This window comes from Lacerta agilis, chromosome 2 (genome assembly GCF_009819535.1).
Source record: "Lacerta agilis isolate rLacAgi1 chromosome 2, rLacAgi1.pri, whole genome shotgun sequence".
NCBI classification, from domain to species: Eukaryota; Metazoa; Chordata; class Lepidosauria; order Squamata; family Lacertidae; genus Lacerta; species Lacerta agilis.
Window position 1 is genome coordinate 11,587,674 of NC_046313.1, and position 71,557 is coordinate 11,659,230.

At 47.7% G+C, this 71,557-nt stretch overlaps 1 protein-coding gene across 2 annotated transcripts; it reads right to left on the reverse strand.

Moving 5' to 3' along the window:
• Positions 1–19,716: 19,716 nt before the first annotated feature.
• Positions 19,717–60,559, reverse strand: LOC117040672 (nuclear receptor subfamily 1 group D member 1-like). Of its 2 annotated transcripts, none has more exons than XM_033138592.1 (8): positions 60,504–60,559; positions 30,141–30,431; positions 29,490–29,578; positions 27,919–28,063; positions 26,000–26,520; positions 23,122–23,307; positions 22,004–22,214; positions 19,717–21,038 (listed from the first exon to the last, which is right to left on the reverse strand). In XM_033138592.1, exons 1-8 carry the CDS (start codon positions 60,541–60,543, stop codon positions 20,842–20,844), a joined length of 1,680 nt encoding a protein of 559 aa, XP_032994483.1. In that variant the 5' UTR covers positions 60,544–60,559; the 3' UTR covers positions 19,717–20,841. The 2 variants fall into 2 exon arrangements, with proteins under 2 accessions (XP_032994483.1, XP_032994484.1); XM_033138593.1 differs by lacking the exon at positions 60,504–60,559 and adding an exon at positions 53,048–53,158.
• Positions 60,560–71,557: the final 10,998 nt, after the last annotated feature.

Sequence of the window (71,557 nt, forward strand, 5' to 3'; positions counted from 1 at the left end):
TGAGGGAACCGCCAGAAGGCCCTCAGCGCTGAACCTCAGAGTCTGGGCAGAAAGATGGGGGTGGAGAGGTGCCTTTTGGGAGAGGCACCCGTGTTTCTGAGTGTCTCAACAGAGGTGTCAGAGGCTCCGTCTTGTTCTGAGTCACTTTCAATCAATCTCATATGCCAGTATGGGGAATATGCTTGGAGGCAAAGCTCAGCCGATCATTTGTGGGCTGGAGGTCCCACGCTCACCCTTCCTGTTGAAAGTAAGCCAGGAGACGCTGGGTCTTTTGATGGCTGTGCATGCACACTCTGTTGGTACTTAACTGACATAATGGAATCATCAAATTGGAAGGCAGGGACAAGCACATACCCACTGGTATGAACAGAAAATACAAGTTGTTCTTATACAAATTCAAATACATGTGGGTGTGGACTGTTGTGGCCGGGGAAACCCAGCCAGATAGGCAGGGTATAAATAAATTATTATTATTACTCTTATTGTTATTATTATATGCAACCCCCCCGCCAGTGCGCATTTATGAGGGGGTTACATACCAAGGCACCATGCACCTCAGTGAAATCACTTATATTTGAAACACCATTAAAAAAGCCTGCAAATACCTGTTACACCTCGTTTTGTGACGTTTCTGTGGTTTCACTTCCAGGTTTGGCGTGATGCGTGTATTGAATGTGTGTAAATGGGAGGAGGGGTGCCCGTAAAGGTAAAGGGACCCCTGACCATCAGGTCCAGTCGTGTCCGACTCTGGGGTTGCGGCGCTCATCTCGCTCTATAGGCCGAGGGAGCCCACGTTTGTCCGCAGACAGCTTCCGGGTCATGTGGCTAGCATGACTAAGCCGCTTCTGGCGAACCAGAGCAGCGCACGGAAACGCCGTTTACCTTCCCGCTGGAGCGGTCCCTATTTATCTACTTGCACTTTGATGTGCTTTCGAACTGCTAGGTGGGCAGGAGCTGGGACCGAGCAACGGGAGCTCACCCCGTGGCAGGGATTCGAACCGCCGACCTTCTGATCAGCAAGCCCTAGACTCTGTGGTTTAACCCACAGCGCCACCTGGGTCCCTGAATGTGTGTAAATGGGAGGAGGGGTGCCCGTACTGTGGTCTAATTTGAAGCAGGGGGAGGAGTAGATTAACAGCTCAAATAATGTTCAAATGTGGACACGTCCCTAAACTCACAGCAAATCTGTGGGTAATTTATTGGGAAAGTTCAGCTACAGGAACAGGCAAGTTCAGCTGGTGCAAAAAGTGGTCACTTACCTTGCTGAAGGCCTTGGGAGCTGAAGGCCTTGGGAGCCACGTCTAGTTGTGCTCTAGCATTGCCTCTCCCTTGTTGTTGATATGGCTACAGTTCAAGACAATGGCTTTGACTCAGGGTATGCCAAATATTTTCTAACTTTGATATTTGACTTGAAACCAGCTGTTTCCTTGCAGTCAAACAAATTACCAGTGGGCAGGGGAAAGACTCTTTCAACAGTGTTTCACTGTTTCGACAGTGTTCATTATTGGAGTTAAGGAGAGGGCCTTCTCAACAGTGGCGCCTTCCCTGTGGAACGCCCTCCCTTCAGATGTCAAGGAGATAAAGAACTAAGCAAATTTAAGAAGGCAGCCCTGTATTGGGAAATTTTTAATGCTTGATGTTTTGTTTTTTTATGGGTGAGGTATAAATAATAAAATTACTGTTGTTGTCGTTACTGGGATCAGGCTTCTGGCTTCCTGCAGCACCAGTGTTGACAGATGAACTACAAGCCATCCCATGTGGGACCCACATGGCCTCTAGAAAGCCATGTGACTTCTGAGGGGCCAGTTGACTAATATTAGGGTCTTCTGTCATCTCTCAGCCTGGGCAAGTTATTGTCGAGGGGGGAGGATAGCATGTTTTGTTGCTGAGTCTCCAGACTTACCTGCCCTGAGACTTCTTCCTGCTTGCCCACCTGTTTACCACGTCTTCACTGGATACTCAGCTGTCCTCAGGCCTGCACACCTGATATCCATTGCCCAGATTTGTTCCCTGGCAACAGCTGCTTCTATATTGGTGCCATTTTCCTTCCTCTAGTAAGCCTCATTTGCCCACACTGCTGTTTAAGCTGATTGGCTGTGGTGACCAATGTAATTTTTAGATATATATATATTTTTATGAGTGTTTGTGATGTTATCAGATGGAGCATTCTAACCCCATCAGCAAAAGTATGCAAGTCAAGAATGTGTAACTCAGTGAGACGCACTCAGGTTTACTGTTTGTAAATTGTTATGTTGTGAAAATTCAGTATAGTATATTTATTTTTTTAAAAAACACACTTTGTCTATGGCAAAGGCGTTGGATTGCAAATAGGGGGGGAAAGAGAATGGTGTAGGGAGGAACACTGATGGAACAATATGAGTATGTTAGCATGGAACAAGAAGAGAAAATCGCCAAAAACAGGATGCTTTTAGATGCGCACCAAAACACACACACCATGAGGCAAGTGGCTTTTGACTCAGCTCTAGTTTCGAGCTATGAAACACGATGAGTTTCCATATTTTGTGATTCCGGTGTACCTGCTCATTTCAAAATAAAAAATAAAAAAATGAGGTCATCAAAAAGAGCAGTAAAATACTATAGAAGCTGTCTGTTTTGAGGTTGCTGCAACATGCAGCTTTTTCCCCACTGAGCTGTTTTTATGAAGGAGTAATATGAATATTGCCAAGAGTTGCCTTTTTCCTGTACGTGGATGAAGCTACTAATCGCTCCTGCAGCAAAATACAGGAGCTCCCAGTGTGCTTGGAACTTGTGCATCTCTGCGCAGGGCAGATAAGCAAGATATTATCGCATGTTATTCCAGAGCTGCAAAAAGCAGCAGGGCATGGGTCTTTTGCAGAGGATGTTTTTCCTTCTTCTTTCCTATAATGTATATGAGATGGCTTTAAGTGACCACAAAGGAGAATAACCATCTCCAAACGGAGAAGCTCACAATTCGTTTAATCTCAGGGATTCTTAACAAGATTAAGAAAGTATCTTCTCCAGAGAACGAATATTCTTTGTGGGACCCATCCAAATGACAGCAATGGATCGTCACAATATAAATCTGATTTTCTGAACTGCTTTGTGAACCGTTCCAGTTGAAAAACAGTATACAATTATTATATTATGAAATAAAGATGAATAAAAAGAGTGAGGTCGTTCCTGTAAGTTCGAGAAGGATTATTACCCCCATGGGGCAGATGGAGATAGTTTGCCTAAGGCAATCCACAGAGCTTATAGCTCAGGGGAGATTTGAACAAGGAGTGTTCCCAGTTTGTCTCCCTCTCTCTCAATCTCTCTTTCTCTTTAAAGTGCTAGAGTGCAGCATCTGTTATCAGCATATTTTGCTGATTTAATGGAATTTTAACTGGATACTTTACATTAAGTTTGAAATCTATTCTGGCTAGCCCCAAGTGTTTGGGATAAGATGAGTGATAAATGACTATTACATATTAAAATATGATTACTCCTAGTCTAAATGTGCCCGGGCGCAGTAACTATCGCTGTAAAGAGGCAGCTGAACCCGGCGATGAGTTTTTGAATCTCTGTTAGAGCATTTTGGAATCCCTTCCATTTACAAACTCCAAGCCAGGAATTTTGGAAAACTTTCCATGCAGCCCAGACTAGAAGCTTAAGAAGCCAGAATAAACTAGGAGGTCTGCCAGAGTCCAGAAGGTTCCACAATTAATTGGCACAGTCCTTTTACCTACCACAAGGGGGCACCGAGCATCCCTTACCCCCCCCCTCCCAAAAAAGGGGCAGTTTAAGACAGGGGAGCTTGCAGCATCTGTTTGGCTGCATTGTCTCTTGCAATGGGCCTTTGACCCTGACAAATACTTGTGACGTTGAAATCTGACCACAGTTTCCCCTTCAGGCCAAGTGGGCGTTGCAAAGAAGCCACAGAGACTGGCATCCGGGCAAAGATAACTCCTTCTTAGCTTCACATGAGAAAAGAAAAAAAAATGTCACAAGAGATCTAATGGTCCATCTACTTGGGCATTCATTGGACCCGCAACAGTGGCTCAAACCTGGAGACTTCAGAGGACCGGTGCACAAGTTAATTCATAGGCATCTCATTTTGCAACCGTGCAAATGTTAAGCTACACAAGGCACAATGTTTTTGCATACTTTGAGGGTTAAGAAGAATTCAGCTGTCCTGCAGATTTCCAATTAGGATGCAGCAGCAGGCTCCAGTGAGGCTCACTTTGGGATTCCTCAGCTGGTGGAAGGAAAGCAGAGAGGTTTATGCTTTTTACCTCAAGGTTTACCCTTCTCTCTCCCACATCTCCTCGTTCAATCCCGCAGGCAAGAATATCACAGAAGGGGTGGTGGTCAGCACACTGCCGAAGCACATGAGTTGCAAGCCAGCAAAGTCCTTGGTTCGAATCTCTGCCATGAACACACTGGGTGGTCTTTAAGGCAAGCCGTTATTATCTCAGCCTCAAGATGAAACTAGCTGTGATGGCGGTAGACCCATTTATTTAAACCTATAGCTTGTTGACCATGGGGAGGGATTTCAGCAAAGCAGTGGAGCGCATGTTTTTATACAGAAAGTCACTCAAACAATCCCTGGTGTCTCCATCTAAAAGAGGAAAAAACCAAGCAGAAGGTGATGAGGCAGGGGGTGGGGTGGGGGAAACAATTCCTCCTGAAGCCCTAGAGAGAACAATTGCCAGTCAGAGTAGACAATATTGGGCTTGATGGGTAACTAATCTCACCTGGTATAAGGTGCTTTTCTATGTTACCAAGCCAGCTCTGTCCCAATCATATATAAGATAGGGAGCAGGCCTCCATTTTTAAGAGCTACAGGGTTGCTGAACACTCCTCCGTCTAGTACAGGGGCTGCCAACACTGTGCCCGCAGGCATCACTGTGCCCACCAGCACCTCCTTTGGTGTACGCAGAAGGTATCAGTAAATATCCCCTGAAAATTCCAAAGTGCATGAGAGACTCATCCTGCTCAACTCATGTTTGTACTGGCTTGGCCTTGCTACAGGCTCTTACAGCCAGTGGCATAGCATGGAGGGTGGAGGCAGGGGGCCATGGCCACAGGCACAAATTTCTGAGGGGGCGCAACCTTCAGGACTGGGATGGTGTGGGCACCTTCTTTCTCCTCGTGGACGGTGAAGGGACGCAGACCCACACCCTGCCCCTGGGCTGGCAGAGAAGGAGGGAGGGAGGGAGGGAGGAGTAGGGTGGTGCCACTGCTGCCACCCACTGAGGAGAGGGGGAGGAAAAGGAAGGTGAGAAAGCACTTCTGGAGTCACATGCGTTGCCCAGAGCGCCTCACTGCAAGGCAGGAGGGCGAGGCGGCACAAGCGGCGTTCCTGGGTTCACGTTTCTCTGCCTTTTCTCTGCTCCTAAGTTAGAGCTAGTTTGCAAGAAGAGACTCCCTTGATTAGATGCTGACTGACTGCTGCTCAGTCCCCCTGGGGAACACTTGCCCTACTCCGGGCAGCGGCAACCCACGCTACGCCCCTGCCTACAGCAGACGTTTTGTGTTATGGTACATCTCCACTGTCTCAAATTCCAAATATGCTCGCTGGCCCCTAAAGGCTGGTGACTTCTGCTCTGACAGATCACTCCCCTACAATCAAATGCTTCTCCTGCCCCCCCACTCCAATTTATTTGGGTTCCAGTACCAAAATAAAAATAAAAAAATGAGCCCAGGGATATAGACTGTGGAGAAGTAAGTTATTTCAGTTTACCTGCATATTTTTTGTTGTTGTTCATTAAATCAACCCCAGCCATGGACACATGGCTGAAATTACCTTCTGGGTGCAGGTATCTGTAAGGAATCTGAAGTGGGGCAACAGGTAGGACTGTGCTCATATTTGCCTCCACTTATGCTCTCCTATTTTATACGTACACAAAGCAAATATTGCAAAGGCGCTGTTGTCTCCAGAGTACTCTCCATCCTTCTCTCTCTCTCAACTCCAAAGGAAGCCAAACTTAGGGTAGGGGAGAAATTCCATTCAGTTAATGGTGAGGCTATCCAGGGCATTTTTTCAGCCAGAACTCAGTTCGGGCACCTCTCAAGGGGGCACCTAGGAAAAATATTTATAGGAAAATAGCACCATGGCTACCTAATATTCCCTTTCTGAAACAATATGCAAACTGAAGCATGGCCATCCCTCATAATAAGCACTTCTCTGTATTTTGAAATGCCATTCTCTAGCCAAGTGTAAAGAAAGGCATAGGGTCAAGTGTGCATTTTCAAAAAAATATGTACAGTAGGCAAAATTGCCTACGGGCATGTGTGCATTAGTATACTTAAAAAAAAAATCAAACTGATATGGAAATGTAGAGAACGGGAGTTAACATGGGAAATATGAGAAACTGAGAGAAAATAAAATTGACAGATTCACTCATCCATACACCAAACGCAGGTCATCCTGGCCCTAGAACTTCTCACTGGTCAGGGTAGTGAGCCACAAGCAGTGTTGTATTCCGGCCTCCACTTAAGTCTCTTGGTACAGCAGGTGGGATGGCCTGCTACTTTTTACTGGCGCATCTCCCTCTGAGCTCAGCCTCCAGCAAAGGTTTCCTTAGAGCTGCTCCACCTCCCTCTCTTTCCCCCAAACTCTTGTTAGAGTGAGCAGAAGAGCTTCATGGCATGGAGGGGTGGGCGGTGGGGACTGATCGTCTTTTTTATTTTTAATAGCAGCAGATATTGCAGCAAGCTGGGTCCATTGCCGGGAGCCTCCCAGGTAATGAATGGGTAATAGAATTACCTGGGAGATCCCAGGGGGATGCTGCCACCTGCAGAAACTCCATCTGTTTACATTTGTTAGTCTTGCAGCCCTGACAGGGCCGAGGTCATTGGAGGGGCCTGACCCAATCAACAATCAACACAAAGGGAGATGGGTCTCATATTACAGATGTGGCCTGAGGCCTTGGACTCCCTGCCTCCACCAATGAAGTGGGACAGGGGGAGATGATGAGAGAAAGATGGATTTGATCGGCCTCCAAAGAACCATACCTAGTGGAGTAATGTTGACTTGAGGTGTGTGTTGGAGAGAGACAGCTTCCTCTTTGGCTATCCAGTCAATGTGGAGTTTGTCTTGGTAGAAATTATTTATTTTAGTACATTAGCTCTCCTCAACATTTCCCCGATGAAAATAGGGATGTCTTATTATGCCTCCACCCATCTGACTGGGTTGCCCCAGGCACTCTGGGCAGCTTCCAACATATATAAAACATTAAACATTAAAAAAAAAAACTTTGCTATACAGAGCTGCCTTTGGATGTCTTCTTAAGGTCGCAAAGTTACTTATCTCCTTTGCTCAGGTGTCGCGTAACTCTGTACCCTCCAACATTACTCCTGTGAAAATAGGGATGTCAAGGAAAAGTGGGACATTCCGGGATCAAATAAAAAACCAGGACTGCTTCTGTAAATCCGGGACTGTCCCTGGAAAATAGGGACACTTAGAGGGTCTGCGTTCTCAAGCTTCTACTTTCCACAACTCTATGCCAGAGTGCCATTTGCAGGTTTCAATAGAGTGAATTGGGCTGAGGAAGTCCTTTCAGAAGGAAGGGAAAGGCTGCCAGACACATAACAATGATATAAAAAAATATTCTTTGTAGAGATTCCATCCTCCTTCCTTGAACTGCAGCTGTCTTACGTGAGGAGGTTCTGGGTACATTTGCAGAGACAGATTAGTACAGAAGGGCAAGGGAAGAAATGATGGTCTTGTCCTGTCTGTCCATTGTAGATTGTCCTATGTGGGCTGGCTGAAGGCAGGCTGAAGTTGGTGGGGCAGTCCCTCCTTTGTCATAATGGACCAGTCTCATCTGATGGTCACAAACAGTTGCCTTGGGAACAGGACAGAGCACTATAGAGATGCAGTGCTAGAGTGGCTGCCCCATCCACCTTGGGTGGTTCTGGTCTGCAGATGGTAGCTTTCAGGTGGAAATTTAAGGACTGCTTGTCAGTCCGGTCTCCTGCATAAAATTTACATGCATGATAAGTAACCTTTCAAAAATAATGTTAGTTGTGGGTCCAAATTATAAGGCAATCATTGTTGATCATCCAAATGAGCCTTTAGGCAACCTGTTTCAAACCGGGCAGAAAATCTGGTTAGTCTTGAGATGAGACGGGCGACCATGAACTGAACTTGCCTGTCCATACGCCTTCCAATTGTAACTTCAAGCCAAGATGCCTGTCCTCTCCAAACACATCAGAGCCACCTCCGCAGCCCTAACTGGATTAGATCATTCCCAGAAGCCAGCCCATTTTGCTCAGACCCCCTTCTATAAACAGCTCACTTCAGACTTTCTTCATTTTTCCAAATCGAATTTATTTCAGGCACATTTGAAGTCATTGTGCCAGCTTGTGATTTCATTAGCCGGGCCCATGGCCTGCGGGTTGGAAAGGCCTGTCGGCTCGATGGAGATCTATAGTCCAATATCGGCCCAAGGAGCCATAAAGGCAGGTTCCCAGCAGAGAGATTATGTATGGGGGGGGACAATCTACTCCTGGCTTTTACGTTGTGTGTGATGGATTAGCATATAAATCTTCACATCACACCACACATCAGGAACAGGGGTGGTGGTGGAAGCAGCTATCTGGTTCAGGCCAACTTTTGAAACCCAGAGTGCTTTTTGAGGCCGCCTGCCAGGTTCTCGTCCAACCAGGAAAAAGTCAGCCTCAGATTCTGCGACAGTCTCCAAAGAGATCATATTGCAAAGAAGGAGATTATCACACTTGTGCTCATGCATATCCTGTTACTGTGCTCAAGGAAGGCTAAAACTCCAAAATAGCCTCTTTCGAAGGCTCCCCTCAGCATGAGCCTTGCAAGTCCTTTTGGCCACGAAAGTTAGGGTCAGCAATAAGTAGTTGGGCACCTGTCAAAGCATAGGCAAGGGCACACTGCTGGCACTCCCTGTTCCTGCCACTACTCCTCTCACCACTGCCACCTGCTGGCCTCTGGTCCAAAGAGTGCGTTCAAGTTCAAGTGAGAAGAGGCAACGCCTGCCACCAGCTGGTCACTTGACTGCCCTTTCCATCGGGGTGTCAGAGGAAGCAGCCAATGCTGGGGAGGAGGGGTGCCTACAAAGGGCATCTTGGCTTAGATAAAAGGTAAAGGGACCCCTGACCATTAGGCCCAGTCGCAGATGACTCTGGGGTTGCGGCGCTCATCTCGCTTTTTTGGCCAGAGCGGTACCTATTTATCCACTTGCAGTTCATGCTTTCGAACTGCTAGCTTGGCAGGAGATTGGCTTAGATAGAGATAGAGAATTTATTACGGTCAGAGACCAGCATATAAAAAAACATTTGGGGGGAAGAATGGCAGATGAAGTTAATGGACTACATGGAACTCGCAGAACTGACCGCTAGAATCCGAGACCAGAGGGAAGAGAAGGTGTCGCAGGATTGGAAAAAATTTAAAGACTATTTAGTTAAATCTGTAAAATTGAATATTTGAGCAGAACTAAGCAGAAGATTGGCTTTAGCAGGTTTATGTTAGATAAAACTGTTTAGAAGAAATTTTTTGTGTGAATGATTTAATTGTTAAAAAGTATTTTAAGATTGTGTGTTTAAGCTATGATTTATATTTGATTAAGCAAAGTTAAGGGCATCAAGAAATATGGTAAATGTTAATGGAATAAGATATAAAGCTACCTATAACAAATATACGATTTTGAAGACAGTGGAGGGAACAGGGGAAGTCCCCTGAATAGAGAAGATAGTAACAAGGAAATTACAAAGATAAGTGTTGTTTAAGGTTTGTATATGTTTTTCTTTATGTTTGTTTATATTGCTATTGTTTTTATTGTGTTTATGTATTGTGTTTTTATGTTTATGTTTATGCTGTGTTTTTCTTTGTTTTAATGGAAAATAATAAAATCTTTATAAAAAAAAAACATTTGGGGGTACAATCCTGGAAGAAAAACACACATTTAAAACATTGTACAACGGTAAAATTAAAATTTATAAATGCGACACTTAATAGACACTTAATAGACACTTAAAACTTTAGGATAATCTACCGCAGAGGACTGACCCTGGGTCGCCCACAGAACCGGGTTTGGGGATTTTCTTAACAGACTAGTTTGGCTCGGAGGAAGGTCTGTGCCTACAGATCTGAACACAGAATCTGGCGACCATCCGGGTCGTCTTCTGAACTTTGCCTAACAGGAACAGGTCATATTTTTGTTTTTTCCGGGAGGTCAGCAAGCCTCACTAGCAAGGGATCAATGGTCTCCCTACATGCCTCTTCATAGAAGGGATATCTAAAAAATAATTGCTCTGGGCTTCCTATTTCCTCCAATGGACAGGCGCAGAGTCTCTGTGCATATGGGACTTTTTTATAGGATCCTTCCAGGACCGGCAAGGGCAGAGCCAAGCTTCAAGGGCATCTTGCCCTGAAGCCCCACAAAAACATAGAGCCAACACTGCTAGCCAAGCCTTTTCCAGACTAGCTACCACTGGGAAGAGCTTTCCCCATGTTGTACATGACAGGCCCAATGCAACAGGAGTGTTCAGTGCAGGAATCATGTCCATGGAGAGTCTTGAAGTTGTGATGAGAGGGCTGAGATTCAGCCATTACCTACTTTCTGGTCAAAGAGGGACAAGCAGGGATACCAGATACACCAGTCCAACGGGTCATATCTCCCACTTTTTCTATGGAAGACCAATCTGTCAACGCGATCTCAGCCTCAGTGGCCTGGAGTTTTGATAAGCATCCCAGAATAAGGTCACCATATGTTCCACCATGCTCACCATGTGTTCACTGGTATTTGCTCTTGGTGCTAAAAAAACAAAACCCAACAACTGTAGTGAGGAGAGACACGCTTCTCCAAACAATTAAGAGACATTGGGTGGATATCTACTAGGGGTTTGAAAGTAAAATCTGCTGCACTGCCAGCTAAGCAATTGCCGCACAATGCCTAATGATAGGGCCGGCCCTGCTTTTTCAAGGATTGTTTCCCATGTTCAGACTGAAGCAGGAATTCAGATACCTTCAGAATTACCCTTATGGCATTTTCACAAGTTTCTGAAAGGGCTTGTAAGCCCGACTCATCATGTTTCTGCACATGTGTGAACAGTGTTAACAAAATCTGCGGGGAAAGCTATTTTAACTATCTAATCAGATCATCCATTTCCAGAAGCGCCTTTTGAGACATTTCTCTGTGGAGACAGAATGACATTTAGAGGGTTGAAAGTGTTTTGACAAGATACCTGGCTTCCCATGGTGTGTACACATACTTATTTCATTTTGACCCTCTGCTACCTCTGGCCAAACAGATTGGGCAGGTTTTTGAAACAATACGAAAACTTGCCCGACAAGTTTTAATAGAGGCAAAAGTGTAAGTGAGCAGGAACGTTTTCCCTTCCAATCCCTTTTTCAGCTATTGGGAGGAAAACATGACTGCAGTCTCTAGGCTGGACTTCAGTTTGACCAGAGAGGGAATATTAAACCTTGCCCTCTCCATACCCAGGCTTGGGTACCTCTTGCATAGCCAAGCTCTTTGCTTGCTTGCATTTAACCAGTGTCCAGCCATGGACAATTGACAGACATTGAAGCACCTAGAAGGAAGCAGGCAAGGCAGGAAAAAGTGAATTGGGAGAAACTTGCCTGTGCTGATACAGCTTAATCAGCCACGTGCTGACCTGCAACACGAAGATGTGGGCCAGCTTCCCTGCAATGCCAGGGTTTTCTTAACTTTTTGGACTCATCCGTGCGCCAGGGAATGGAGTGGGGGGGGGCGGGAGCAAGGGGGGATGTTTGGTGCCAACTCACCACTCCACACAGATCTTCTTTGCAGTTCAAACCACTTGCAGATGTGACAAGGAGAGAGGAGATGGGGGGAAGAAAAGCTGCAACATCTGGAAAAGTTTGGGGAAGGGACAAGCAGGGGGCTTAAAGGAGCGGGTCCTCATAAGCGTGGAGCAGGAATGAGCCCTCTCCACCCAGCCCGTTCACAGACTGCAAAATTGTTTCATTTTGGACACAGATGCACAGGCCCAACATCATTTGAACTACATTCCTGACTCTCTGGAGACACCGGGCTGTCATTTTAGAACAGAGATAAAGTACCTGTGGTCCTCTGCTGATGCACCCCAACTTCCCTGTTGCCCCATCTCCCCACTGCCCAATAAAATACCACAGCAGTAATGTCACTGCTGGGAAGCTAGATCCACTGTGCCATCTCTCCCCGCCACCCACGCCTGATCTGAGAGAGAGATGTCCTATACAGTAGTGGGCTATAGTGCTGGTCCAATACATTTTGACCATACCCAAAGCTGGTCATTATCTTTGCACTTGTGGAAGAAACTCCCATAAGACCTCTCTAATAACTAATAAGGTGCCGCCATTTTATTGCACCCTAAATCAGCCTCCTGAGTTGGCCCCACTGCCTAATGGTAGGGGTGGCCCTAAGGTCTGTCTTGTCCTGCCTGTTGTGTGGGGCAGTGACAGCTCTCCCTCGTCTTGGTGAGTGTCTTTTCTCGGCTACCTGAGATTCCTCTTAGTGGAAATATCAGAAACTGAAAAAAGCATCCTTAAATAACATACTCTCCAGCATTTCTCCAATGAAAACAGGGACTTCCTATCCATACCCTCCAACATTTCTCCAATCAAAATAGGGATGTCCAAAGGAAAACTGAGATATTACGGGATCAAATCAGAAACTGGGATGGCTTCTGTAATTCTGGGACTGTCCCTGGAAAATAGGAACACTTAGGGTCTGAAATAGGCATGCTAATTGAGCTCCCCTGCTGAACTACAGTATTTTCTGGTGTATAAGACGACTGGGCGTATAAGACAACCCCCAACTTTTCCAGTTAAAATATAGATTATCCACCCGGCGTATAAGACGACCCCCGACTTTTGAGAAGATTTTCCTGGATTAAAAAGTAGTCTTATATGCCAGAATATACAGTACATCACTTCTCTTATTAATATTATTATTATAGAATTTATGTACCACCCTATACCTGGGGGTTCCAGGTTGGTTCACAGAATAAGTTCAAGATATAAAACCACAAAATACATAATCAAAATAAAAACAACAACACAATAGCCCCACCCGGGGGGGGAAAAAACATTTTAAAAGGGCATAGGATGTAAATCAGATCAACCAAAGGCCTGGTTAAAAAGGAACGTTTTTGCCTGGCGCCTAAAGGTGTATAATGAAGGCGCCAAGCGAACATCCCTGGGAAGAGCAGTCCACAGATGGGGAGCCACTGCAGAGAAGGCCCATCCTCATGTTGCCACCCTCCGGACCTCTCAAGGAGGAAGCACACAAAGAAGGGCCTCAGAAGGTGATCTCAGGGTCCGGGTAGGTTCACATGGAAAGAGGCAGTCCTTGAGGTATTGCGGTCATTGCTTAAACTTCATCCAGCCTTCTACTTGGCAAAATATACCATGTAACAGGTACTAGCCATGATGTTCAGCCTCACTGTCAGAGGCAACCTGCCTCTGAATACCAGTTGCTGAGAATCACAGGTGTGTGAAGAGCTGTTGCGCTCCTTCTGGAGTGGGGGCTTCCCATGATGTTGGACTAGATGGGCCATTGGCCGGATCCAGCAGGGCTGTTTTGTGCCCCACCAATCTACTGTGGGAAGCATCAGTTTGCATGGCACTGGGGGAGGCCCCTTCTGGTGGCTGATTACTTGGGGCACCCAAAAATCCTGGAACCAGGCCTGGAGAAATAATCCACACAGCGTTCTAGGCTGGGGACCAAAATACACTCCACCAAGCAGGGTCAGTGAGGTAAAGCTCTGACTTACTAGACATTTTCTTGCCAGTAAAGCGAAAGCCCTCAGGGGAAGTCCAGGGAACCCACTTGGCTGGCTTTAATTAAATACTCCGTTGCAATGCTAAGGCAATAGGGAGCCTTGAATGTGCATACATTTCCATGAATTAATCTCTGTGTTAAGAGAACCAGGCAGAAACCTACTGAACAGAGCAGTGGGCTGAGTGGATCTGGTAAAGAGCTGCTGGGTTGGCTTAATGGGGCACAAATCTGTCCAACGATCCAAATTCTACGGTCAAGAGAATGAACGTTTGGGTCAAAATCTGATAAGACACCTTTGCAGCAGCACATTGAGCCACGGCAAATAAGTGGTCCTATCTCATCATGCCGTCACTGGCTGCCAGCAAAATGTTGAAAACTGAAGTTGACCTAAAGTTTATATTAGGCTGCCAGCCAAGCAGAAGGCTAGGTTGGGGCCTGGGGAATCTTATAGCAGTGGGGAGCTCATTGCTTTTCATACCTTTGGATTTGGAGGCCGCAGAGGGCCTGTGCAGTATGAAAATGAACAAGAGGGAATGTATTTAAGAGAAGCGAGAATTAGGGAATAGGTATCTTGCCTCTAAATCAGGTTTAGGGAACCTGGGCACCCCCCCATATGTAGTTGGGCTGCAACTCCTGCTACCTCTGACTATTGCTAGGGGGTTTTGGGGGGAGTTTTAGTCCAAGACCTTCTGGAAAGCCACAGATTCCCGACCCGTTTTAAGTGGAAATGAAAGACAATTACAGGTACACAACTCTCTGAGCTATATGTGGCTAGAGTGCTGCTTTGTGCCCCATGTTTAAACATGTGATACAGTGACAATAAAGTATTTCTGTGTGTGTGTGTTTGTGTGTTTGTACTATGATCTTGGGCCTTTAGGTCTCTATGATTCTGCTTGCCATGGCTCAGACAAGCATTTTATTTATTTATTTATTTATTTATTTATTTGCCGCCCTTTTTCCCAGTCCAGGACTCAAGGCAGCTCTTACACAGATAAAACAGAACAATCTGAAAGCACAGAAAAGACAACAGTTCAGAGGCTCTTGACTTACTTATTACAAGTATATGCAGGGCTTTTTTTCAGCTGGAACTTGCTGGAACTCAGTTCTGGCACTTCTCAGGTGGGCGCCATTGCCAATCTGAGGAGGTGTTCATAGTGTGTTCTGGCACCTCTTTTTCTAGAAAAATAGCACTAGGTATATTTCCCTGCCTTTCTTTCTAAGGAGCTGAATATTGGGGTTGGTTCCCCACCCCCACCCCCACCATTTTTCTCCTCACAAACAACCCTGTGAGGTAGGTTTGGGGCCGAGAGGTTGTGACTACCTCAAGACCACCAGGTCAGCTTCATGGCAGTGTGGAGATTTCAAATTGGGTGTCCCTTCTCCTAGCTAAAATCCCCACCTCTTTGCACAAGGAGCATCACCTTGCTGCTCATCCTTCTCTACATCTGCCCCTGAGATGGTGGTCAAGGTCCTAGATTTGGGGGTGGGTGGGAGCCGGGGGGTCGAGAGGGAGAAGGTAGTCCCCGCCAGCAGATTCCCAGAGATGCAAGGGACCAGTCTCCCTCTCTCTCTCCTCTGCAATCCACAGCTCTCCACAATTCTTGCCTTGTCCAGGCCTCTTGGCCGGGTCTCAAGTCAAACAAAGTAGACGGCTGGTTACCGCAAGCTGAGGTGATTCCGGGGGCTGCAGGGCCAAGCCAGGCGGCCCAGGAACAACGGGGCTATTGAGGGAAAGGGACCTCAGCTCCTCAGCGAGGAGGAGGCACAAACATACACCCTTGCATCTTGCCAGATTATGCACTGGCGGTGGGGTACAATGAGGCCCGTGTGGAGAAATGGGCACCCTATTCTGAAGTGCAGGGAGGCAAAAGGGGGGGGGGACTGCCAGTGTTGTAGCTTTTGGTGGCATGCACAGAAGATAATGGGGGAAAGGACCTGTGTCAAGGACCTCTATTTACCCTTCCCTTTGCTAGTGCCTAGGTCAGCCTTCCTCAACCTGGTGCCTTCCACATACTTTGGACTACAATTCCCATCACCACAGGCCAGGGGCGATGGGAGTTGTAGTCCAAAAACATCTGGAGGCCGCCAGCTCGGGGAAGACTGGCCTGGGAAATTATGGGGTAACACTAGTTTCCGATGGAAACATGTACGTATCTGCTTGGAAATAAAGGCGCTTCCAGAGAACGTGTTTATTGATATTCATCCCAACTTGTTAGGCGGTGAGACAAGACAATGTTGGCTATTTAAAGGAGCGTTCATTCTGTTCTGCTTGCAGGGAGGTTAGATAGCACTGTGTCAAAGCGAGCGTCACCTCACACTTTCCTACCACTTTCCTTAACCCAAAAAGTCCGTTCTTTTGAGCTTAATGTAGGGATGGTGAATATTGTTTTGCAGTCAAGGGCCACATTCTGCTGGTGGATGGGACAGGACCAGAACCAACAGTGGGAGGGGCACCCCTTCTTTCTCCATCTGCCAGCCCTTATCAAATCCCCCCCCTGTTGCCACCCACATGAAATCAGGCCTAAACTTGCCCACCCTTGGCTTAATCAATGAGGTGTTAAAAATTAATCAGGGTTTTTCTAAACCTTTTAATTCAAGACCAGCTGCCTCTGAGGCAAAGGACAAGATGGGGGTTCAGCCACCCCAATTCCATGTACCAGAAGTCAACAGGACTGCAGTTGAATGCCACTTCAGCATAGGTGACAGGGTGCAGCAGGCAAGCACCCTCCACCTGAAGCGGCCGTCTTCCTCTGCTTATGATAGGGCCATCTCTGCTGCCCTCCTCTGTTGCAGAAGACTGAGCAGCTCCTGCAAAGTAGGCCAGCTGTAGGGAAGATGTTTAAAAGTTCCTGTCCAGGCCGGCTTAGGAGATGTTGGCACCTGAGGCGAACCACAAAATGGGGTTCCCCCACCAGGAAAGAAGGGGTGAGGGAAGATCTACATCAGGAACAAGTGGGTAGAAGAGATATAAATTGGGAAGAAGGGCAGGAGGGGGACCACAGTGTGTCCTATTCACCCAGAGGCTGCAGTAGAGATGGCATTTGGGGGCATTGCTGAGGCAGATCCAGCCTCCAAGGAGCGGGCCACAGCTATTGCTGCTTCCACAGCAGCGGCAGCATGCAATGCATTCCTTGGAGGCTGAATTTGCCGCCCCTATGGACCCTGCCGCCTGAGGCTGTTGCCTCATGGGTGTGCCGGCCCCTGGTTTCTGTGTATTTCTCCTGTTGGTCCCTGTGAGAGAAACAGGATGCTGGTTAAGGACTTTGGGCCTGATCCCGCAAGGCCAGTCTGGGGCACTTGTTGCCACTCACAAGGCTTCAACTTTTTTTATATATACAGTATAAAAAACAACCCTCCCCAACACAAATTTAATTTTCCTGGCATTTGCAGAGGTTGCATGCCAAAAGCTGGGTCTTGCGTGCAGTGGCAGAAACACGTAACTTGCTGAGAATTGGCATATGCTGGATGTTCCCATGGTTACCATGCACTGAAGGCCTGTCAATAGGCCCCAGTTTTGAGTATTTGGGGAGAAAAGGGCCAACTATGGTCTACACTGACGTCTAGTGGTGAAGACTAGCAATTACAGCTGTAAAAAAGAAGACTGAGCAGAACCAAACAAACCCAAAAGAAGAAGAGTTTGGATTTGATATCCCGCTTTTCACTACCCGAAGGAGTCTCAAAGCGGCTAACATTCTCCTTTCCCTTCCTCCCCCACAACAAACACTTTGTGAGGTGAGTGGGGCTGAGAGACTTCAAAGAAGGTCACCCAGCAGCCCAAGGTCACCCAGCAGCTGCATGTGGAGGAGTGGAGACACGAACCCGGTTCCCCAGATTATGAGTCTACCACTCTTAACCACTACACCACACTGGTATATGCATCACCTTCCACAAAAATGACAGGCACTTGTTTCACTGTTAAGCAAGTCTTTATTTTATTTATATTTCAATGTATTTATTGCACTTCAATATTAGACAAAAAATAAACTCTCTCTCTTTCCTGTCGGTATCTTTTGCGAGTCTTTTAGACTCCAAACAGCAGCAACAGCAGCAGCAAATAAAACCCTCTCTATTTTCCCTTTGCAGCAAATATACTCCGGTTTAGGGAGGGAAATACTTTGTTATACATTTTTTTCCTCTAGATTTCTAAGAAAAGTGCAATGTTTGGTTTTTTTATTTTTCATTTTAAAAGCAGTGTTGAACAGCAGCAGCAGCAACAGCAGCAACAGTGTCCCTCCCACCCTGCGAAGAACACAGATACCCCCCCCCCACATCATGCACACAGGAGGGTGACTGAAACATGCCATGAGAGCTCCTGTCAATGGGATGGTAAAAAGACCTGATATGTTTCAATGCAGAGAATAGGGCGGCAGGGCTGACTACAGCCAAGTTAGGACACCTGGGGGGGGGGGGCATGAGGGTGGTCCTACAGGAGAGAAGTGGGAGCCCAAGATCCCTTTTTGGTCACCTCCCTTACAAGTTCCCCCTCAAAAAAAACAACAACAAAAACCCAACCTCAAGGTTCGGCTCCTTTTAAATCTATACAGTCTCACATACAACAGTTGAAGAAAACAATTCCTGGGATCTCTGGAGCTACATAATCAAGGCTGTGTGCAATGCATGTGCCTCCTTAGAACCTCTTTTTTAACAGAAAATAAATCTCCTTCCCCTAACAACCAAAGAAATTTTTTGAAAACATTGGACTTTGCAAGATGAGGTCCGAGACCTAAACTACACATGACAATGGCAGAAAGCACATGTAAACCAGAGAATGACTGGGGTGGGGGTATAGCTTGAAAGGGGCACGATGAACTGTCCCCCAACACTGGCCATCTTTCTCTCCTTCAAAGCTCCTTTCCCCCCAGGCACTTTTAGCTGGGTGGGGTAAGGAGAACTAGGGAGAAAAGAGCAGGGACAAAGGAAGGGTTCAGAACATCACCACCCCCAGCCACCCATGTGCCCCTTTGGTGTCCTAAACCATGCATAGACACCTATACTTCAGACACAGGCCTGCCAGCATCATGTGTAGCTTGGGTATCAGAAACCAAGTAGAACTTGCAGGGATCAGAAGGCGAAGCAACCTGTGCCCCCGTCACCAGAAAAAAAGGGGGGACCCAAACATTTCCCATCTGGTGGAAGCAGCATAAACTGTACAGAATAAACAAATGCGATATTTAATTTGCTTAATTTACCCAGGTCACAATTTTAAGCATTTCTTGGCTCAAAATCTTGTGTGTGTGTGTGTGTATGAAGTGTAGAGGAAAATGTTGGAACCAAGCTAATTCTAGGTTCCAATCTGTTACCTGCCTCTCCCCCCCTTGGGGGGACAAGCCAACTAACTGGTTGTTAGGAAAGAGCGATTAGTCACCAGTCTAGGGTTATATTCACACATCTGGAATAGAGACTGGGGATTAAATATAACAAAGGCAGCTTCGGAAGATAGCCTGGACTCTGGGGCTCTGTGCCCCATATCCTGGAAAGTGATCAAGATCTACAGGTTCAAATGGAAAAGCCAGGTTCTGGAATTCTGGGAGAGAGAACTCATTCACTCTTCTGGAAAAAGACAGAGCCATTGCCTGGAAGGAACTGGTAAGGTTGGGTGGAATGGTATTCGGAGTGTTTGCTTTGCTTTGCCCTTTCTACCTAATGGCTCAGCTAACCTCTGCTTGCTTCCCTAAACCTTACTTGGCATGGAAGGAGCCCTGGTGGTACAAGGGGGAGGGATGTAGTTGAGAGGTACAGGGAGCACTTGCATTGCATGCAAAAAATCCTGGGAGTGACTTCTGCCAGAAACCCCGGAGAGCTGCTGGCAGTCACTCTAAACAATACTGAGTTAGATGCACCAATGGGTCTGATTCGGTATAAGGCAGCTTCCTGTTTCCCATGGTGAACCCCAACTTTTTTCATCACCCCTCTTGAAACACCCAGCTGCACGCCTGCTTCTTCCATTTGCCCTTCTGAGAACCTGCCCTGTCTGCTCAGAATTTAGCCCTCCCAAAGTCAATGGGGCTTACTCCCAGGTAAGCAAGGTTAAGGATGGCAGCCTTAGCCCCTTCGCAGCAGTCCTCTTCCCACACCATGGGGCCAACAGCCTTCCTAGCGTGTTATGGCCACCTCGGAGAGTTGAGAGCAAGTCTGACCTGTGTACTAGTGGAAGCCCCTTTTGTGTTTTTGCTTGCAACATTTACAAAATATATATATTATACTGACATAGACACTTGTGTCAGGCGTGACAAAGAGGACTTGCTCAGTTGCAGGGTTGGAGGTGGAAAAGGGGCCCAAATTGAGCAGTTCTACTTTACGCATCTGAACATAACACCTATCCGGTAAAGTCTGTATAGCATAAACTGAACATCTTAAAAGACAGTATAGCAATTAGTTCTGTGTGTGCGATCCCTTCTTCGGGAAAGAGCAGCAACGAAACAGAGCAAACTCCCCACCCCAAAGAAAGGAATTCCGAAGAAGAAGTGCGGGGGGAGCTTGAGTCCTGGGGCTGCGGTAGCATGCAGATAAAAGGAAAGGAGCTCAAGTTGCGGCATTCGCCTTATCAGTTTGTCCTTTTTTCCTCCTCTCCCCCACCCACCCCACAAAGCGCTACCAAGAGTTATTATAATTACGTACAATAAGCCCAGTGTTTTTATATACAGAACTTCAACACAATATCACATGGAAAGTAAGTTATATATGCATGTACTGTGTATATATATATGTATATAAATATATACATATATATATCAGCACACAATTGGAAAAAAACCACGGTACAACGCGTGTCCAGCTCGTTTGCCTGATCTCCTCTAGCAAAATAAATGATCTTCAATCTGCACAGCGCCACGGAGAGCACTATCTGGGAAACAAACCCTTCGTCCTGTGTCTGGTCTCCGCGCCAGGGAGGGATCCGCTCTAGTAGATCCCAGCTGTGATGGGCTATGGGCTCCCCTCCCTTGCCGGATCCCTTATGCTCCTCTCCTTTCACCGTCACCATCTTCTCCCCATGGAGCAAAATTTAGTCCGATGCATTAAGTTTGCTTGATGGTTGATTCTTGGTTCTTCTTCCCCAAAACTCGTAGGGTTTCAGAAGCCGTCCAGTCCAGCAGGCTTACGGGTTGATCCGGAAGGCAAGGAGTTTCTCTGAATGCTGGTTGTTGAGGGTTCTCAGGTCAGGCAGGCGAAGGAGCAGCTTGGGGAAAAGCGTGGAGTCGTCCGGGTGCTTCTTAGTCACGAGAGTCCGCAAGGCCCGGATTAAAGTCTCCTGGAGGATTTCGACTGCATCCACATCAGAGATGCCAGAGCGATCTGAAAACCAAAGCAAAGGTATTGAGTTGACAGAAGCAGGAAAGACACGTGGAGAATAGAGGGGGTTTTAATTCCCCTGGGGAAAGAATGGTAAAGTTAAAATAGTTGCAATGTTTACTTGTCAGCATCAAGCTCACTCGTTAGAAGCACCCTGACATTATGATGCAGATGACAATTCAACATTATTATTATTATTATTATTATTATTATTATTATTATTATTATTATTATTATTATTAAAATCCTGTTCTGAAATGACCCAAATTCTGCACCAATAAATTATGCCAGAATACACACACACACACACACACACACACACACAGGCAGGGAAGCTTCACTGCCGACTATCAGAAATATCATTCAGCAACTGCTTTGAACTTCTGAATTTTTTTTGCCAGGCATTTCTCATACCAATTTGCCCCATAAATGCTAGAAATGTAAATCAAATTTGCTTTAAAAAAAAAGACACCTGAAGCCAGCCCTATATCAGGAAGTTTTTATATATTATCGTATTTTTATATGTATTGGAAGCTGCCCAGAGTGGCTGGGGCAACCCATCCAGATGGGCAGGAGGTATATATCTCAAGGTATGTGTGTATGTGTGTGTGTGTGTGTGTGTGTGTAACTATCAGGTCTGATAAAATGAAAACAAATCTTAAAAAAAACAACTAATCAACTGGGTAAGCAGCGATGGCTATAAAAGGTTAGGATCCCTCTGTAAATACAGCAGTCTTCTAGCTCTACCCTCTGTTTGCAGGGCTGGGCCTTGCGATCAGCACAATGCCTGCCTCTCTGCCAGTGAACGCTCCCAGATTCCGCCCCTGGGTGCCTTTAATTGCTCCGAGGCAAGAAGGACTTATTTGGGATTCTCCCAGCAGAGGACTGCAAGGACAGGGAAAGCCTTTAATGCAAGCCGCAGAATGCTCCTCCTACCCAGCAAAGCCAGTTATGACTCCTTAACTCACCCGCTGAGACCAGGACTACGGCCATGAAGAGCGCCATTTCCTGTGTGTCCAAGTCCAGGGAACTGAGCTTCTCGCTGAACTCAAACATGGCGTCCAGCAGGGAGCCCATGCCCATGGTGCGTAGGCTGCAGAGCGAGTATGTCTCCCCACTCAGGAAGGTCACCACCTTCTCCTTGGGGCTGAACAGGGAGGAGAAGCGAACCATCAGCACCTGGGAAGGAAAATAAAGAGGAGAAGGTTGAGGTCTAAGCAAAGGGGGTGCCACTTTGACCAACATCCTAGGAATGAAGAAAAAGGACTTCCTGAGCTAATCGTTCATTGGTTCCAAAACAAGGCTTTGGAATTGCCTGTTACCATGTCCTATTACCAGGTGGAAGGAGATGCTGGGAAGCCAGCAGGGTATTTTGAAAAGGAGGACATAGCCCTGAAAGCATGAAGGGTGTCGCTGCCCATCTCTATCACAGGCTGCACTGAGTTTTGCATTTGAGGTTTGAGATTGACTTGTGCCAGGCACCCTAAAAGTGCTCCTGTACGTAGCACAGGGTGGCAGGTCTGACCTTTTTCTGTTTTTGGAGCTTTTTCTGTTTTTGCTGCTTAAGGCAGGCCTTTCGGGTCCCCTGCGTGAGAGGGGATCTGCTAAGCAATGACAGGTTCCTCCAAAAATGCAACAATATTTGTGGCCCAACCAGCATGGCGAAGAATCAGGGATGATGGGAGATGGAGTCTAAAAAAAAATCTGAAGAGCACAATGAATCCTTCTGCTGCAAGCTATTTTTTGCCCAAGGAGAGTATGCACCTAGCTCCATCCATTAGAGGCCCAGGGCAAAAGAAGAATTACCTAAGGCTATCGCTGGCTGCTAGCCACAATGGGTAGATTCTACAGCTCAGTTGGTAGAGCATGAAACTATTAATGTCTGGGTCATGGATTCGAGTCCCATGTTGGGCAAAAGATTCCTGCAATGCTGGGGGTTGGACTAGATGACCCTCGTGGTCCCAGCTCTATGATTCTACCTCCTCTGTTGCAGGTAGGCTGTCCCTGAATACCAGTTGCTGAGAATCACAAATGGGGAGAAGTGCTGTTGCATGCAGGTCCTGCCTGCTTCTGTTTCTGTTCTTACCTGGAAAGTGCCTGCTTTCAGCAGCATGACTTGGTCTTGCTGGCAGAGTGACTGGAACCCGGGGATGCTCTTGGCAAACTCCACCACCTCCTTGACGGCTGGCGTGAAGCACTGCGAAAATTCCTCCCACACTTGCTGGCTGCTCTTGCCGTTGCTGCAATAGGGGGTGGCATTCAGAGGACAAGCCTGCGTACAACAAGGACGTCAGCAAAGAAGGTAAGCTCGATCCAGCCAGAAGAACCTTTCAAATGCACTGCTTCGGCAAGCGAAAAATACCATTTATTTACTTTCAGAAGATGCATCTTTACTGCCACCTTATATTGCAAAGGGTGGTTCGTGTATTCAAAGTAAAAGGTAAAGGACCCCTGGACGGTTAAGTCCAGTCAAAGGCAACTATGGGATGTGGCGCTCATCTTTCTTTTCAGGCCGAGGGAGCCAGCGTTTGTCCACAGCTTTCCGGGTCATGTGGCCGGCATGACTAAACTGCTTCTGGTGCAATGGAACACCATGACGGAAACCAGAACGCACAGAAATGCAGTTTCCCTTCCCGCCGCAGTGGTACCTATTTATTTACTTGCACTGGCATGCTTTCAAACTGCTAGGTTGGCAAGAACTGGGACAGAGCGATGGGAGCTCACCCTGTCTCACGGATTTGAACTGCTGACACAAGGGGGGGGGGAGTAGTAATCTCTAGTCAATTAATTTTTTTTTATTATTCAGACTGAAATACCCCTGAGCATATGGCAAAATACAATCTGGCATATAGCAATGTCCTCACCAGACACAGGAGGGCAATTAAAGGCCTAACAAACAGAGACACCTTCCAAGAAACTCCTTTCTTTAACTATGACTAAAATCAGGACATTCTTATACCAACCGCTCACTATTCTCAGTGGAAGGGTTACGTTAAGTAATATGTTTGAAAGTTGAATGTGTAAATATATGTCTAGAGACAATGGATAAAACAAAGACCATTGGATGTGCTTCTGGATAAGTGTTTAATGGCTATCTGTATTTGTTTAAGAACCATTAACATTTGTTTTAAAAAATGTATTTATTGTTTATTTGAGAAATTTATGGTCTCCTTTTCACTTGAAAATAAATCCCAGAGTAGGGTGTAATAAAAACATTGTGAACAATAAAACCAACCACTGTTATTTAAAAGCTCAGCGTCAACAGATCAGCAACATCTGCAAGGGCAAAACTCCTGACTCCCTCCCTCCAATCAGCCTTGTAAAGAAGAGATGCAGAACTTGGGGTGTTATGTACTGAGCTGAATAGGATTCAGAATGCAGCAGTCTGATTGGTCCTAGAACAATGGGATCCAGAATGCAGCAGTCTGATTGGTCCGCAGGAGCCACCCAACCCAGCTCCAGGTGGAAGTGAATCCGCAACCTGATTGACATACAGGAATAGCCCAGAATTAGCCAATCATGTGGGGCCCATTATGTAAATAATGTATATAAAGCAGACGTTTTGGGGGAACTGGCATTCCTCGCTACAATGAGCTGAATGAAGAGCATGAAATCAACACCTGACTCCGAGTATATTTCATGGGGTCTTCCACATATTGTTGGGACTTCAACTCCCATAAATCCTGACCTTTGGCCATGCTGGCTGAGGTCGATGGGGGGGTTGTAGGTTTCCCACCCTTCATATAAATGGGAGTGGGGGAAGAAACAGGTAATCTATCAAACAGCTTTTCCTCGCCTTGCACATCATTTCATACACAAAAGTGTTTGTGACTATTTTTCCTTCCAGTGGGAGTTATTTCCTCTCAAGAAGCTCCACTGGGAGAAAAAGGCATAGGTACGTATGTGTTTGTGTGTGTAAGACCATGGGCAGAGGTCACCCCACTCCCAGTATTCACTTGAAATCCCCTCCCTCCTACTCCGCAGGGGAGACGGCTGGGCTAGCACCATGTTTCCTCATGTGCTAGTTTGCAACTTGTGCAGATTATTATTATATTTTTTTAAAAAAAAAACAGGAGCAGTGATGTATGTGGTCCAAGGCACCACCTTGTGCATGTCAGCAGGTGTGGAAGGTAGTAACGGAGACACATTTCCAGCTCAAGGCAAACAGAGGAGGTGGCCGAGCCATGCAGATCTCTATGTGATGTGTACATGTGGCTAGACCTTCGAATGCTATTGCCCGGATTCAAGCGGGTCGTTTCTAAAGGGAAGGTTGCCTTTATTTAATCCTAAAATGTAACGTAAGACGCTGTATTTATTACTAGCCCTGACGGCTCTTGAAAATGGGTCATTTGCGGTGCAGGGGGGCATTGCTTCCAACAGAGGGAGCTCGAAGAATTTCCCTGCTGGAAACCAGTGTCCTACTGGAGATCCTGCAGCAGCCAACAAGTCCAGCTTTGCAATCTGCAGGCAGTCTTCCACCGCAGCTCGGCCCAGTGCCTGATTTCCAAACTGAGCCGTGCTGAGGCTCAAGCCTCAAGCTCGGAAGTGTTGAATCACAGAACTGTAGAGTTGGAAGGGACCCAGAGGGTCAGCTAGCCCAACTCCCTGCACTGCAGTGATCCTGCCCACAGCCATTCCTTTGTGGGTTTGAACCACCAACATTCTGGTTAACAACAGCTAGATGCACTGACCCATTGCATCATCATGATTCTCTCTTTCCCTGAAGCTGGCCAACATTGGGGAGTAACGCAAAGTTCAGATGCAGAAAAGATAACCATCCCCTGTTGTCTGCCCCGAAGACTTGAAGGTATCGTGCTCCTCTGCATGGTGGCACCATCCCTGGCAATCATGGTCCCTACCCATCTTCCATAACCTGTCCCCAGAGATGCCTACATTCCTGTGGCTATTGCCACACATTCGATGGCAGTGTTTTCCCCAATATAATATATAATTCTAGTACTTACGATGCCTCGACTAGTAGTACCCCGCCAGGGGCAGCCCCTCTGGGTGTTTGCTTCGGGATAGCCGTACTCAAAGGCTGGGTAGCATCCGGCATTGTGCAGATAGCCGGCCTGCTGGGCCTTGAAGATCTCGTTGCCGAAGCACCGGGAGCCGTTGTCCACGAAGCCGGGGGGCTCCTGGGGGCCGTAGCTGGACACGCGCAGAGTGGCCGACTCATATTGCCCATAGCCGTAGGAGTTGTTCAGCTGCTGGTCGTTGTAGTTGGTCAAAGGGCAGGCCTCGCTCCCGGGGGACCCCCCCTGCTTGCCCAGGCGGTCCTGGCCACTCACGAAGATGTCGTGGTAAGCTCTCGAGATGGCACTGATGGCCTCCTCTTCCTGGGCGTTGGGGCTGGGTGGGGCGGCGTCCGCCTCGGGGCTCATACCAACGTCCATGGGGGCCTCGTTCAGGCTGTTCATGTAGCTCTGCATCTCATCCAGCAAGCGCTGCTTCTCCCGTTTAGGAATGCGCCCAAAGCGCACAGCTGTTGGGGGGGGGAGAGACATGGCAGGAGAATGTGAGCGAGGGAAAAGGACGCCATGAAACAGGCCCTTCTTGGGCAAGTCACAAGGACGGCTGTGGGGGGCAGCACGCCGCCCTCCGGAAGCCTCAGGAAAATAAACAGCAGGTTGAGGATAATCTGTAGTGATGGGAGATTTTGGCATGAGAAGCTTTTCTCCTTGTCCCTATGCTAATGTGAGAGAAACTGCACCCACCAAAATTCTCCCTGTTCTAGCTTTGAACCTGGCAGCACCGGGGTGGGTGCGGAGGCAAAGACCTGAAGTGGTGCAGCCCTTCAGAATAACCTCAAACGCCACTGAAATAGGTACAGGCCAAATCAGGTACGCTATCTCACATAGAATCATAGAACTGTGGAAGTGGAAGGAGCCCTGATGGTCTTATAGCCCAAACCTCTGCAATGCAGGAATCCTGCCCACAGCCGTCCCTGGGTGGGTGGGCTCAAACCACCAACCTTCTGGTTAACAGCTAGATGCACTGGCCCATTGCACGTATGCACAATTTCGGCAATTTGTGGGGTGGTGGTGACTGCCGATTTTGGCATTAACCTTTCCGCAGACAAAGCGGAGGGGGACCAGATCCAACCCTGTCCCAAAATCCACAGCATCACTGCGAAGCCACAATTAGTCGCCGGCTCCTCAAGGTTCTGGGTATATCTATCATGTACCCAAGAGAGTTGTCGTGACCATTAATCAAAGGATGCTGCCTGCTTTCTGGGCATGAGGGGCTCCTCCCACAACTTTCTCTGTTGCGCTGGAAATCCTGGCCTGGAAGCATAAATCAGCCCAGGGCTCTATTTATCAACCAAAGGATTTGCTGACACAGTGCCCTTGTAAGAGTAAAGGAGCAGCAGAAACAGCAAGCCGTTGCTTGTGATTTGAGGGCTGGCTTGGGCTTTGTATCGAGGGCACATTAATGAGAGAGCATACCAAGGGTCTAGCACCCTTTTCTCATGCCCCACTCCCCAGCCATTTTAGGGAGGATGCCCCCAGGTCTGCCTTTCCTAATGGGAGCGTGTTTTACAGGACTGTAAATAAACACTCTGCCTACTATCTCTTAGATGAAACACAGGACACTTCAATGCAGTTTGGTGTTGCTCAACTAATTCTAATGCAAGAAAACCACAGGGTTTATTGATGTACATCCAAAGCTCTGGATTGTCACTGAAAGTAATTCATTAAAGCTGCCCCGAAACATGGAATCATAGAATTGCAGAGCTGGAAGGGACCACAAGGGTCATCTAGTCCAGTCCAACCCCTTGCAATGCAGGATTTTTTTTTTGCCCAAAGTGGGGCTCAAACCCACAACCCTGAGAGTAAGAGTCTCCAGCTCTGGCAGCTGTTGACCCTGCCTAGATGCTTACCATCTCTTGACATGCCTACCGCCAGGCACTTCTTGAAGCGGCAGTGCTGGCAGCGGTTGCGGTTCATCCTCATGATCATGCAGTTTTCGTTCTTCACACACATCTTGTAGTTGATGTTCTGCTGAATGCTCCTGCGAAAGAACCCCTGGTGGATAGAAGGAAATGACACCAGGTTAGCAAAGAGGAACTAACACTAACACAAGACGCATGCTGACCCCATGGTCTGCACTTAGGGTTGTCATATTTCCAAAATTGAAAATCTCTCCCCAAAATGATGCTTCTTGGCTATTTTTCAGGAAATTTTCAAAAAAATTCAACACTTCTGATACGAGTTTTCCCCGGACATTTTAACCCATTTTCAAAAATTCCACCTGGACCCTATTTTTGATGGATGAATCCTGGCTATGCCTGGGAAATTCTGGGTGTATGGCAGCCCTATCTGCTCTGTTTTCAGAGTTGTATTTAAAGCTGAAAATGTTGTTAGCCTCTTTCCAAAAGTTGGCTGAAGGGGTTGCAATGAGCTATAGGAAACCTAATAAATAATAATAATAATAATAATAATAATAATAATAATAATAATATATTTGTACCCCGCCCATCTAGCTGGGTCTCCCCAGCCACTCTGGGCGGCTTCCACCAAACATTAAAATACATTTAAAATATCACAGTTTAAAAACTTCCCTAAACATGGCTGCCTTCAGGTATTTTCTGAATGTCAGGTAGTTGTTTATTCCCTTGACTTCTGATGGGAGGGCGTTCCACAGGGCGGGCGCCACTACCTAGCGCAAGTTAACTCTCCCCCAAATTCCCAGGGGGCCAGTTTGGATGGACAGCAAACAAAGTGGTCTCCAATTGGTTTGATAAGCCGCAGGAATGTTGTTAGGGGGCCGCCCAGATGGCCTGAGCCACAGCATGTGGGGGTCTTTTTTTTGGGGGGGGGGGGGTGTTTTGCAGCAGGCTCTGGGTCTCTCAACCCTTCCCTGCTCCCCTTTTGACACACACACACACACACACACACACTCATACAGTGCTAGTGAGACTCCCAGCAACTTGCAATCTTAATTTCCCAGAGGCATCTATATGTACAAATTAGACTATGCAAATATTATGCAGCCTTGTGCCCTAAGGCCTTTACCGCACAAGCACCTAGCAATGCCCCTGGTCATAACCAAAGCACGCATTTTGTCTCTCCTAACCATGTCTAAGCGTCCGCCTTCCAACGCCTACTTGGCTAGGGGGCATATTGCAGTATATAGCACTCAATGCTTTCAATGCAAACAGGGAAAAGGGCAGGAGAGAGTCAAGACTAATCACTTCTGCAAGGCCCTTTAAAAGTAAACCAATTAATGCAGAGCTCGTGGCTGGTTTGGAAAACATAGTCCCGAGATCTATGAAAAGCACACGCAGGAGTCAAGAGTTGCGCGTGATCCACATTCCAATGCACAAGCAGAAGATTCGATAAAAGGTGCCAAATTCAGTGTTCTAAGGATCTCAGCTTGATTTCCAGTCCTTATCGCTTTAAGAGAATACTTTAGAGCTGCGAAAAGGAGAATAAGCAGGGCGCCGCTTACCTTGCATCCCTCACAAGCATGGACGCCATAGTGGAAGCCGGAGGCAATGTCACCGCAGACCTTGCAGAGCAGCACCATCCCACCTGTCTCTGTTGAGGGAGAGAAGAATGGTGGTTAATTCTCCACCTGTGCCCTCCCCTCCACCCTAAGTCTCTGCCCCCTGCCAATCCCTCCCCCAAAAAACTTGGCGTCCTCCTGATTTTGGGAGCTATAACTCGCATTATTAGCCAGAGGCAGCGTGCCCAATAGTCATGGCCAGTTGTTAAGCCCAAAACAGCTGGAGATTCAGCTGGTTGGGGAAGGCCAGTTTAGAGTGTGCAGGCCCAATGGAAATGGAGATTTGTATCCCAACGCAATGCCAGACCTGCTGGAGGTGGCTTCAGCTAGGTGAAATGTTTCTTCCCCTCTTTAAAATGGGAGTAGCAATGGGCTCGCGCTCCCACGCGATAAATTAAAGGGAGGTAAATGAGAAGAAATGCTGGCACTGGCCTTGAGCCTTTGCAGTAAGGTAGGTTTTTAAAATCGCAAGTAACTAGGCAGATCGTAGAATCGTAGAATTGGATGTGAAGTAAATTTGTTTTGAAAAATATAATTAACCATAATAATAAATACCACCCAAACAAAGATGCTGACAAACTGAGAGCCACTTACTTGTGAAAGTGCCGGTGGCTCCGTTCTGTTTGGCAGCGGATACCCTGCTCTGCGTTGGGGGCGACTGGCCCTTGCTGGGGTAGCGGATCCCCTCGGGGAACTGGAAGGCTACCTTGGGCGAGGACGGGGAGCTGGCCCGTTGAGGCTTAATAGCCCCGATCTCTGTAAGGGTCAGCTCTTCCAGCGAGGATGGTAGTGAGTGTTGAGGCGAAGGCACCAGGTATCCACTGGGGGGGCTGCCCGGGGTGGGGCTGGAGCCGGCTGTGGAGCCCACGTACAGGATCACGCCACCTGGAGTGAGGGTGGACAAGGAGGAGGTAGGGAAAAGATCAGGACTGTGGAACTGCAGAGAGACACCTTGCAAGTGTGAGTTGAAACCACGCTTGGAACATTTATTTGTCGTATAATTGATTGAAGAGGTCCCTAATATAAAACTGAGTGTCAGATGTTGACCTGGGAGACTAGCATTCGAATCCTCACTCAGCCATGAAGCTCACTGGGTGACCAGGCCAGTCACTCTCTCCCAGCCTAACCCACCTCACAGGGTTGTTGTGAGCATAAAATGAGGAGAGGAAGAACTACGCTTCCTGTTTCCTAGGTACCTTGGTAACAATGAACAGGTACCAGTTGCCAACATAGTATTAGGCAAACCACCCCTAAGTTGTTAAATATGTTTACTAAAGACAAGTGAAAATAGCAGACTAAATTAGATAACTCTTTAAAAAGAAGTTTTATGGAAGGTTTTCAACCTAATGTACCATGAAATTAAAACTAGAGAATAAAAAAAATACTGTATATCAAACATAAAAACTAAAGAAAAATAGAAAAATACCTGAATAATAATCTTCATATGATCATCGTAATACACAGCATTATAAATATATCTATGTAGCACTCAGTCACTATTTTATCCTCAATTAGATCACTCTTCAGGTCATTAAATGTCCCCCCCCCCCAACGCAAACTGAAAATTTACAGATGCAAATGATCCTAATTTGCATAAGAAAATGTTCCGGGAAAACTTTCCAGGAGATTCTCTAATTCAAAATTTTCTGCCATTTTTTTAGTGGCTGAGCAAGGACCAGAGTCTGTGCACCTACAAGATGCCATTGCTTGGATGTAAACAATGGGTGTCGGGGTGAGCGGGGGGGGGGGGAGGGCACCCCTGGGTGTGTCTTCAAAGAAGATTCCAGAAGCCTTGCCAAGGCAATGGGCACCATGGGTTCAAAGAGGTGCTGGTGACTAAAGGCGTATTTTGCACTCCTATAAAGTGAGTTTGTTCCTGCCTCCAGCCCACCAACTCTCCTGTAGGCAGCGGCAGCCAGCTAGCAAAAAGATCCTTCCAATTCCTCAGCTCCCATTTCTCGAGGGCCAAAGAAAGCAAAAAGCACCGTGAACTAGTGCCATATAGGGCATTGCTGGAAGAGAGGAAAGGAAATGATGATATGAGATGGCTTGTGGAACCACCGATCAAGGCCAAGCTGAAAGCTCCAAGAAAACTTTATTCTGCAATCTACGACAGCTGCGAGAAGTGAAAGCAATAGTAAGACAACATCCGTTGCCGATTTCAAATTGTGCCTTTAGCATTCATGCGACATCAAGCTGGCTGCGATTTCAAACCACAGTTGCTCCACCCCTTCTTTGGTTGTTAACGGCAAGCCACGGCTCTGTCTTTTCGCAGACGGTATGTGTGCCAGCCGTCTGACCGGTCAAAACCTGCGCACAGAGGTCGGAGAGGAGGAAATGGGGAAAGCGGCCTCGAATGGGGTCACTGCTGCCACAAACCACCTCCCCTCCCTTCCTCCCTGCAAAAAAACTGTGTCTCTTTCCGCGAGGGCACTGAGCTGGCAGCTGCGCCTGAAGGTGTGAAGCCAGTGACCGACTGAACGCATGCAGCCTCCATGTGGGACGGCGCATGGAGAAGAGCAGAGAAGGATGTGGCCCGAGCGACACGTGCTGCAGGGAAACTAGGGCAAGCGGATGGCACGCATATGAAGGCACGAAAGCCCAAGCGGCCATCTGAGAGGCAGAGGCCGTGCCAGGACCCCACAAGGTGCCACTGCAAATGCCAAACCAGAGGCCCCATCGGCTCAGGGCAATTGGCTTCCCTTCCAACAGTGCATTTAGGAAATCGCTTGGTGGAAATGCCCCTTAACACCCTTTTTAATGGCTTTGCGCCGCCAGGTCTCAGGGCAGGTTGTGAGCCTGAAGTCAGAGGAATTGATCAGGATGGGAGATCAGCCTGTGTGTTCAGGCCTGGCCAAAGGGAAAAGACTATAGAGAGGCTAAGGAAGGCTCTTTAACAACAATAGCCCCCTGTTGTTGTTGTTCAGTCGTGTCCAAATCTTTGTGACCCCATGGACCAGAGCACGCCAGGCACGCCTATCCTTCACTGCCTCTCGCAGTTTGGCCAAACTCATGTTAGTAGCTTCGAGAACACTGTCCAACCATCTCATCCTCTGTTGTCCCCTTCTCCTTGTGCCCTCCATCCTTCCCAACATCAGGGTCTTTTCCAGGGAGTCTTCCCTTCTCATGAGGTGGCCAAAGTACTGGAGCCTCAACTTCAGGATCTGTCCTTCTAGTGAGCACTCAGGGCTGATTTCTTTAAGAATGGATAGGTTTGATCTTCTTGGAGTCCATGGGACTCTCAAGAGTCTCCTCCAGCACCATAATTCAAAAGCATCAATTCTTCGGCGATCAGCCTTCTTGATGGTCCAGCTCTCACTTCCATACATTACTACTAGGAAAACCATAGCTTTAACTATACGGACCTTTGTCGGCAGGGTGATGTCTTTGCTTTTTAAGATAGCCCCCTGACATCCCTTTAAAGTACAGGTGGGATCCTCTAGCCCTCTAGACGTTGCTGGATGACAACTCTCATCATTCCTGAAGAGCCACAGGGGAAGGCCAGGGGTCCCACCAGCTCTCAGCTCCTCTCCCTTTTCCTGATGCCTCCTTCGCTAACTCAACATTTTCTCCTCCGCCCCCCACCACCAGAAAGCAGAGATGTGCTCCATTGCACAAGGATTTTTGTAAAGTGGACCACACAGAAGCGTTACAGGAGCCGCACTCCCTCCGGCTCCTCGACTTATGTGCCCGAACTCACACACCACATCCGCATGCGACCTACATCAGGAACGGAGAAGTACTTTCCAAGCAAACGTCTCCACACTCTCTCGCTCTCTTCTGTCTTCTGGTGACAGAATGAGTTTAATTTGCCGTAAGGGCCAATCATCGTCACTCAGCTCTGTCCTGCAAAAACCCCTGGCTTCAAAAACATGCGCCAAAAATAAACTGCCTCTCTTTTATGTTTTCCTAGGCATTGTGAAGCTTATAAGGGCAAGGGCAGCTTGTTCAGGCTGCAAGCAGCGCCAGCCTTAAAACCAACTTTGGGCATGGGAAAAGAGTTTCTTCCCAGCGAGAGAGCACACTCAAACCATTCTGCTCGGCAGACCATTGGGCTGAAGGGGCATCTGGGAATTCGCTTGCATGATCTAGAACTGCATTTGATCTTTGGGCTAGATCAAGGCAATCTTGAACTCTAAACAGTGGGCCTCTTCTCCTAACAGAGAACACCCCAAACTCTCTCCAATGAACAACGAAGCCAAAGATTCAACTTCTATGGTAGGCTCTTGACGTCAGCCTAAAAGCGAACAGTTCAACAAGGCATGCATGTCCCACAATGTGCTTTTTTCTATCACTGCTGGTTCTGTGGATCAGAGAGGAAAACACCTTCCCTTCCCCCCAACACCTTAGGACCTCCTCTGGACGGTCAAAAGATGCTGCAAAGAGAAGCAGAGCAAGTGAAATCACGCTTCTTCTTCTCCTTTGCAGCATCCACATGACACCGTCCTCATCAAAATGCTGCCCCATTATTATTCACCCATTTAATCCGGATTTACAGTTTCTGCAGGAAATCTGCTTAAAAAAATTAAAAAACACACACACAACCCTGCAGAAATAGTAAATCCGGATTAATCTGGCAGTGGAGGGTGTGAGGGAGAGGATACTGGGCAGCATTCTGACGAGGACGATGCTGTGAAGTGCTCCCCTCGTTGGAACAAATCTCACCCTACTGATTGGAAAGGTGCAGCGGAAAAGCACATACTCTGCTTACAACAGAATGTTCCAGGTCAGGTTCCTGTTAAGCCCAGCAGAAGGATAGCAAAGGCAAAAGGAAAGATTTTTGCCTGAAATCTTTGGGGGAGCCACTGCCAGTCATGGAAGAGACTGTGTTGGGCTAGATCAAACTTGGGTCTCCAGCTGTTTTTGGACTACAAGTTCCATCATCCCTGACCACCAGACCTGCCAGCTAGGGATAATGGGTGTTGTAGTCCAAAACCAGCTGGAGACCCAAATTTGGGAAACCCTGGGCTAGATGAAACAATGGTCTTTACTCAGCATAGCAGCCGCTCCATATGTTCAGAACTGAGATGCATGCATCTCTCACACAGAACTATTTTTATCACTTCTTTTGGATACCTGAAGGGGCCTCAAGGGTTGTCGTGTGGGGGATTTTTTGCAGGGGTCGGTGGAATTGCCCCACTGATCAGAAGCGCAGTTGGTGAAACTGTTGGCACCTTGATTCCACCAAGACACACTGAAATTGGGGATCAATTTGAATCCCACCCCACTAGTCTTGGGTGCCGGGTTATGCTTCAAAAACTTAGGCTCTCTGCATACATGCTTAAGAGCAGAAAACACAAAAAAATAATCTGTCCACCTCTCCATGGATGTAGCCAGGTATATTGTTAGGGGTGCAGTCTTTTGCTGGAGAGGAACCTCCAATCTGTACTGATTTTGATTGATTTAGGCCTTGGCAATGCCCATGGACTTCTCCCTTTTTTCTCTCTCTCTTAAAAAAAAAACCCCTTAAATAACTTTGCTTCCATGCCCATCTCCGCGACTTTTTGGCTGCCGCCTTTGTAATGTGGCGGCCGAATTGCCCCGGGATCGCCGCGCTGCTCGCCGCGCATCTGTGCCAAGCGAGCAGCAGCCCGAGCGCTTGTTATTTTTAGTGCCTGCCAATCGCCGCCGGAGAACAGCTCCGAGGGGGCGGCGGTGGCAGGAGCGAGCTCCGGTTCCCAGCTCCGCTTCGCCTCCCCTGCGGAGCGGAGCCTCCAATCGGGTCAGCGCCTCACGTGTCCGCCTCTAGCTGCCGCGGAACGAGTGTCAGGAACAAGCAACGTGCTGGAGCGCCGCCAAGGCGGGGAGGGGAGACACCTGACTCGCGGCTCACATGGCTCGGGCGGCATTCATCCCCCTCCCGACAGCAGGAGGCGGCTCTCTGCACGCCAAGCGCCCGCGATGCAAGCCGCGACGTTGCATGTTTGCGCATGCAGCAGTAGCATGCATACATACGGGGCGGGGGGCGAGAGACGCGATCCGGGAGGAAGGGGAGCTGTGGGGGTGGCCGGACCCTTCCTTGTTAGCGCATGGAGGGCACGGCGCTGTGGATAAGTTCGCGGCTCGCTCCTGTCCTGGAAGAGAATCGCCACGCCCAGCCGGGACCGCAGGGAGCAGGTTTTAGAAAAGAGTGCATCTGTGCATGTGCAAAACGCCCTCCGCAAGAATGAGAGCAGCCCCTTTCCCTTCCTTTCCCCATGTGTAGGATTGCAGGGAGCCTTTAAGAAGAGGACGAGGGCATTCCGGAAGCCAAAATGAGCGTCTCTTGTCTGAAAACGGCTACTGATCCAAGCCCTACTGACCCTTGGGTCAAGTTAAGGCACCAGACCTCTCTTGGTAAAAGCTAAGTGCACCAGAGGTTAATCTGCAAAAATACGAGTTGTGCAATACATAAATCTGGGCAGCCTAGATTGCAGCTGCAAGGATGGAGCAGTTAAAATGGGTCTCCCCCCACCATGAAAAAACGCACCTTGACTCTGCATATATACCTACAACAGGAATAGACAGAGGAGTAGTGATGGAACACAGGATTCCTCGTTCCCAGTATTTATAATCTCCCATTCTCCCTTGGGCAGTGGAAAAAGAAATCCAGATGTCTGCATTGTGCCCCATTACTTTCTCATTACTTCTAGATACCCAAGTCAGCTCTTCTCAGGATGGTTTATGCGAATACATAACAGAGTTTGGTATAGACTCTATAAAAATTGTTGTGTGATTTGTAACAGTACACCACACTGTTCCAATTTAAGAAGTATAGCACTGTACCTGCTTTATCTGCATGAATTCCAGTTGCAAATTTGTAGACACCAGATCTACCCAATTTTGGATTTCTAGCTTTGCTAAATCGTCTGAGAATTTTGCTTGTGCACGCTGAACTCTGGAAACCGTGCAAAGCTTAATTTTGGAGCCAGATTTGTATATGACACACTGGGATATGCTTTGCAGCACTTATTGCTGCTGCTGTAATTTTTGAAACGAAGACCACAGGGATGGTCTTGCTTTTGATCAGACTACAAACAGCGATTTTCTTAACTAGGGCAAGTAAGTGGCTGGCAAAATACAGGTGGGTGGTGAGGTGTATATCACACAAGTAGCTGTTGCAGGCGGCACCAGTGCCAGATCTGGATCTTAGGGCCCTTGGGTGACGCATCCTTAACCTGCAAGAGGCTGGTTATACAAACCAAGGAACACAGGAATCTGTCTTATACGGAGTTCAGACCATTGGTCCATTTAGCTCAGTATTTGCCTGCACTGACTTGGCAGCAGCAACACTCCAGGATTTCAGAGAGGGGTAGCTTCCAGCCTGATGTGGAGATGTTGGAGATTGAATCTGAAACCTTGTGCGGGCAAAGCATAATCTCAAATCCTGAATCTCTCAAACTGCTTCTCAAGAACTCTCTCATACTGTTTCTGATGATTCTGGTCTCCCGTGCAATATGAGAGTTAACAGTGCTGCTTTGCCAGCAAACCCTTGACCAGGTCTGCCTTGCATCTTGTGTCCTACACCCAATTAGCACTCCTACTTGTGTTCCTCTGGTTTTTTAATTGTAAGAAATGGCACCTCATTAAACCGGCAGAAGAGTGGCTTTTGCATGACTTTTTTAAATACTTGTTTGGAGAGACATCTTGTCATGTTACTTCTGTGGGATGTAAAACGCAGGAGCAGTCCAACACAACATTGTTAGAGTGGACATAGAAAGGGAACTCTAGGCCATCCAGTCGGAACTTGCTGTTTCCCCTGGGATGGGATTACTTCCTCTGTGTAACAGGAGATGGGTGTTGTCTCACCTGGGCAGGTTAACACAAAACCACAGGGACTACACTCCAACTTCTTCTCTCTTTTGGACGCCGTTCTCAAAGGAACAACATCGCTATGAGGGTCTCTTGGCTTCCAGCCAAGAGAACACAAAGGGAATCTTTTTCCCTTATGGAACAGTCTCCTGAGTAAATGTTATTTTTACTAAGTTTAAGTCTGCCTCTGGGATCCAATTGTGAACAGATGATTTCTTGTGAGTAAACGTTTTATGCTTTTATAGAAGACTGTGTATTGTCTTATTTTGAGAGGGATTAATGGGGGAAATACCAGGACATATATTATAGAGACTCTAGCTGAGTCTGAGCAAGCTATCTGCTGCGTGTGTGTGTTTAAAAGCGGAATAAGAACTCTGCTAATTTCTGGGACTTGTAAACACAAGTTGGAATAGGGTATCTTAAACAATATATGCTCGCCTGCACCCCAAAACATTCCCACAACTTCATCCCGACCACATGCACTGATGAATGTACCGGTACTTTTCGCTGCCTCTTATTTTATTTAAAAACAGCGGCCAGTGAAAACTGTGCTCTGGAGAACCTTCTTATCAGGAGGATTTCCTTGCTGAGAAGATCAATAACAGCAGACAAGCCAGGTGCTTATCTTTCACTGCAATGTGCAGATGCTGCGGAAGTGATCTCTAGGGCACATTCTGATGCAGGGCCACCAGCGAGGAGGACCCTGTGTGCCGGGGCGATGCAGCACACTAAAAGTTGCCTCTGAATCCTCAGTGACACACGGATTCCTTACAGATAAGTCGATCTGGAAAGTATTTCCTGAAACACTGAAAACCGCTGCTTTCAAAGGTGGGCAGACTGTGGATTATCTGTATTTATATCTCAGCTTTTCACAACACCCTGAAAGTTGGCAGCCACCGGTTTAAAATAGTACTGAATAGGATCATTTCAACCTATTTACTCGCCTCTGCTAAAAGACACCTAAACTCACATCCCCGTCCCCGTCCCCCCCCCCCCCCGCCCACATTGTGGCGCCCCAGATCCACATTATTATTATTTCATCCTTGCTACAAAATGAAGCCACTTAACGTGCTGCGGTTCTGCAACTGCAGCTGAGCAAGATTATCGCACAGGCAGGAATCTAAACAATCCAGCTCAAAGAAGAGGAAGATCAGGAAACATACAAAAACCATGTAGAGCAGGGATAGGCAGTGTGGCTCTCCCAAACACTGTTGGACTACAGTTCCCATCATCCTTGACTTGGCCATGTTTGCTGGGCATGATGGGAGTTGATCAACACTTGGGAGGGCACCATGTTGGCTACCCTTGATTTAGAGAAGGGGTAGGGAATCTGGCCCTCCAAATCAGGGTTTCCCCAGACTTGGGTCTCCAACTGGACTACATTTCCCATCATCCCTGACCACTGGTCCTGCACCAGCCCCCCGAGAAGATGCCTAGTAAATCACAGACAGATGCTCCAATTCATGTGCCTGTTTTTGATACTGTATGCCTCTACTGATAAAATGCTACCCGCCTGGCTACTGTGCCAAGTGCAGCAGAAAGGGAGTAAGCAACCCCTAACAGTACTGAGTGGGACTGCAGACTCTGTCTCTGCACTGTATAGAATCATAAAAATATAGAGCTGGAAAGGGTCCAGAGGGTCCTCTAGTCCAACCCCCTGCAATGCAGGATTCTCCACTAAAGCATCCATGGCAGATAGCCATCCAACCTCTGCTTAAAAACCTCCAAGGAAGGAGAGTCCACCAGCTCCCAAGGGAGTCCATTCAACTGCTCTTGCTATCAGAAAGTTCTTCCTGGTGTTTAGCCAGAGTACATTCGCGTCCTACCCGCCAGAGCAGGAGAAAACAAGCTTGCTCCATCTTCCATGTGACAGCCCTTTTGATTTTTTTTTGACGATGGCTATCATATACCTTTATGTAGGCATCAGACCCATTGATCTCTATGGAATTTACTTCTTGGTAAAAGGCAGCAGTCCCTTCAAACATGATGAATCCTGACAGCTTGAAGAAGAGGAGTTACAGTTCAGTGGCACAGCATATCCTCTTGCATGCAAAAGGTCCCTGGCAGAATTTTTGTTATTTCTGGCTCAAAAGGAGATCAGGAATCAGCAGGTGATGGGAAAGAACTCTCTGTGCCTGAGATCCTGGAAAGCCAGAGTGGAAAACACCGGGCTAGACGAGACAAAAACTCCTGACCTAGTACAAGGTTTGAAGCAGCCTGGGGGGCTTGAATGGCAATATTTTGCCATATTGCAATATGGGCTGCAAGCTTTACTTAGTTTTGAAACACTTATCAACCCACACAGCATCTTTCTCAGCTCAATTCCCAACCCACCTCACAATGCTGTAAACATCTGGAGCGGGGAGCTTTGAGATCTCCGGGCAAGTTGTGACTGCGCGATGTCAAGAGACAGCGCACTTTTGACAAGAAAACAGCTCTGAGTGTGTATGCACGGGCAGAGAGCAGGAGCTGGCTATTCCGTAATTTAAAAAATACATTCTAGCCCAATGTCAGTTTTTACATCTGCACTACAGATTTGGAAGATTGGGGGGGGGGGGAGAGAAGGGGTCATTCTGGCATTCGTGGAACCACGCAAACAGTTGCCTGCCTGGGAACAGAATCTGAGGCCCAGGGAAGTTTTTGATGTTTTATTATGTTTTTATATGGGCAGGATATTAATAATAATAATAATAATAATAATAATAATATGCCCCACACAAGGTCAATAGAGCAGGTGAGTGGCAGAGAAATGAAAGCAGAAGCCTCTCCTCTGCATCAACAGCAGTCAGCTCCCCACCAACCTCTTGTAAGCCAAACTGGCACCATCGGCAACAGCAACACCCTACACCAACAGTCAGCACACCCCTCCTCTCCGAGTGGCATTATTAGTGGCTGCCATTGTGTGCTGCCTCATCCATCAGCACAGTCACAGTGCCCATGCTGCTGCTCCTGCTGCTGCAGTTGGTTTCTCTGCAGCGGGGCCCGCGCATAGGGAAGAGGGCATCTCGGCCCACACCCGGCAAGTCCTCAGGCCTCGAGCAAACCAGAAACCAGGGAATGGATCTCGGCTGCGCCACTGCACATGTCACAGCAGGAAAAGGAATTGCTGCAGTTTGCACTTCCCGGGCGCTGCTGAAATCAATCCGAGGCGCCCTCCAGAGCCCTTGCACTGAAGGCAGCAGCTGCTGCAGTGCCCTGTACCTGGTGACCTGAATTCACCTGACAAAGGCAAATTCAGCAGCTCCCGGGTGGCTCTGGAGCATGTCTGTAAGGCAGATTTACGCTGCCTTTGAAGCAGTCAACAGCTGGCGGCAGTCCTGATGTATTTTGGAATCTAGGCCAGGGAGCTGCCGTTGTTTCCCCCCTCCTTTTTTTTTTTTTTTAAGCGGTGAAACCCGATTTTCCTCCTTCCTCTGCAGATACGAGCAATGACCCTATTTTGGGCTGGTTAATCTATCACTTTGAAGTTGACTTTTGCATGAATTATTTGCACCTACAGTACCTGGATCTAACTAAAGGCTGCAGCTCAACAGGAAGGAAAAAGGAGTCGGATTTTGCTTGCTTAGCCGATCAATAGGAAAGGCAGCCTCCTCGGCCAATCTCCAATAGCAAAATTCTGGTTCCAAATTCAAGAGCCAAAATGTGGGGCTAATTTGAGGTTCTAATGCTGACCTGCCCTGAATTCCAACACAAGCATCTAAATGGGGTTTGGCAAATTAACTGGGGGGAGATATATATATATATATATACACACATACTGGAGTCAGTGTTAAGGATAACACATTTTGTTAACATGAAAGAAGACACGTTTGGCAGGCAATAGCACATGGCTTGAAGCTGTGTTCAAATCTCTGCTCAGCCAAGAACATGCAAACTACCCTATCTGAGCCTCAGTTCCCATATCCATAAAATGGGGGTTATAATAACCTATTTCACAGCAGGGCTGCTCCAATGGCAGGCAATTAAAAAAAATGTATTTAGGAAAATGTATAAACTGTTCTCCAAGTGTCATACAGATAAAACATAGATAAATCTCACAAAGAAATATATATATGAAGCCATCATCGTTCAAAATAAAGATAAAAATCAGCAAGACTTTCAGAACAAATATAAGTAACTAAATCATGTGTCTGGTTAGGCTTGCCAAAAAAGTTTCCAGCAAAGGATCTGATACCTCAGATTAAAACTTGGGTTGCCAAAACTGGAAGAACGTCTGCATTTGTTTGTATCTTGTTAAGGGAGCACTTTCTAACACTTGCCAGAAAAGAATGGACACCGTGCTGTGATGTAACCTCGCTGCAAAGATCAAATGCATCCCTTCCAATGCTAGCATCCTTTGGATACTGGGGTACATTACAAAAAGGGGCGAGTCCTGCCACTTCCCCCCAAAAAACAGACTCCTCTGAAGGACATCAGTAATCCAACACTTAAACAATCCACTTGCGTGAAGTCACAGCAGTTCCATTAAAAGCAGGTTATAGAACAGGGCTGGGGAAACTGTGATGTTGGAGGACTACAACTCCCATCATTGCTCAAGTTGCCTGGGGCTGATGGAATCTGGAGTCTGCCAACATTTGGAGGGCCACAGACCTGTGACAGAGAGAGGTGGATCTTAGGCCACTAACAAGCAGCTCCCTCTGAGTGGAGAAACCCCTTTGTATTGACCCGAGAATGCAACTTGAGTTGACCCTGTCTTTGTGGAAAACAGAGCCTCAAAGAGTAAAAATCAGTTGTTTGTGGAGTCTTACTTGGCTTCTTTCAGCTGGTGCCAACAGGCTGGAATGGAAGCCGTACCAAATTGAACCTAACTGGTCCCATCCTGCCTCCCCACCCAGCGCACCTCGGCTCCAAGTGATGTCCTTCTGGAGAAGGAGAGGAGTCTGCCTCCCGGGAAGGAGAGGCCGATGCTTCCCTGGCAAAATGGTGATGTGTCAATAAATAAGATTACCCAGAAAGGGAACACGAGTCTAGCTAGGGTCTTAGCTGAAGCCTGCCAGGAGACACTAGCTACTCGTGCAGGCTTTAATCTGCCTGCACGTTCCTTCATCAGTGGAACAGGGGAGGGAGGGGCAGGAGAGGAAAGAGCAGCTCGGTTTTTTGGCTTTAAGTAGGTTAAACAAATCAGAGTGCATCCGTGGGCTTGTTGGAACTGCAGCAGCGCTCCCAGAACAGGCAGAGAGCGCCTGGGAAATAAAGATACCAAATGTGATCACAAGGATATTTGTTTGCTTCACTGAGATGGGGGGGGGGGAGAGAGAGATTGCTAAGGGGACTAAACACTACCAGAGGCCCCCACCCCACAAGTGATATATTTAGAAGCATCTCGGTTCCCAGGGATTCAATGTTTGCTTTTTTCCTGCTAAAGGACTGATCAAAGTTGCAAAAACAAGGGATGCCCTCTCTCCTCCGCATGGCAGCGTTTGTTATGCACAGTTGTAAGGAATTGGGGATTTCAGGCACCTGATAACATCGGTCCATGTAGCTCAGGATTGGCTACAGCGGACTGGTCAACAGCTCTCTCTGGCTTAAAACACCGGGGGTCTTTTCCTGCCCTACCTATAGATGGATTGGACCTGGTGTGTTTTGCATGCCAAGCATGGGCACTGCTGTTGAACTAAAACCCCATGATAGAATCAGAGAATTGCAGAGTTCAAAGGGACCCCGAGGGTCATCTAGTCCAACCCCCTGCAATGCAGGAATCCTGCCCACAGCTGCCCCTGTGTGGGCTTGAATCACCAACCTTCTGGTTAACAACCAGGTGCACTGATCCATTGTCAAGACTAAGGAAAGACGGTCAAGATCACACAGACATATTTGGGCTTGTTTTTAAAACCAAGCTGAGGAATTGGAGAGAACAGAATCCAACCTGGTTTCAATATGGGTCTGGTGAGCCTGTTTTCTGACCGGTCCCATGATACAATAGGAGATATTTTCACACACAGCTCCTCCAAAGTTTCTGGCAAACTCGGCTTGTGGTGAGCTGCCTAGGCAACTGGGTTCACCATAGGCCCATTTGCATCAGGGTTAACGGCGGCTTTTCATTTCGCTTTTGTTTTGTCTCCAGTGACCTGGTTTCAGAATGAGTTCAGGAATGGCCCACGCCAAGGATGGGATGTGGGGCCTGGAAAACTGAAATGTGGGTCCCCTCCTTGGGGTAAAACAAAGAGCACATTGCTGCCACGTGTTATTCTGTTTATACAACCCTGACAGCGACTGCTTCTGGGCAAACCGAATTTAGGAGGGGGATACATAACCTTTCCCCAACCTCTGTTTTTGTGATTAACTGCCCCCCACCCTCGGCCAGCCCTATTGGCAAGAGGCAACCGCAGGAGACTGCAGCAGAAAGTGGCAGGCATCCCTCCTTCATGCTTCCCCACACCTTCCATGAAAACTGCACCTCCCCAAAGCTGCTTTGCCTACCACAAGCATTGGGAAACCTGTGGCCCTCCGGATCTCGCTGCATCTTCTGTGACCCCTGGCTATGCTGGCTGGGGCTGATGGGAGCTGGAGTCCAAAAAGATATTGGGGGACAGCTTTAGAAGATGAAGCCATTGGGTCTGTATCATAGGCACCTGTGTGTAATTTTAACACTTGAACTGGTGGCCTTGAACAAGTCTGTTTCACTCTGCAGACCTCACTGCTTCTGGATCAGGGCTGGGAAATTTTCCAGGAGAGGAAAAAAAAGTTTTTTGTTCAAGATGGGAGGGTTCAAGTTCAACAGGTAACAGGAATCAGAAAGGATAGCTTGCTTATCACCCCTTGCTTCTTTATTTACCACCCCGGTGTTTCCAAATGCCTGGCAAGGTTCAAGGAAGGAAGAGGATCCCTTGCAAAGGTAAAAAAGGTTGCTCTGCAATCAAATAGGCGGCGGCCCCACCACGCCCCGACCGCGTCTGCTTTCGCTCCTGGCCCAGCATATCCTGCCTGCCGCGATACATTTTAAAGTTTGATCTCAGCCTCTCTGGCACCTGTGAAAGTGCTGCTGCCGCCGCCGCCGCCTTCAGACAGCGAAGTAGGTCAAAGTCACCGCAACGGGAGAAAGGGCAGGGCGAGGTGGCGCAGCTCCGAGTGAGTCGGGAGGGGGAGCTTTTTGCTGCAGAGTTCATCATCCCCAGCTGCACGGCTTCAGCAGGGGAGCTCCCAGACTCAAAGCAGAGAAGGGAAGCTATAGCAGGTTTGCCAACAGTCCCCAACCTATGGATACCGATACCAAGGGCAGCGGAGGTTTAGGAAACTGCAAGGAAGCTGTTCGACAAATCGAGGAACAAGCAACCCCCCTTCCAATTTGCAAACGTTTTCCTATCCAAGTGGTCCCGTTTCTGTTTGATGCACGGGGGCTCCCTCTCTCTCTCTCTCTCCCCCCCCCCCCAGGTTCTTGCCACCTCCTTTCTGGGGCTATTGATGGGACTGACAAACAACTGACATAAATATGGACCCCCAGCATTTGTGGCAGTCTTGCTGCATAGCTGAACTAACAAACACACCGTTGCCCCTATTTACCAGGGAGAATCCCTACTTTCTGCTGCCGGTTCCTGGTCTCTATTCTGTCTTTTGGGAAGATGCTGGAGGCCGTGTGCTCATTTTAAAAATGCATTCTGTGTTGCACACACAGGTGCATGATAGTTCTTCAGGGTTCAGGTCCATCTCCCAGGTCTCTAGATACAGGAAACTTGAGGGGAGAGGGCAGTGGTGATATACGGTATTTAAATGCATGCTTGCAAATATACCCCAGATGCTGTACACTGCTCCCCTCCTTTACCCCATCTACCTTTCACTGCCCATCCATATAGTAAAAGTTCTTGCATGTGTTTGAGTTGCAGCTACCCTGAAAGTCGGATCCACTGAGAGACTCGACGTGCTATTAAACAATTTTTAAGCTGCTGTTGTTGTTTTAAACTATTGCACTGCAAACACATTATTTTCCAGCCAGTGCCGGAGAGGCTATTACAAAGTAAATGAATACAAACACCCAATTAAAGAAGAAAAAGAAGAAGAGCCTCAGGAAGAGGTGCTTGGCATTACAAACACACAAATGACCTTATTTCCGATGTGTTGGAATGTGTGACCTAATTAAGACATCCCCAGACTTAAACTAGCTTAGCCGTCATCGCCCAGCTTTTCCCAGAGAACCGTGGGAACTGTAGTTCTGTAAAGCAGGCAGGGGCTCTCTACATCCAAATGCTCAGCACCAGCGCCAAACTACAATTCCCGGGGTTCTTGGGGAAGCCATGAGTGTGAAAAAACCCCCCAAAACCTATCCAGCCAGGAGGGTAAAATGACGAAAGGCTCTTGAGAGCAACAGGGCTGAACAGAGCTGCCACCACATCTGAAGCCCTGATGCCACTCATTCCTGGCCAAGGCAGGCCTCTCTTTCTTTTGGTCTTTTTTTTACCATTCTTTTAGTCACACCAACTCAAAGTTGGGACCATTGTTAGTGACTGGATCACACTTTTGGTAGGCATGATGAAGACCCCCAGCCAGAGGGATAGCTCTGTGGCATCCAAACCCCCTTCAGCACAGGAGATTGGGAGGTTGGCCACCTGATTCCCCTCCACCAACACGGAAATTGGCAGTTGCAACACAGCTACCTCCATATTACCCAATTTTTAAGGCTTTCCCCCCCGCTGACCCCGATTAAAGCACCAAAAAAATAGCCTCGGGCCTCGTTTTCACTCTAGAAAGGACACTGCTTGTCCACCCGGTTGTCTCTCTCACTGAACACCATCATATCTGATCAAGTGGCATCTCTAGACACAGAGGGGGGCAAGTGCCAAACATGAGAGGTTGGTCACATGGTCCTCTGACCCACGACCTTAGCATGCTTGCACCATGGGCCTCTCCTTCCATTATCCCATATGGGGCGCCATATAGATCAGCCCATTTTGCACCTGGCTTTTGGCCCACTTGCGACCAAGTGAAGATGCCTGGACGCCGCGATGGCACCTGGCATCTCCACCATCTGGGGATCGTTGGGACAGGACCATTGTTGGGAGTCCAAGGATTACGCATACATGAGGGAGGTGGATGGATGGTGGAAGGGCCCTGGGTGAAAGGCAGGGAAGATCTCCCAGGGTGAAAGACAGGGAGAAGGAAGGGAAGCTCCCAGGTGAGAGCTGGGAGGGCTCACCACTTTCTGTGCATGATGTGGGTTAAGAGCTACCTTTGAGAGAGGAATCTGTGTTTTTTCCTTTTCTTTCTTTCTCTGTTTTTTATTTTTATTTAGCTTGGTTTCTTTTATCTTACTGTATTATGAAAAGGCTTTAATAAAATCTTATGGGGGAGGGGAGGAAATGAATGTGGCCGAGAGAAAAAAAGTTTAAGAACCACAGGTCTACATAACAATCAAACTTGGTGAAGTTTTTAATCTTTTGATGTCTTCCTGTGTTTTAATTTGCTGGAAGCCGCCCAGAGTTGCCGGAGTAACCCAGTCAGATGGGTGGCATAAATAAATTAATAATAATAATAATAATAATTGCTCCATCCACTACTGCCTCTGATCATCTTTACCACTGCAGTACCACCTGCGGCTGTACAATTAGTATGGGGTGGGTGGAGGGTGAACATTCTTATATTCAAGGGAAAGTTGTAAAATAAGGTCAGTGTCCTAAATGGCACAGATCCTACCATTCACACATAAGCCAAATGCCGTTTACTGCTTCCGCAAGCGTTTGCTGCATGGACACTGGGTATTCGCTGTGTTTCACAATCCTGGAGTCTAGATTAATCTGCTCCTTGTGAATGTGTTATCTTTGGGGTGCAGGGGGACTGGGTGCCTGTGGGCAAAGGGCCAACCTCAGGCTAATTTTCATCGTGAGATGAGTGCTGTGTGCAGAGATCACTGATTACTGCACCCTGCGTTTCTATAAGCGGACAAGGATGTGCAAACATAGCAGGAGATCGTTGGCTGCATGCCCAAAATAACACAGCTTATGAAACAGGTTTGGAAACACTAGTAAAAAAAATAAAAATGCAGAAACCAATGCCTGCATGCACACATGGGGAATAACTTCAGCAGATGGGATCTGATATAAAGCCCTGCCGTTCAAGTGGGCTTCTTCTCTGCTGATTTCAAGGGCAGTTTTGCACATAAACACTTTTGAAGTGAATGGGGAAGCCCTGGTGCAAAGGTGAGCTCTAGGCAACAGATAAGGAAGTGCGGGGAATCGCAGCCGTGTGCAAGAGAGAAACAGTGAGTGAGAATGCTGCATATACCCCACATGTTTAAAGGCCATGACTTTCCCCAAGAATCCTGGAGCTGTGGTTTCTTAAAGATGCTGGAAATTGTAGCTTCTGTGGTGGGCAGAGTTCCCAGCATTCTTTAGGGGCAGCAGTGTGTTTTAAATATATGGTGTGCATGCTGCCGGACAGGCAGCCGGAGAGAGAATATGGTTCAATGAATCATACTTGGGTCTCCTTTAACATATTCTGAGGTCCAGCGCCGAGGGCCTTTCGGCGAGAAGCAAAGCTACAGGGAACCAGGCAGAGGGCCTTCTCAGTAGTGGCGCCCACCCTGTGGAACGCCCTCCCATCAGAAGTCAAGAGATAAACAACTACCTGACATTTAGAAAACATCTGAAGGCAGCCCTGTTTAGGGAAGTTTTTAATGTGTGACTTTTTAATGTATTTTAATCTTTGTTGGAAGCCGCCCAGAGTGGCTGGGGAAACCCAGCCGGATGGGCGGGGTACAAATAATAAATTATTATTATTATTATATTCTAGTTAGGAAGGTGCAAAATTTCACCAATGGGTGACCAGCTCCTTGGCCAACCCATCAGGTGCCCTTCCAATGCAGTTGAACTCCAACTCCCATCAACCCCAGGCAGCATGGCCAATGGCCAGGGATGATGGGAGTCACAGTCCAACCACATCTGGAGGGCCATAGGGGAACTGCAGTCTGGGGCCCAAAGTATATTTCACTGCATGCATGCAACTCAATGCTCCCTCCCCATACACACACCTTTGGAAATTAAAACCTGAAATATTTCAGAATAGCCATTGGCCAAGATACAACACAAAAAACACAAATTAATTTCCTGCTCCCCTTGAGTTTTTAAAGCAAAAAATCGTCTGTTGATTAAAACCAAGCGGACCCCCACTGAGGGACAGACACAATTGCTTACTGGTCTGAGAAATCGGCGACCAGTTGTCCTTTCCAGAATCGGAAAAAAAATCTGTGGTGGGCAACTGGCATTCCATGGGAAGAATTTGGCCCACAGAAAACTGGCATGTCAAGTGGATAAAAACCTCCTGGCTACAGTCAAATTCCCCTTAACTGGCTTTGAGGGGAAGGGGAAATGTATGGATGGGATTCACCTACTGAGTCCTGTCAGTGCAAGGCCTTAAAGGGGGCTCCCCCCCAAAAAAAATTGGCTCGGGGTGGTGGTGTCAGAAGAATATTCTGCAGCCTTTTAAATGTATCTGTGGGAAGTGAGGTTTTATTGTTTTGCTGTTTCGTTTTACTTATCTACTTTTTTTAATCCTGTATTTTATTCTGTGAACCACCCTGGGATCTTATGATGAAAGACAGTATAGAAATCTGATTAATAATAACCGTAATAACCTCCAGAATAGCATACACAGTGGGTAGTTTGTGTCTGGACAGCTGCAACGCATTCACCACACCTTTAATACTAGTCTGGAAGAAGGAATTTCTGCAGGTGTAGCTTGCATGTAAAATTATTGTTGTTTCTATTTATTCTATATATAATTTATTTACACCCAGCCTTTTTCCCTGACAGGGACTCACTAATGACCACTAAGGATTTCTTCTACCACTGCAGACTTTGCCACATCTACCCAAGTCTCGACCACTCTGACCAACAGTGGCTACTCTTTGGGTCACAGTTTGACCGTAAAGCAGCACGGCCTACTGCTTTTGCAGCGTTTGGGCTCAGCAAGCTCACTGCAATGTTTCAAAGGCCAAACAGGGTGGAATACAATCTGTGCAACACTCCTTGAACTTCACATGAACTTGTGGACACCTTGAAGAGGAATTTCACCCTCGTAAATGGAATCGGAAAATTTGGCAAGCGGGACATTCCTATCCCAGCCCATGCTAGCAATCAAGATCTTTAACTACTTGAAGAGATAAAATAGCACACCTGGGTGCTGAAAGCAAGCACATCCATGCACACCTTCCTCCTCGCCTACTCCTCAACAGCCCGTGAGTCACCTGGCAATCTTACTCAAGCAGTGATTAGCTGGAGAAAACCTTGGGCACGTTCAGTTAAGGCCTGTGGCACTCAAGTCAGGAGACTGCAGCGTCAGGTTAGCACCAAGCAAGTGGTAATCACATGCGGGCATACCCAGGATCCTCCAAGCAAGGGACCTGTCAAGGCTGCCACTGCCATCAGACGGATTAGGCAGATGGATGCTGGTTCAGGGACTCAAAGTCTTGCAGGGCACCTTGAATGCCCTGCAGCAGGGAGGATGAGCCTTGGTGGCCCACATGCCACCATTGGTTCTTCGAGGAAATTCAACTTTGAATTAAGGAATAGGGTTTAAGGAAGAAAGTTGCCCCAGTTACAAAGAAAAGGGAAAAAAGAATGAAAAAAAATGCAGAACCTCCACATTTTAGTGGCACCCCTTCTGTTTAGGTTTTGTATGTCCCAGTGAGCTTGATATTATTATTTTAAAGGTGAAAATTACTAGGACGCAGGTGGAGCTGTGGTCTAAAACCACAGAGCCTAGGGCTTGCCGATCAGAAGGTTGGCGGTTCGGATCCCCACGAAGGGGTGAGCTCCCGTTGCTCGGTCCCAGCTCCTGCCAACCTAGCAGTTCGAAAGCACATGACCTGGAAGTTGTACGCCGGCTCCCTTGGCCAATAAAGCGAGATGAGCGCCGCAACCCCAGAGTCATCTGCGACTTGACCTAACAGTCAGGGGTCTCTTTACCTTTTACCAGGTTTATTATGAAATATGACCGCCACGAGGAAGGCTTTGGTGGTAAAATACACTTGCACCCCCACTGTTTGAAGAAACAGAATACCCCGCAAAATACAGAAGTTGGCCAGTCCTGCCTTAAAGAGAGAGTGTGTGTGTTTCCTGCAGCCATCAATCATTGGGGAGGGGGGAGGTATTGCTCCCAAATGGGTCCTATTAGAAGGGAATACCGAAGTCTCCAAGGGTATCAATAGCTGCACACAAACTGTACATCTGTAGGCACTTGATAAAAGATTAGGCACTGTTATCACTAGAAGGCAAACAGGATGGACTTAGTCATGCACAGAGGTTGAAATCAATGGGACTTAAGTTAGTCCTCCAACCCAATGTTAACCCAGAACTGGAAAGTGACATCTCAAGAGATTGTAGCACAATGCACAGTGTCAACATGTGTTGTCGTGAATCACCACGGTAGCCTCCCACAGCGATAAGGAAACCTTCAAGAGGCCATTGTGACGTCACACAGTCCCAGAATTTCTGAATTTCTAAACTGCAGTAGGGCTGACCCCTTCTAATGCTATTGACCCAGAAGTGGCCCCAGAGCAGTTACATGTCACTCCTGCTTCTTGCCCTGCTGCCCCAAAGATCCCTGGGATTAGAAACATCCAAGTTCTTTTAATGCAAGTGCGCATGAAATACAAAAAAAATCATTATTTATTCCTCAAAGGAGTTCAAGGCAGCATGCACATTGCTGCATTCAATTCTCGTGACAAACTCGCAAGGTTGGTTAGGTTGAGAGGCAAGTGTGGCTTTCACACAGCCACCAAGTTCATTCTATCCCTCAGCAAGATTTGAACCCAAGTCCGTCACTCTGTGGCCACCAAGGAACTTCTGGGGGTTAACAGGAGATCTGTGGGACTCTAATGCTACGAAACGCTTCCCCTACACTGCACTCCAAAAGCTTCTTATAGATGATTTAGCGGGAATGAGGGGCGGGGGGCAACCCAGGGCTCTGCAACTCTGCAATCAGGGTCACAGTGTCCCCCACAAAGACTGCACAGCAGAGGATTCCTTGTGAAAATTATTTCATATTCCAGAGATCTGTAGTAGATGGGAGAACCACCACCACCACCACCCCCCACCAGCACACATATGGAAGGCACTCTTGCATGAATATAAGGGTACGTAACCCAGCCTGGATCTGTTTGTAATCTTCTTCACTAAAACAAACAAATGAAAATTCTGCAGCAAGCTCAATCCGCGCCAATGCAAGATAAAATTAGGTAGTCTGTGTAAACGCTGCAAATTAAATAAATTTGCATCTATCTGCTTTTGGGGGGCATAATTTATTCTGTTTCTGCTAAGAGGACAGGCAAAGAGCTATGCAGGTCACCAAAACCAATCTTCTGGTCCCTGGAAACCTTGTTTAGATATCTCCCCCCCCCCCCGGGCATCTGAGATTTTAGCCAGCATTGCCACTACTGCCACCAAGCATTGATTAAGGACTAGAAACTTGCCCTTTTAAAACAAAAAAGTTGCTATTTCCACAGGATGCTGAACTCTACGCTGGGCAGCCTTCTCTGCTGTGATGTGCTGGTGATGGAATGATTATTGCTTTCCGAGTAAAAGAGGACACAGCCCAAGGGCCCATCCTTAGCATCTACCAGGGAAGAGAATTCAAGCTGGGAAGGAAATGCCTTTACTAGAGACCTGCCAGTCTGAGCTGGATGGTCTGATTCTGTGCAAGGCAGCACTTCCTCATCTCTCCTTTGCAAAAAGGTGGCTCTCTTTACACTGGCCCACTTTCCTGGGTTAACCTTATCTCACCCCCCCCCTTTCAGCAACCCTATTCCCCTAAAACCCAACTTCCCATTTGGGAGGTCTCCACACGCATCATCTCGTACATCCCAGAGAGACCTCATGGGGCTGACTGCTGGACCCATCCAATTTGCACACATGCACACAGAGCTCTCCAAACGGTGCCTGCAATATTTCCACCCTCCTTTTGCACAACAGCCGAGGACAAAACAGAAATGAGTTGCAGTTTTTCAGAGCCTGCCAGTCAGATGCCACGGGGTTTGTTTACCGAGGTGCACGAATCCCGGGGCATTCCCCGCGAGTCAAATCCATGATATTTTATCAAAACAAATTTCGATGGCAAGTAGTAATTTTACGCATCAGAACTACTTCCCACATTGCAGCAATAATTTTCTCATTCCTTGAATGCCCATGCACGTCTTTCAGGCTGGCTCCCTCCCTCCCTCTCCTTTTCACTTAAACAACCATTCCGGTATCAACCGAAACCATATTTCTATTTTCTCCCTCCACCACCACCCCGCTCTTCGTGCAAAGAAATAAAAAAGGGGGAAATCAGGCATAAAAGGCTCTTTAGAAACCCCCACTCACAATTCAGAAATGTACGCTTCGGCTAGGAAAATACCAACTGTCTAAAAATAAACCAAGGGGATTTCTGTGTGCGCTGGTGTGTGTTTTTCTAAAAGGGAAATGAATTAAATCCCAGACTTATGAACGCCTTCCGGTGCCGGGAATCTAACCTGATAGGATATCCTATCCTAGGATATTGCCACTGAAAAGAACGTTAAAAACCCGGCTTATAATATAGCACGAAGATGATTGCATTTTGCAAACGGCTTGCAAAAAAACAACAACACCTAAACACACACCCGGGGGTGCAGCCTCTCCTCTTTTTTCGCATTCCCCTTTTAGCGCCCACCCACTTCCAGAGAACTGATGCCATCTCCTACGATCCGCTAAATCCTAGGGAGAGAGAAGAGTTTGCAGCATCACAGCAACGCTTTGCCGGCTTACCCGAATTGTTATCCATGTTGCTGCGTCTCCAGGCGCCCGGCTTCCGTTTGCAGATTTAAACCTGACTCCGGGTTTGCAAAGCAGAAATCGCGTCGGGCGTTGCAAAGACCTGTGCGGTGCCTGTGTGTGCTCGCAAACGAGGCGCCCCTCAAAGCAGGCGAAAATAAATAAATAAGTGGAAATAACGATCGGCAGCAAGTAGGCTAAGCGCTAAGGGAACCCCTCTGCGGCTTCCCTCCTTCCCCCTCCCTTGCTTTCTCCCGCGGATGTGTGAGTGCGCGCGCGTGTGCGCGTGCCTGCTTGCTTGCTCCCGAGCTGCCGCGCTGCGAAATGGTTTCAGGTTCCCGAAAGCGGCGTTTTTGCAGCCTGCTGCAACTTCCACGTGCTTCCAAACCCGGCTCCGGCTGCAGATTCCCCCTCTTCCCCCCCCCGACTCCGGCGCTCCCTGGATTGTATAGACGTGGGTGAGGTTTGCTCGCTTGCTGCTGCTGCTGCTTCTTTTTTGCTTGTTCAACTCGGGGATTAGCCGCTCCTGTTTTCGAGCCAGGAGGGAAGCGGGGGAGGGAGGACCTGGCTTGCCTTGGCGGCTGGCTCATGTGTAGCTTGCATGTGACAGCATCGGAGGCATGCCCCACTGACACACATTTCAGGCAGCCCAAGCGATGACATCAGCTCCCGCGGCCGCACATGGGCAGCAGCAGGCGGAGGAGGGAGGGGAAGGGGAGCCTGGCCTCGCTTCACACACACATTGCAGCAGCCCAGATCGGGGGTGGGGAAGGAGAGAGAGCACCCCCCCCCGCGCACCCACCCACCCACCGACCCATTCGCGTCCCCCGCACACCCACCCGCCGCCTGGCACGGGCCCATCTGGGACATAGGCAAGCGGCAGTTCCCAGCTTATTGTCAGCGGAGAAAGGGGTCACGTCCTGCTTTGCCCCAGAAGGGAGCCAAGCTGCCGCTCCGGATCCGAGGGGGGGGGCGGGGGCGAGAATGAATTGGACAAGAGGGGCAAGGGAGAGAGTGGGGAGGGGCGATTAGCCGGAGGTGGGGCTGGGGCATTCTCGGTACGCTCAGAAGCACTGTCTTCTTCGTGGTGGTTCAATAAAATAAAAAGTGGTGTAGGCAGCACCAGGCTGGGGGGAAGCTACACCTGTTGGATTTCTGCCTGTGACCAGAATTTCTTAACCGCAGCTGGTTAAAAGTGCTGCAGTCCGTGAGCTCCCCAGATGGTGTTGGACTACAGCTCCCATCGTTCCCAGCCGGCTTGGCTCATTGGTCAAGGATGATGGGAGTTGTAGTCCAACAACACCATGAGGACCCAAGGTTGAATAATTATAAGATTAGAGGACTTTTCTGCCCCTTTTGTTTTACTGAGAGAATCTGCCCTTGAAATCACTGGGGCCTTAAAAGTGCCTGACTTTGGTTGGCTCATGGCCACCATATTGTAAATCCTGCCAAAGTTCTGAAGACAGAGCTGTTTATTTCTGTGATGCCATAATCAGAGACAACTAGTGACTAAACAGTGCTAAAGCCTAGTGACTACAGAGAGGGAGGCAGGCGGCAACCCTGGGCTCACTTAAAGGTAAAGGGACACCTGACCCTTAGGTCCAGACTCTGGGGTTGCGGCACTCAACTTGCTTTACTGGCTGAGGGAGCCAACGTACAGCTTCCGGGTCATGTGGCCAGCATGACTAAGCCGCTTCTGGCGAACCACAGCAGCGCACAGAAATGCCGTTTATCTTCCCGCCGGAGCGGTACCTATTTATGTACTTGCACTTCGTGCTTTCGAATTGCTAGGTGGGCAAGAGCAGGGACTGAGCAACGGGAGCTCACCCCATCACGGGGATTCGAACCGCCGACCTTCTGATCGGCAAGCCCTGGGCTCTGTGGTTTAACCCACAGTGCCACCCGCGTCCCCTGGGCTCACTTACCTGGGAGTAAATTCCACAGTGAAAATCAGTTAGACTTACTTTGGAGTAGACATGTCAAGGGCTGCAACTTTAAGCAAATGTGAGCCACTTGAATTGGGAGTTCCAGGACTGAGAGAGTTCACTGAGTTTCTCAAGAGCTGGGGGTGGAACATAGGAGGAACTCTCTGAGTCAGACAATTGTTTCATCTAGCTCTGACTGGCAGGGGCTCTGCAGGGATCTTGCCAGCTGTACCTGGAAATAGTGTGGCCTCCAAAACCTGGGGCACCATAGAAATTAAAATCTCCCTACACCTGCTTAACCCTGGTGCATGTGTCATTGCCATTTCAAGCAAGAAATACTTTGATCGCTTCCAGGGTGCATTCATCATGCCAAGACGGTTTTGAGAGATGGTTGTAAGAGAAAGGGAGAATCCACAATTTGGGCCTCTTAAATTGTCTCAACTGGAGGAACTGTTTTAGGAATTGTATGTAGAACATTTAAAGCTTACTGAAATAAATGAAACCAGAGCAATAAGACATAAGAACAGCCCAAAGGCCTATCTCGTCCTGCATTCTGTTTTCACAGTGGCCAGCCAGATGCCTATGACAAACCCACAAAAAGGGCATAGATTAATAATAATAATTTAAAAGAATAGTTTATTATTTGTACCCCACCCATCTTACTGGGTTGAAAATAGCCCTCCTTTGCTGCTGTTGCCCCCCCCAACTATGACTCCACTTGCACCTTATATTTCAAGCAGTAATGTTCCGCTTTTACAGGTCATGGTTTCTCCCAAAGAATCCTGGGAACCGTAGTTTGTTAAGCACGTTGAGAGTTGTTAGGAGAACCCTATTCCCGTTGCAGAGCCACAATTCTTAAAGCGGTTTAACAGTCCAACCCTCTTCCCATGGAGCTCTGGGAACTGTGGCTCTGTGAAGGCACAAGGAGTCCGGTCTCAGCAAACTACAGTTCCCAAGATCCTTTGGAGGAAGCCATGATTGCTTGAAGTGGTGTGATATGGCTTTAAATGCAAGGTGCAGATGCGGCCGATACTGAGACACATATAGCCCCTGAACCTAAAGATTCCATATAGCCTAATTGCTCAGGCTCAGTCTCTCTCTCTCTCTCTCTGCATGTGTCTTTGTTCCCTTCACTGCTTCTGCCAATACTGTTATACTAGCTTAAGATAAAACACTTGGAGATAGGATCATAGAACTGCAGACTTGGGTCATCCCTGTTAGGAGAACCCACAGCCCTGAGATTAAGAGTCTCATGCTCTACCAACTGAGTTATCGGTCTGGAAGTTAGAATGACAGCTCAGGCCTATAGCACAAAACAACTAATGCCTAAATACTAATAAAAAAATAATGTATTGTTTTTAAAATACAGGAATCAATGTTTGCAACGGATGAGTTGGTTAAAAACAGAGATGTGTGAGCCAGGAAGTTATATACCAGGGCGCAGAGAAAGCCCCTGCTGAATATGAAACTGGGACAACCGCTATTAATAGGATGTTAAAAAAAAAAAAACACAAGAGAGAGAAACTGGGACAGTGCAGTGAACCATTAACATACTGCCATGACAAAGGTTTACAAAGTGAGGCAGAAGGTGGGGGGGAAGGCACCCAAAGTTAGAGAGCTGGAACGGGAAGCTGACAATTTAATTTACTCAAGTCTATTTCTCCTAAAAGTTTGTTCTGCTCTGAAAATAGAGCTTGTGTTCTGGGCATCTGAGAACATTTGATCAAGCGTTGCGCCAGAAAAAATATCAGTCAATGGCCTTGCTGGGGGAAAAGTCTTTCTATAGCACAGGAGAAGTGTGTGAAGGTTTAGGACAGGGCCATACAAGGCACCCTGAAGACATTAGAGAAGATCCTACTATGCAGCGAGCTGAGGCAGCAGTGCCCATGGCAGAGTGGAAGATCCAGATCTGATCGGTCACAGTTCTCAGAGAAGCCCTCCTGCCCAATCCCCATGAATAGAAGCGGTTAAGAAAATGGGAGGCCACCCATTCATTTCAGTGGATGCAATCAGATTTGATGGCTACCGGGTCTGATAGCTTTTTAAAGGGATTTGATGAATGGAAGAGAAAAACAGTCATGGCTACACTGCAGTCTTCAGGTTTCAGAGGAAGCCTTGTGGCTTGTTGTCGGGCTCCCCAGAGGTACCTTGTGGCCCACTGTGGGAACAGGATGCTGGACTGTGTAGGCTCTCCTTACATTCTGATGGGGCTTGTGCAGGAGAACTTCCCAAGGCCGCACTTCACAGCACTGTGCCGTCACAAACCATCTCTAGATATTGCGCATGCGCAGAAGAAGACGGCACATGGATGCTTCTCAGTCTCGCTCTGAAGCCGACCGAACACAGGTTGGAGCACATAATCTGCCTACCGTGTGGCTGCAAAGAAGGCTCAATTTGCAGCTTGCATCCTCTGGTAGCCGGCCAGTGGAGTTATTTTAGATGGCTCAGAGGTTACGGTGGTGGAGGGATCTCTGCAGCTTTCAAATATCTGCTGTAACCAACTTGGAGGGGAAAGTTGCTTGACTTTGGGGTGATCTGGACTCTGCACTTGTCGCAGCTCCAGCTGAAGCATCCAGTGCCATTATCGAGTTGCATTGTGGGCTCAGTTTCACCTTATGCAATCAGCTGACGTGGACAAGGTGCTTGGTAGCAATACTTCCAGCCACATGCCTTTAATAAGCCATGTTCCTCCAAGCTTGCAGAGGGGGGCTGACTGGTTGGGTCCAGAATACGGCTAGCACTTCATTGTGTGCTACCTTGAAAGAGGCTGCTCCTTAAGTGTAGCTGCTCCTTAAGAAACCAGCTGTGGACCCTTTATATTGGAACAACTGTTGACCAGTCACAAATGCCCCCTTTGGGGCGAAGGCGGTGGAGAGGATTGTGGTGGGACAGCTGCCAGCAATTTTGGGCGACACAAATTATATGGATCCATTCCAATCTGGAATCCGGATTTTGGATCGAGCTTAGCAAGCCTTTGTGGCTAGAAGTGCCTTTGACCAACTACAACTGGCATGACCATTCCTGGACCAGGAAAGCTTGGCTGTAGTTCATGCATTAGTTATTTCAAGACTAGATTACTGCAATCTGCACTATGTGGGGCTTCCCTTGTGCTTGATCTGGAAGCTTCAGTTAGTGCAGAATGCTGCAGCACAGGATAGCACCTTGTCAGCATATAACTCCTGTGCTCAGAGATCTACACTAGTTGCCAATTTGTACCGCGCCAAGTTCAAAGTGTTACCATTAGTATATAATTATAATTATAATTATTTATTTATACCCCGCCCATCTGGCTGGGTTTCCCCAGCCACTCTGGGCGGCTTCCAACAGAACATTAAAATGCAATAATCTATTAAACATTAAAAGCCTCCCTAAACAGGGCTGCCTTCAGATGTCTTCTAAACGTCTGGTAGTTGTTTTTCTCTTTGACATCTGGTGGGAGGGTGTTCCACAGGGCGGGTGCCACTACTGAGAAGGCCCTCTGCCTGGTTCCCTGCAGCTTTGCTTCTCGCAGTGAGGGAACCGCCAGAAGGCCCTCAGCGCTGGATCTCAGTGTCCGGGCTGAACGATGGGGGTGGAGACGCTCCTTCAGGTATACTGGACCGAGGCCGTTTAGGGCTTTCAAGGTCAGCACCAACACTTTAAATTGTGCTTGGAAACGTATAAAGCCCTTAACAACTAGGGACCAGTTTACTTGTGAGTTTGCCAAATGTGCCCACTTGACTGCTTCAGTCTGCGGAATCTCTGTCTCTTCAGCCCTGAGTGTGATGAAAACATCCCATCGCACCGACTACAAGAGCCGCAGTGGAATTACCGTACATTCCCTCAGAGGAACTGTTCTCTGTTTGATCTCTGTGTGAGTTGCTGTTCTAGGCATGCCAATCAGCAGGGAGACCTAAAGCAAAATAAGGAAGCTTCCTTATCCCACGTCAGGCTTTCTGTCCATACAGCCCAGTATCGCCTACTCTGATTGGCAGCAGTTCTCCAGGGTCTCGGGGTCTCAGAAGCCTTTGCTATCATGCTCTTTCTGAGTCCAGAACAGTGATCAACGCAGTTACATAAGGGATGGTGTGCAATGTATCAATAAAGCTAGTGTTGCTTCAGCAAAATGATCTCTGCTTGTTCAACAGGACACCTCCCCGCACCCCGGTCTTCCAGGCACCCCCTAAATCTGTTCTGGGTTTACCCCAGCCTCTATGAAGCAGCTATGGAGATAGCATGTGCAAGGGGAAGGAGGAGAGAGGGTGGAAGTCCCATTGCACTTGCACAAGAATTTACTTCAACACTGAAAAAGAGCTGGTCCCCTTTGCCAAGAAGTTCTCTCCTCCTCTTACATAAGCCTTTTCGGGATCCAAGAGTAAAGTGTGTCACCAGTTTTAATGCAGAAGCTATTAGAAGTTTGTAGAACAGTGGTTTATATGATTGTGTGTTGTTCAAGGCCTCCCCTGGCTGTCTTGCCTCACCCTGCCGAGCGATGACCTTCCATACCATGCTTTCCCCATATATTCCCTACTGCAGTCGGACAGCAATTCATCTAAAAAGAAACCTTCGCAGAGTTTGAAGAACCCAGGGAAAAGAAGGGATTGAGCTGTTGATAAATGGCAACCCAGAACCAGCTGGGCCCCTGCTGGCTGTTCGTGGCAGTTCACAAAAAACAGCACCGCACACACGTAGGTGGCCCAGAAACCCCATCTCTCTGCTTCCCTTCCACTCCCCCCCCCCCACCTCTCTGGGTGACCCAGATTCCTGCATGGAACCATTACGTTTGGCTAAATAAGTGGAAGGCAAAGAGTCTCACCGTCCTTTCAGATATAGACAAAAGGAGATGCGATGTTTTGTTACACGACTTGTTACATGCTCTGTGGATGGGTTTAAAAATAAAGAACAGGAGCAAACAGAGGTTGCAGCTCAGCCGAATCCATCAACAAGAGGGTTGTGGAAGCTTTAGGGCTTCCAGGAAGAACATCATGGCAAGGCAAAGATCATTCTGCCTCATCCAAGCAAGAGAAGGAGCAGCTGCAGAATATGTGCTTCCGGTCAGAAAAGAGCACTTCTCCAATGTTTGCTTTCCTTTACCCTCCTCAGCCTTTTTTCCTTTTGTAGCATATCCATTAGATTGTCAGCCTGAAGGCAAGGATTGTTTTATCTGTTAATCTCTTTGCAATGCTTAGAAATGTTAAGTACTTAAGAAATTTGTTGTTGCGTATGATGTCTGTCTGTCATTCGAAGCACCCTTACTCAGGAGTAAGTCCCACTGAACAATGTGGGACTTGCTTCAGCATAAATGTGGCTGTATAACTGCAATCTTACTCACCTGGGAGTAAATCTGGTTGATACCAATGAGGCTTACTTCCCAGTAATTTATGTTATTGGCATGTGCATCGGCAATCTTCTAGTAAAATGCCTCGAAGAGACTTGCAGTTATAAAGGGCATACACATACAATAATTTAAAACAAATATCCTTTAGGCAGAATGCAACCCTGCCCAGAACAGGGAACCATCCATTATCAGTGCCACAGGGTCTTACCTGGGTTGAGCTTCAGTTTCTTGGCTCTCATCCAGTCCATTACAGAGGCTAGATGCTGGTCTAAGGTATCCACTGCCTCACCTGCAGATATAAAGGAGAAGTAGAGCTGTGTGTCATCAGCATATTGCAGCCAGCAATGCTTCTCCAAGGGTAAATCCTGTCTCAATAATCGGTTAAAAGCTGGTTTTGGGTGTCATGAAAAGGCAAATTGATGTTATATTAAATAATATTAATAACACAAATAAGTAGTAATATGTTTAATGCCAGAGAGAGGAAAGAGCTACTTGCAGGATTTTCCACCTCGGGTACCAGCAGCACCAATTTCAGGCAGGTCTCGTCCCAAATGGATGTGACCTTGCCCAGAATTGGTGCTGGTGGGTGCAGGCAGGGCACCTGCAGAGAGCTGCTGCCACCTGAGGCAGCAGCCTCACCCTGCCAAACAGCTGGGCCAGTTCTGCTTGTATGCTTTTGACCACTCCTCCATCCCCAGTACCCATCTCTTTATTCTGAATAAACAGAGCTCTGGGAGCTTCACTCAGCTTCGCCTCACACATCAGGCGGGAAATTGGAAGCCAGCCTTAATCCCAGTGACCTCCTGTTCGTCATCTACGGATGAAGGGCAGTACACAAATTTAATTAATAATAATGATTTTGTTGGCATCTGTCTGTCTTGAGAGACAATGGAGTGCACCTCCGGGGGGGTGACGTTAAAGTGCTGTGTGTTAGCACAGCCTGGCGCAGGCCTGGGCAGTTTATATGGAAGTCCTGGTCCGCCAATCGCTGACGTGGTCCAAAGGAAAGCAGAACAATATGTTTGACACCAGCTTGGCTGCAGGAGTTGCTGGAAGGAAGCGTACAAGGCGCCATCCAACTGTCTTAGGGACTCCACTCCAGATTTGTGTAGGGTTTACTCCTTTTCCTCTCCTGAAGATATCCTGCAAAGCAGGTTTAGGATCAGAATTTTCCTTCTCCTAATCACAACCTGGGGTGCCAACTTGAATAAAATATTGGGGGGACAGGTAAGCCCCACTCTGCATAATCAATCACAAGATGTGGCTCCACGCCATTTGAATGGCAATGCCCATCAACTTAGGGGGGGGGGGCAGCTCCCTCGAATATTTTATAGGGGGTCGGAAGGGACCTCAGCCCCTAGGAGCTGGCTCTTATGATGACAACACCACCACAACAAAGCAATAACAAGGGAGGGAGGTCGCTTAAGGTGCCGAGGCGGCCCTTAAATCTGGCAAGGTTGGAGCTTTATTTTTGTAAAACTTCGGCCCGACCTCGAGGGAGGAAAAGAGAGATTAAGCTTTAGCTGCCCTCAATCCTCTCTCTTCCCTTGATCCACCCGCAGCAAGAGGCGCGACGACCTGCGATCAGCTGCGGAGAAGCACACGTGCGGCGCCGGGGAGTCCCATCTGCGAAGCCGCTGCTCCTTGCGTGCAAGCCCAGCCCGGGAGGAAGAGGGGAGGACGCGGCCGGGCTGAGCCCTCCGGCTGCTTGGCCTTCCGCTCGGGGCTACCCTGGGCAGGCCGGGGCGGCTGCGGCGGCGCTAATCTTCCCTGGCGCTGCGGGCGCATATCCGCCCCGTCGGCGCAGGCTTAGCGAGGGGGAGCCATGTGCCCCAAGGGGCGCGGCTCAGCGTGACTCGTTCGCCGCACATGGGCAGGGGCGATGCGAGGACAGGGAAGGAGCGAGCGGGTGGCGGGGGGAGCCAGCAATGGCTGCTCTTAGCAAGGTGGGGGAGGATGGAGATTGACGCGATCCCATTCCCATGGAAGCGCGCCCTGGAGGCTGACACGTGTTAGAAGAAGGCTGCGAGGCTTTGAGGGGGGGAAAGGAGGGGGCAATCCTGCTACGACTTTATCTTTGATAATAATTTTTATTAGTTCCCAATTACAATCCAATAAAAGTTTCCCTATACCAATACCAGTTTATAATACAATTACTAATACCAATCGTTCAATTACCGAATTATATTCTTTAAATAAGGTGTCCCCTCCCCCCCGCGTTTGCTAGAATTGATGGTTCGGTGGTTGTCTTTATTTCTGCGTTCCAAAATCTTACTAATTTCCGTTCCGTTCATCATCATAATCCCTTATAGAACAACTGCAATGTTAATAACTTCTATTCTTGTTGACACATTAAATGAATTGTAAGATTCCTATGACTCGTATGGACAGCTAGAAATTCTATGCGTTGTTTCCCCCATCATAGAATTGCAGTGTTGGAAGGGACCCTGTGGATCATCTAGACCAACCCCCTGCAATGTAGGAATTATAGTTGTCCCATACGGAGGATCAAACCTGCAACATTAGCAATATCTGCACCAAGCTCTAACCCGGGAGTAAGCAACATTTTTCAGCCGTGGGCCGCTACTGTCCCTCAGAATATATTGGGGGGGGGGGATGAATGAATTCCTATGCCCCACAAATAAGCCAGAGATGCATTTTAAATAAAAGCACACATTCTACTCATGTAAAAACACCAGGCAGGCCCTACAAATAACCCAGAGATGTAAAAACACGCTGATTCCCGGACCGTCTATGGGCCGGCTTGAGAAGGCAATTGGGCCGCATCTGGCCCATGGGCCTTAGGTTGCCTACCCCTGCTCAAACCTACTGAGCTACCCAGCTCCATCGCTGAATTTCTGTGCTGGAAATGGACACCTGTTGCCTGTTCAAAGCATATAACGTAGGAGCCAACTTCTAGGGGCCAAGGTGACTTCACTCCTCCCCCAGTAAAATATTTGAGGGGGCTCCCAAAGTCGATGGGAATTGCCATTCAAATGGTGTATGCGCGCAGTATCATGTGATTATGTGGGGCGGGGCTTATTTTATTTAAATGGCACCCCTGGCTTGTAACGTGTGTGTCCCCCCACCCCGGGTATTATGATCAAGTAAAACAATAGAAATACTTAACTAACTGACCAATCATGTCAGTTCTGCCCCCCATACAAGTCTTGCCCCACCCAACAAAAATTCTGGCTACCTGCTTGATTGACACCCATCTTTCTATATAGTTTGTTTCATAGTATTTCCCCCCCCCTATAAAAGCTAAACCAGCCCATTTCCTCAGGAACCAATTTCACAATCTCAAGTGAAGAGGCAAATGCAAGATTGCTGTCATCTCCCCCTCTTTAAAGCCCAATTTTTGACATACAGGATATAAATCACTAGAGTGGGTGGGGGTGTATGGGGCTGTGTGGTTGCAACTGTGCAAAAGCACTATTCTGCTTTTTGGTGGGGGGAAATCTGCAGGAGAGGGGGCCTTTTCAGTGATGGCTCCATGGTTATGGAATGCTCCCTTTAGGAAGTCACCTGGTGACTGCCTACATTGTTGTCTTTGGGAGGAGGAAGGTCCAGTTCTCCCAGGCTTTTAAAGATTATATTAAAGGCCCTGTGGCATTATTGACGTTTTAGTGTATTTGATGGTTGCTTCAGTTCTGTGCTGCATTTGCTACCTCAGCATGGCGGCTTTATATTTGGGGTTTTATGCTGGTTGCCTCTTAAATGTACTTGTTATGTTTTATTCTGTACAGCGCCTAGAAAATTTTATATTATGTGGTGTTTCATAAATTTAATGCATCTATTGACTGAAGCCTGCAATTCCCAGAGGAGGAGGTCCATATTTACAGGAAGTATGTGAGCAGGTAATACCTCATATGTACTGTGTAGAGATCTTGAGACTGAATCAGGTTATTGAAATTTGGACATTCTGTCAATACATTATTAGGTGGCGGCTGGTGGAAATAGGCATGCTCATATCATTTGAGCCACCAAACAAAAGCCAAACAAAAAAAACAACAAAGTAGTTTGTGCTCTGCTGAGGAGCAAATGTCTTGTGGGCAGTGTGAAAAACTTTTGCACACTGGCAGCACCAATTCCACAATAAACTCCCATCTGCAAGCACCCAGACAGCCGCAAACTGTTCATTAATATGATGAAAGCAAGACATTAATTTTAGGAGATCCATATTAACACTAAAGATCCTACGTAGAATAAAATCTCACGGTGCTTACTCTGGGATAGGGTGGCAGATTTGGCCACTATGCTGCACCTCCTGATTTAATAGGCTGCAGGTCTCGTAATAATAATAATAATAATAATAATAATAATAATAATAATAGTTTATACTCCGCCCATCTGGCTGGGCTTCCCCAGCCACTCTGGGCGGCTTCCAACAAAATATTAAAATACAATAATCAATCAAACAAACATTAAAAGCTTCCCTAAACCAGAAGACAAGGGGGATCCCAACATCACAGACAAAACCGAAAAAGCATCGGTAAGGTTCCCCTGCTGCAAAGATGCATCCCAAAATAGGTATAAGCTTAAAAGATACTGCAGCAACTGGAGCACTTAATGGCAAAACAGCAGAGGTTCTACAGCTTACAAAATGTATTTCCCCCCCTAGGCGTCTCTTATATCACAACTCTCTTACACTTGCCCACAACTCAGGCAGCTACTTTCACCCTTGTGCATTTCCCTGCTATTTCAGAAAACCACCATCCATGCACTCCCCACAATTCAGCCTGCGCAATCTTCCTTTAGGTTGTGCGAATTCCCCTTCCTGGGCCTTCCTACATATAGCTCATTGCTCCCGAAGTTGCGCCCACCCCCTCTCCCCTTTCCCCGGCGCCATCCTTGTCTCTGCAGTTGTTTCCCTGCTGATATAAAAGTTGCCTAAGCAGCTATTGTGCTTCGGCCATATAACTCGGTTCCCCCTCTCCCCCAGCCCCATATAACTAATTTAGCAAGTGTCCTTTCTTTGTGAGATAATATCTCCCAGAGCAATCAGTGCACCCGGTGTGCCGGACTATCAGCTGGGCACTGCTGTTGGGAAGCTCACACAGTCCTGTGCTCCAGAACTGTCACTTAAAGGAGAGCCCCTACTGAGTAGTGGAGGGCTTTGTGAAAGCTACTCCTTTTCTACTTATTGATGGGGGGGGGGGCTCTCTTTATTTATGTAAGGCCTGAAGGGCCAGGAACACTGGATCTGCTTGCTGACTCAAGTCCCATAGGAGCAAAACACAGGAACTGGGCTCATGACACACACACCCCTCCCCAGCATCATCAACAACAGAAGCTTTGTCAGAGTTCTCCTTACACACTTCGCCAGCTCGCCCCCTTGGACGGGCATGGAGGGAAAAACAGCCTTTGTGCTTTGGTTTATGTGGAAGAAAAAGGTTGAGGTATATAACGGCAGCGACAGATTTAAGGCGGTGCAAGCGGTTCCCCTGTACAGGGTGCAAAATAATAATAATCGGGACTTTTTTTTCAGCGGGAACTTGCCATTGCCATTCATTGCTACCATTGTCACCTCTTTTTCTAGAAAAATAGCAATAAATAATAATAATAATATCTACAATATATTTATATGGGTACTCACTGAGAAGATCCATAGAAAAAGCAACTGTACCAAAAGGAATCATTGTGAAAATAAGAAATATTTATGGGGTGTGCCAAATTTTGTCCCCCAAAGGCGCACTCCTCCATTGTCTCTTGAGACAGACAAATGCCAACCCACCCACCCACCAAGGTGCCATATGACCAAAGCCCGCCACTGATACAATGGGAAAGGGGATCCATTGCGGTTCGTGAGCCATAAAATGACCCAGGATGCTGTACAGAGCCCCACCTGCCAATATGGCCGCCTGCCCCGCCACCAGACCCTCCTCAAGGTATTTGTGAAGAGATCTCAGGGGATTTAATATCTGATGGGATTACAGCTAGGAAGGTCAGGGAGGGAGATCGCTTCCGAAGTGCAAGATTCACCACTAGGACCTCGCCATCCACCCTGGCCACAAAATGGAAACCACCTCCGTCACAGCAAAGCATTCTGGGTCGCCAGCAAGCTGTGCTGGAAGCTGATGGCTGACGTCACAGAAAGGATGGCTACTTACTGTTGTTTTGGGTAAGGAGGCGGCCGTGTTGGGCTGTTCCCACGGGGGCCTGGGGTTTCGACGACATCCGAAGGAGACGGGCATCCAGGAGGGCAAGGGTGGCTCACTTGGTGCTGAGGCGGGTCCCCGGCCGGCGGCAGGCCGAGCAAGACGGGGCGCAGTATCGGGAAGAGGGGCGGCAGCCTGGGCAAGGGGGAGGAGGAGGAGGAGGAAGGCAGCAGCCGAAGCCCCCCCAGGAAGGGCGAGGGTGGCAGCAGGGGGTTGGGGGCCGGCAGCTGCTGGAGCAGCAGCCCCCCGAGCGGCAGCAGGCGAGAGGTGGGGGGCAGTAGCAGCAGGAAGGGCGGCAGCAGGTGGGGCAGCAAGGAGCCGGGTAGCAAGCGGGGCAGGGCGGCCTGAAGCAGCCGGGGCAGCACATGGGGCAGGGCGGGGGGCAGCAGCCGATGCTACACATGAGCAAGGCGGGCAGGGGAGGGGGCACCCTCCAGGCCAGGAGAAGGTGAAGGGCAGGGCTGGGAGCAACTCACAGCGTCTCTGCACGGCTGCTGCTGGACACAAGGAAGTGCACCCAGCTAGGAAGCCCCATGGCCTTCCCCGCTCAGGGAGGATTCCAGGACATGCACAAGGCCGGCAGGCCCACGGGACGCGGCCGGCGGGGCTATATTTATAGCTCCCTAAGGCCAAGAGCACCCAGCTCCTAAAGCTGCCCTGAGCCAGCACGCGGACTCTCAGCTCGCCAGGCTGCTTAGCATGGGCAAGAGCAGTTGGAGGCCAAAAGGAACACCTGCCTCTTTCTCTCCTCAAGATATGGCCGGTACCTGGATGAGGCCAGAGAGCCCTGTAAGGACAGAGGCCCTGTTACTCTTAACACAGCAAGGCAGAAATCAACAAATGGGGCTCTTCACACCATGGAGAGATGCAGTGGTAGGGCGGCAGTGGGTGCTACGCCGAAGGCCTCTCTTTTGTCATTTAGCTTTAATATAACAACAACAACAACAATTTATGCTGCCCATCTGACTGCGTTGCCCCAGCCGCTCTGGGCGTCTCCCAACAAAAATAGTAAAAACACAATATAACATCAGGCACTAAAAATGTCTGCCTTCAGGTGTCTTTTAAAAATCACATAGCTCTTTATCTGTTTGACATTCACTGGGAGGGTGTTCCACAGGGCGGGCACAGCTACCAGAAAGGCCCTCTCCATGGTTCCCTGTAGCTTCATTTCTCGCAATGATGGAACCACCAGAAGGCCGTCGGAGCTGGAACTCAGTGTCCAGGCTGAATGATGGAGGTGGTGGTGACTTTTATTGATAAGGATTGGATTGCATGCATCCAAAGAGTTGAATCTGCTCCTTGGGAGATTAGGGTAGCCAGATGGAGGAGGAGGAGGAGAAAGGCCAGAGCTCTTAATAGTCTTGTGGAAGAGGGAATGTCAGCAGATGTAGCTTGTATGACCCAAAGGAGAGTATCACACTGGCTGTTATGTATGGTTTCATTTGTCTAGGATATTGGCTCCTATTGAACCAGACAGCTACACTCAAGTGCATAGTTCTTTAAAATGTACCAGTAAATACTTTTGCTGCCTCCCACCCCATAATCCATTGGAATATTTGAAACTTTTTTGAAATGGCAGAACGGGGAGAGAGGTAGCCCACTGCCTCTGAACTAATTTTCCCTGCCCCTATCCCCTTCTTGTGCAATCCTTTATCCTCCCCCCTTCCATGCTGTTATCCTGATTTTCAGGAGAGCTGCCCAGTGGGTGGCTTAAGGAAGTGGTGGGGGAGAGAGAGCAAAGCTTAGGACATGGGTAGGAAAACTAAGGCCCAGGGGCAGGATCCGGCCCAATCGCCTTCTCAATCCAGCCTGCGGACGGTCCGGGAATCAGCGTGTTTTTACATGAGTAGAATGTGTCCTTAAAATGCATCTCTATGTTATTGGGGGGGGGGGCTGCCTGGTGTTTTTACATAAGTAGAATGTGTGCTTTTATTTGAAATGCATCTCTGGGTTATTTGTGGGGCATAGGAATTCATTCACCCCCCCCCCCCAATCTAGTCCGGCCCACCACAAGGGACAGTGGACCGGCCCCCTGCTGAAAACGTTTGCTGACCCCTGTAAGGCTTCGGACGTAAATGTTGGAGGGCTCTCTCCATACAGGCAGAGGAGACCACGGGAAGCCTCCTTGCAAGTCAAGTCTTTTAAAATCTGAGGCTCACTTTAAGGAAACTTGAAGACCTTAGCTGTGAATAAATCAAAAGGGTTCTGAGTGAGCAAGTTCCAAGCCCTATGGGACCTGACATAAGTGCATTTATGAGATCAAGGCTGCATACATTTATAACTCTGTGAAATAGGTTAGATAAAGTGACTAGTCCAAGGTCACTCAAGGAGCTTAATGGCTGAGTGCAGATTTGAATCTGGGTCTTCCTAGTCCTGGCCAGATGCACCACAGCTGCTGCTGCTGCTGCTACTACTACTACTACTTATTCTTATTCTTATTCTTATTACTTTATTTGTACCCTGCACGTCTGGCTGGGTTTCCCCAGCCACTGTAAGGTGCCCAGTAACTGCATAACTCATGCACTGAGAGTGTGGGTTAGGCAAGATAATAAAATATAATGAACTGAAATATTTCTGCTGAGGGGATGGTACAAATGAGGCACACCAACACTTAACTATGCTTTAAAAGTAATGTTACAAAAGTTGGTGAGGGAACGGCGCTCTGCACATGCTCAGAGGCACTCTTCTCTTTACTATTATACTTTGACATGTAGGGTTGAACAAGCCTTATTTTTTTTTTTTTTTTTAAAGAAGGCGCCACAAGGGATCACCTTATAAACCCAGTAGGTTGTTGTGGTCTGCAGGAGAATTTCTTCTGCAAGTTCCAAAAGATCTCAGAAGCTCACTCCACAGTAACTCAGAGCAGGACTTTTAGTGTGGCTGGTCCTGTTCTGTGGAACAGCATTCCTGTCAAGATATGACAGGCGCCTGTCATTTGTGCTTTCCAGAAACCACTGAAGACATTTTTGTTCCTAGCTGGATAAAGGGGTACCACAGAATCATGGAAGTGTAGAGTTGGAAGGGACCCCGAGGGTCATCTAGTTCAACCCTCTGCAATGCAATAACCTTCTTGCCCAACATGGTGCCTGAACCCACAGCCCTGAGATTAAGAGCCTCATGCTCTACCGACTGAGTTTTGTAGGGTTTTAAGTTTTGTTTTAAACGGATCTGCTGGGCTTTTGTTTACCATTTTTATTGTATTTTATTTTTATTTTACACTGCTTTGAGACGATTGTACAGTATAGAAGGTCCATCCTAGTTCCTACCTTGAGATTCCAGGGATTTTGCAAGCTCTGCACTTGCTCCTGAGCTATCTATGGCCCTGACTGTCTCCCCATGCTCCTCTTGAACTACTTTCTCCCAAGCAACGACTGCGTGCACCGTGACAAATTTCCTTTGGAGCACAGTGCAAGCCTTTTCTAACACTGCGACAGAGTGTTTGTATAAAGCCCCCTCCCCTTTCACCTGGGAACTTGAGGCAAAGGGGGTGGGTTGGGGGGGGGGCTTCCCTACCAAGGAGACCACAGGATCCAAGACTTGAGCATGCTTGTCATGTCACACACTCCGCAGGAGGATTCTAAATATATCTGGGCCACAGTATAAAACTGGGTCAGGCGTGAATGCTGGAGGCTGCTGCAGAAAACAGGCTGTGGTTGTCGAACTGAGCAACCTCACCTAACCCCTTCCTTCCTTGGCTCCGAGTGGCTTCCCAGAGACGCAACAGCACACAATGTGCCTGGGCTGCCTGCGGCTTCCTGAAACCCCTTGCTGTGGCTGTTTACAGCTGATTTCTTTAGCCCCAGTTATGCGCTACAGGTTGTACAGAATGCAGGAAGGATCTGGCCACTGCCCAGAAGGTGTAAATACTTCTAGATCAGCAGTAGCCAACACAGAGTACCCTCCAAGTCCTGCCGGCTTCCAGCTCCCACCAGCCCTGGGCAGCATGGTGCATGGCCAGGGATAATGGGAGTTGTAGTTCAGCAACATCTGGAGGGCCAAAGGTTCCCTGCACCTTCTAAATGAAGAAGGCAAGCATGGGATAATGAGTACGAGTTGGGAGAGGAAGCAACAGGGCATATGGGAGAGGCAGGGAAGGTGGAGCTAGGGTACATAATAGAATCATAGAATTGTAGCGCTGCAAGGGACCACAAGGGTCATGTAGTCGTACCCTCTGCAATGCCAGAATCTTTTGCCCAACACAGGACTCGAACCCAAGACCCTGAGATTAAGGGTCCAATTTTATACGGCATCTCCCAGCTATACCATGGTTTGCTTTTATATGTACCTAATAATCTATTTTCAGAAATACACCAATAAATATATTTTAGCCAGCCCTTTTATTTAGCACGTTTAATATCTGTGCAATTTCAAATAGGCGTAAAACTGGTAGAGCCTTTTTGTAAGACACAGCTTCAGAATAAATCTGAAAAAGTTATATTTATTAAGCAGCACTGTGAACAGCTGCATATATATATATATATATATATATATATATATATAATGTTTGAGATGTAAATGACCTTCTTTTAAATTTATTTGTAATCTTTCTAATAAAGAGCATATCAAAAAAGGAGGCCTTGCTCTTTCTTTGCATTTATGAGCTTCGCACATTTCACGTGTTTGGATAAATAGAACTTAACTAAAATGAAAACAGGAAATTCATACCATGGATTCCCAAGAAAGTCCTTGCCAAAGATCACCCACAAAGTCAAAAACTGATGCCTCTATGAATTATTATTAGTAACAGAAATAATATTAATTATGTTACTCACCCACAAAAAGTGACTCAAAGCCACATACAGAAACATTAAGAAGCAAGTATAAAAATGAGTAAAAATAACCTGAAATGCTCACCTGGGACATGTATAGAAAAGGGCAGATCCAACTCAACCTGCCTAATACTAATACTAATAATACTAATTTGTTTGTTTGTTTGTTTGTTTGTTTATTATACCCAGCCACTCTGTGCAGCTGCCAACATAATAAAAACATGATAAAACATCAAACATTAAAAACATCCCTAAAGAGGAATGCTTTCAGATGTCTTCTAAAGACCAAAAAGAAAAGCAGAGGAAAGTGCCACAAACATACCTCACTCTCC

What these genes read in the sequence shown, in the direction of transcription:
- LOC117040672 (XM_033138592.1), bottom strand. Translation starts at nt 60,543, where the DNA reads ATGGACTGGATGAGAGCCAAGAAACTGAAGCTCAACCCAG. An exon ending in AGCCACCGGCACTTTCACAA is followed by an intron (nt 29,579 to 30,140) that starts GTAAGTGGCTCT and finishes CTCCCTCAACAG; the next exon opens with AGACAGGTGGGATGGTGCTG. An exon ending in CGTAGTCCTGGTCTCAGCGG is followed by an intron (nt 21,039 to 22,003) that starts GTGAGTTAAGGA and finishes TTTGGTTTTCAG; the next exon opens with ATCGCTCTGGCATCTCTGAT.